At 41.4% G+C, this 72,089-nt stretch overlaps 3 protein-coding genes across 3 annotated transcripts in view; all 3 read left to right on the top strand.

The window, feature by feature from the left end:
* LOC143753989 (uncharacterized) overlaps nt 1-4,611 on the top strand; it is a 59,301-nt gene extending 54,690 nt beyond the window's left edge. The window contains exons 26-29 of the mRNA XM_077246928.1: nt 301-1,124; nt 1,401-1,462; nt 1,629-1,786; nt 1,986-4,611. Coding sequence (XP_077103043.1) covers nt 301-1,124; nt 1,401-1,462; nt 1,629-1,786; nt 1,986-2,104 — 1,163 coding nt within the window. The 3' untranslated portion in view covers nt 2,105-4,611. The remainder of the gene's footprint in view (nt 1-300; nt 1,125-1,400; nt 1,463-1,628; nt 1,787-1,985) is intronic.
* Nucleotides 4,612-16,726: 12,115 nt separating this feature from the next.
* LOC143753567 (uncharacterized) lies at nt 16,727-27,341 on the top strand. Its single transcript, XM_077246039.1, has 8 exons — nt 16,727-16,836; nt 18,334-21,971; nt 22,115-22,176; nt 22,393-22,550; nt 22,864-25,997; nt 26,152-26,213; nt 26,527-26,684; nt 26,822-27,341. Exons 2-8 carry the CDS (start codon nt 18,366-18,368, stop codon nt 26,941-26,943), a joined length of 7,302 nt encoding a protein of 2,433 aa, XP_077102154.1. The 5' UTR covers nt 16,727-16,836; nt 18,334-18,365; the 3' UTR covers nt 26,944-27,341.
* A 30,179-nt stretch (nt 27,342-57,520) lies between these two features.
* Nucleotides 57,521-62,233, top strand: LOC143754009 (uncharacterized). The gene is made up of 7 exons (XM_077246942.1): nt 57,521-57,670; nt 57,791-57,852; nt 58,715-58,866; nt 59,070-60,475; nt 61,101-61,162; nt 61,452-61,609; nt 61,769-62,233. Exons 1-7 carry the CDS (start codon nt 57,521-57,523, stop codon nt 61,888-61,890), a joined length of 2,112 nt encoding a protein of 703 aa, XP_077103057.1. The 3' UTR covers nt 61,891-62,233.
* Nucleotides 62,234-72,089: the final 9,856 nt, after the last annotated feature.

Below are 72,089 nucleotides of genomic sequence, written 5' to 3'. Positions count from 1 at the left end.
CTCTCTCTCTCTCTCTCTCTCTCTCTCTCTCTCTCTCTCTCTCTATCTCTCTATTCTCTCTCTCTCTCTCTCTCTCTCTCTCTCTCTCCTCTCTCTCTCTCTCTCTCTCTCTCTCTTTGTGTACAGTTAAAACAAAGTGTTAAAATAAAGATAGTTTTAGCTAAACTTAAAATTGGTTTGATAACTAATAATGATTTACACAAGTATTCTAAAAAAAAAAATCAATCTTCATACAATTTATTTCTTTTGTCAGTGCTGTCACGAGTTCCATCTAAACTGTCAATTATTTTCTTGTATCAGTCTATTCAATGGAAACGTCCTCTACTACTGAACCAACAACAGAATACTCAACAGCCACAACAACTATTGATTTATCATCCATCACTAGAGCAGCAGATACTACAACAGAGTCACCAACAACATTGACTACGGAATTTGAGAGCACAACTGTTAGTACAACGGAAACAACAACACCAGCCACAAGTGAATCATCATTAGCCACAACTCCTACTGAAAGATCCACCACTAGTGTAACAGAAACATCTACAACAATAAAACCCTCTTCAATTGCTTCAACTTTTGCTGAAAACTCCACCACTTCCACCAGCAGTGGAGCAGTTACCACATCAGTGCAACCAACAGCTTCTTCATTAAACTTGACGACTCTCTCCTCAACAGCCTTTAAAAATACAACTCTTAGTACAGCCAAAATGTCTACAAGACCAACAACAGCATTCTCAGCATTCATAACAAATATCACAAGTACAGCAAATAACACAAGACCAAAAACAACAACTTCTGTTTTTACTTCATTGACTCCCTCTTCAACTACCTTTAACACGACTGGAAGTACAACTAGAACATCAACAAACTCATTTGCCTCAACCACTAATACAACCAATGCCTCAACCACTATCACAACTGCCTCAATCACTAACACAACAACAACAACAACAAGACCCTTGGCATTTTCCGCAACTAAAGTGGTTACAATTGCAGCTACAAAATTCATACCCGTGTATATAACAGATCTGGTTTTCCGCTCTTTGGACACATTTATTCTTGGACTCGACGATTCAAACTCTCAGGTCTTCAAGGATAGGGCTCTGCTTGTCATTACACAGGTGAGTTAAAATTAACATGAAAACTAGAAAATATCTTGACTGTACTTAAGAGAACAGGCAACAGATATTTTAGACCAAATCTAAGAGTTTGTTAGGGTATTGTTATTGTTTAAATTGATTAGTTTACCATAAATAAATGACATGCCTTTTTATTTATAATATGCCTCTGGAAATCAAAATTTATCATAAACTGTTGTTTCACAAACAAACAAACAAACAAAAAATTAAAAAAAAAAGTTATTTCTGATTGTGGTTGTGACTGCCTGTGTGTTACAGCTTGAACCAATCTACAGAAAAAAATATCCTTCCTTCATCAGAGTGATTATCATAAGATTCAGGTAAAAGTGAAATAATGCAACACTGCTTTTTATGTGCGCTGTGTGTGGTGGTGTTCTTGAAAAAAACTAAACAAGAGAATGTATACATTACTTATTATATAATGGTAATATACTCATATTAAGGAATCCTACCATATATAATATTCTTCTATACTGTATATTCCAGCCCAGGGTCAATCATCACAACAACACAACTGCTTTTCAACTCCACGGGAACTGTCCCATCAGTTCAAGAGATTTTAGACACCCTTCTGACAGCAGTGGTAGAAGGAGGTGTCGATCCACTGAACATAATTCCTGGATCAATTTCAGTCAATGGTTCAGGTAAGTTTCCATTTTAAAACATATCTTGGACATTTGGAAGGCCTCAGAAACTGTCTTGCACTTTTGCTCCATAGAATAGTCTTACGGATATAAGAATTTGACACACAAAACATACAGTACATTTGGACTGGAATTAAATAAAAAAAGGTCCAAAGACCTTATATTCTGTTGATCTAATTTGTTCATCTTTTTCTTACAGTTATTGCTACAACTGTAGCTACTTCAACTACAGCTTCAAGTGGATTAAAGATTGAATCCAGTCTGCTCTGGACAACATGGCTCATTATTATGGCAAAAGTATTAAGACTTTTTCTATAGATCCTTTAACAATGAATCAACTAAGGATGTGATTTCAGCAAAGCTTTGTATGTTTATTGTGCATTATATACTGTTGCAGCTCACTCTTAAAATATATATTATATTGCAATAATAATAGATGGCATATGCTTGATATAAATTGCATTGATTTTCAAGGGCACAATTTGTAAAGAGAAAAATTATTATATATTAATCAGAGGCTGTTGAAATATTTTTCCTTACAGTATTTTCACATGTAATGCTTTTGTTCAGCTCACTGCAGGTTAAAGACACTTTAGTTCTCTTTTGTCTAGTATAAGTGTCACAGTGTCTGGTTTGCGTTCCCTGGGTTTTCTAGAGGTTAATTCCCTGATCGTCACATTTCCTCATGTACTACATTTCCCATCATCCTGTTCTGTCACTCATCACTGATCATTACACACAGCTGTTCCCACTCACATTGTTTGCATTGGTCTATTTATACCCTGTCTGTTTCTGTGTTAGTTGTCGAGTCCTTGCTTAATGTCTGTTTGCACTTCGGAGTTTCTTGTCTGGTTTGTTTCTTGTTTTGGACTGCTTTATATGATTTTGAACCTTTGCCTGGCTGACTATGGATTTGGATTACCCCAATAAACTACTGCACTTGGACCTAACCTTTTGTGTGTGAGTCGTGACAGAAGGACTCGACCATGAATGGATCCAGCAGCACGGGGCCCAAATCTTTATTTTATTATTTTGCCATGGCGGCCCGGAGGACTGAGGAGATCATGGCCGGCCGGTTCGTGCAAGAGGCGGTACATTCTCCCGAGCCCCCTTCCATTGGACCGTCTTTTGAAGGAACCCGTCTGGCTAGGTTTTCTGGAACCCGTGGAGGTCGCAGGAGAGGAGGTGCTAGAGGTGAGCGCCGGTACCACTCTCCGCTTCGGTCCCTCCTCGACCCTGGGCTGGTGATGTCCAGCCCAGAGATCCATCCGCCGCTGAGTCCGTCAAGCCCAGAGCCTGCACATCGCCATCAGAAATGGTGGAGAACGGGGAAGACCTCCAGCCCCCCCAAGAACCCGGAGGTCGTGCCCGAGCAGCCCGCTGTTTTCCTGGAGTTCGTGCCTGAGCAGCCCGCTGTATTCCCAGAGGACCCGACTTCCAGCCCAGAGCCTTCACCGCTGGTCCCGTCCAGCCCAGCGCCCTCTCGCTCTCGGAGACGGAGGAGGAAGAGGACTTCCTGTGTCCCACAATGGCCGGAGGTCCTTCCTGAGCCTCCAGTCAGCCCAGAGGCCGTCTCCATACTCCTTGCCCTGCCGGCGCCACCCAAGCTCCTGGCCCTGCCGGCGCCGCCCAAGCTCCTGGCCCTGCCGGCGCCGCCCAAGCTCCTGGCCCTGCCGGCGCCGCCCAAGCTCCTGGCCCTGCCGGCGCCGCCCAAGCTCCTGGCCCTGCCGGCGCCGCCCAAGCTCCTGGCCCTGCCGGCGCCGCCCAAGCTCCTTGCCCTGCCTGCACCACCCATTCCAACCATCAAGGCCAATACTGCCCAGCCTGAGCCGGTGTCTGTTCCTGTGCCTGAGCCGGTGTCTGTTCCTGAGCCAGGGTCTGTTCCTGTTCCACCGCCCTGGCCGCCCGAAGGGAATTCACCGCCCTGGCCGCCCGAAGGGACTTCACCGCCCTGGCCGCCCGAAGGGTCTTCACCGCCCTGGCCGCCCGAAGGGTCTTCACCGCCCTGGCCGCCCGAAGGGTCTTCACCGCCCTGGCCGCCCGAAGGGTCTTCACCGCCCTGGCCGCCCGAAGGGTCTTCACCGCCCTGGCCGCCCGAAGGGTCTTCACCGCCCTGGCCGCCCGAAGGGTCTTCACCGCCCTGGCCGCCCGAAGGACTGTCGCCTGCTTCGCCCTGACCGCCCGAAGGACTGTTGTATTCTTCGCCCTGGCCGCCCGTTGGACTGTCTGCTTCGCCCTGGCCGCACGAGGGACTGTCTGCTTCGCCCTGGCCGCCCAATGGACTGTCTGCTTCGCCCTGGCCGCCCGATGGACTCTCTGTTTCGCCCTGGCCGCCGGCTAAGCCGTCACCCCTTGTTCCTGTTCCCCTTCATGGACCTGGCCCCCCATCCCTCCCCCTGGTCCTCCACCATTCCACCTCCCTCCTGGACTTTTGTTTTGTTTTTTAGTGATGTCTTGTAGCGTCTGGTAGCCGCTCCGTAGAGGGGGAGTTATGTCACAGTGTCTGGTTTGCGTTCCCTGGGTTTTCTAGAGGTTAATTCCCTGATCGTCACATTTCCTCATGTACTACATTTCCCATCATCCTGTTCTGTCACTCATCACTGATCATTACACACAGCTGTTCCCACTCACATTGTTTGCATTGGTCTATTTATACCCTGTCTGTTTCTGTGTTAGTTGTCGAGTCCTTGCTTAATGTCTGTTTGCACTTCGGAGTTTCTTGTCTGGTTTGTTTCTTGTTTTGGACTGCTTTATATGATTTTGAACCTTTGCCTGGCTGACTATGGATTTGGATTACCCCAATAAACTACTGCACTTGGACCTAACCTTTTGTGTGTGAGTCGTGACAATAAGACATTGAAAGATTTTATCATTTCTTTTAATAATCAAACAAACATATTTATTGAGTTCATATAATCCAAAATTGTTTTATATGAAACGAGAGAGATGAAAATCAAGAGATCAGAAACAATATGAAACATTTTTTTAATGTATTTGTTTACATCTAAATAAATGCATGTATATATATATATATATCTACAATGAACTTATAATATATGTTTATTTAAAAATAATAATGAAAAGTATGAATATTTATTTAAAATGTACAAGGTTTAATGTTAATTTAAATAAAGTCTTGATGCAACTTTAACCTGTGCAAAATTTCTTCCATTTCAAATGGAATCTCTCCGGGCTCTTTATAGCTTGATTGAAAATAATGAAAAACTAAAAATTAAGGACTTTATAGCAACATGTCAAGTACTGAAGACATATTTGGTATTGATGTGTTTAATTGATAAAAGGATTTTTTAACGTAAGACACAGCGCAGTGGTCCACATAATATTATGTAACTTACTTTACTTAACAATAGCCAATTAAACCACCTTACAAGCAATTTTATTGATTTATATTTTATAGAAATTCTATAGCCATAGTGGGTAAATGACTGGGAAAAGTAATGAAAGTGTCTTTAAACAAAAACAAAAACTGTCTTTAAAAAGTGTATTTTGCATATTGCAAACAATGAAAAGCATTTAAAAAAAAGAAACTATGTTGTATACTCACAAATACTCTCATATGATCCATTTTCATCAACAACAACACAATAATTAAGAGAAGCAGATCCATATCCTGCCAAATTTAAATCGGCTCTCAGTAAAATTAAATGCTAGTTTTTTTATTTTTTTTATTTATTATACTTAATAGATATATTAAGCTAACATGAAACACTGTACTGTAGTGACTTATTTTTGTATACCGTCTCTACTAGGTATTATCATACTGTGACCTGACCTTATCCTAGGCAGGACTTGGCTTGGTTGCATTGAACCACTGACTTGACCAGTCTTGCTTGCTTGTTTGCATTACAGACACCTAAGGATTTGTGACTTGTTTGTTATTAGTGATATGCAAATTACTCTCAGCTATGGTATGCAATGGTGCAATCTTATAAATTTGTAATCTGAAGATCTTTTAATTGCCATTAAGCTTGTTTCTTAACAGAGAGCATACGGTTAGCACCTATTTTACTTTATTTATTATTTATCTACGTTACATTTGCAGTAATATAACCTGTGACCTGCTCTTCTACAGAAGGTGATGTTTTTATAAGTACATATTAACAATTCATAGACCCACTTTATGTGTGCATTCTGAGATGACTGGATATTTTATGTTCTCTATGTCTCTTTGTTGTTTGTTTTCGTTCACTCATTTGAATGCATACAGAAGACTCATCTTACTTAACAGTTTCGCTTAAAAAAAAAAAAAGAAACTTTGTGTACGTCATAATATTTTTTGTTTTGGAAAAGACTGAAATAAAGACTAACTATAACATTAAAACAGACATACATTAATCTTTAAGGCTTTAAAAGCTTAAAATTACAAAGCATTTCTTTCATTATCAGTCTTATTTTTGAAACGAGCGAGTTTTGGGTCACTGCCTGAGTTCCTTAAAATGATTCACACAATAAAACGCCCATTTTCAGAATGTCAGCATGAAAGGAATGTCACATGCTCACATTCTTTGCTTTTGAATAACATTGCACAACCTTCAATGTTCACAACAGATAGTTCTAGAATCCTTTTATCTTTATGTGAAGACAGGTTCCTTTTGAATGTGGCTTCAATGTGATAATGCATAACTCACTCTTTAACTGATAAGCAACAGTGTTGAATGACATAATCATTGACACAAACCTGGACATGCTAATTTTGATGGAAACCTGGCAGGTGCCTAATGATCTTTTCAAGTTGAACCTTTTAACACCACGCGGTCCATCTATTTCTCTCAATCATGTCTTCACCGTAGACTTGGAGGGTTGGCTGTAGTTTGCCGTGAGACTATTAAAATATCCAAGATCGAGTTTCATGATGTTGCAGCATTTGAATAATGACTGCACTGAAAATGACTGCCCAAACGTCACTGGCTGAAATCTTAATTTATAACGACCTCCAAATTTCCCCTCTGACTTTTCTGAGATTAGTGAGTTACTTACTCTTGTCTGTGGTAGCCATTCACCTGTTATTTTGCTTGGTGATTTTAATATACATGAAAACACTGACTGCACAATGCAAAGAATTGATGTCTGTGCTGGACTGTTTCAACTTAACTCAACACTTTTGCTACTCACTCCAGGGGTCATATACTGGATCTTATATGTACATCTGGCTTATACAATATTCTTGTTAGTGACTCTGATTTTGCTTTCTCAGATCACAAACTCATAAACTTCAGTTTTAGTTTTCCAATATCTACTGTATATCACCACTGAAGAAAATGCTCACATATCGTAAAATAAATTCTGTGAATCCATCTTCTTTCTCTGTTTCAATAAGGGCTTCAACCTTGTCAGAATGTTTACCATCTAACGGTCCGTCAGAAATCTGCTGTATTTACAATAATACTTTTTCTCAAATACTTGAGAGGCATGCTCCTGTTAAAACTAAACTGGTTCCACTCGTGCCTCACCCTGGTTCACTCCTGAACTTCAAACGATGAAAACTGATGGTCGCCGCCTAGAAAACTGGACTCATTGTGCAATCTCTGGCTTTTAAAGAACATTTGCTCAACTACCGTACAGCCCTCAACGATGCAAGATCCTCTTATTTCTCCTCTACTATTAGGAATTCCACGTGCAGGCCCAAATCACTCTTTGCTATGGTTAACAAACTCACTAATCCACCATAACATGTTATTTTGGGCTCTGGGGTGCTTGTGAATAGCTTTTCCCAATTCTTTTCAGACAAATTTAAGTCATCATCTGAATTACTGAATCTGAATCCATCACCAAAGACACCCCTCATACAAATGACTCAAATGTTCATTTGATGTTGTCTTATTCAGCTCACTCAACAAACGCTCTCTCTGCTTTAACTCTGATTACTCATGTTCCCATAACAGCATGTAGTGTTGAGCAGTGTTCATTTCATCTGGGCAAACCCATGTGAGGCCTACATGGAAACTGAGGACAAAACTGTCTGGGTCCCAGTTAGATAGCCCAGGTCAAACCCATTTGGGCCCCACATGGCTGTGCTGGCTGGGAAGTGATCTAATTATGAAGTCTAATTCCACATCCTGCCGGCTCGATCCTACAACTATTGTTTTGCTTAAGATGTGTGTCCTCGAGGTTGCACCCTTCATAATACATATCATAAACTGTAGTTTGGCTTCCGCCATTGTCCCAGCAGAATTAAAAATGGCTGCGGTGACCCCCATTCTTAAAAAAACAGGCCTTGATTATCTTAACATGTAGTACAATTACAGGCCAATATCTAATTTAACATTCTTAAGCAAAATCCTTGACAAGGTTTTGGCTTTGCAATTGCGATCCTATTTAGATGTTAATGGTCTTTTTGAACCTTTTCAGTAGCACTGAAACTGCTCTTCTGCGGGTGGTTAACGACATTCTTTTGTCCGTGGATTCAGGGTTAATAAACATCTTGATGCTTCTCGATCTAAGCGCTGCATTTGACAAAGTCTGCCATGAAATACTCATCTCTTACCTTTCTGATATCGGCATCACTGGTTCCGCTCTTTCCTGGCTCATTTCTTACATCAGCGACAGAAAGAACTATATCACTTTACAAGGTCATAGATCTGCCACTGATTCGCTTACACAGGGTGTTCCTCAAGGTTCAGTTCTTGGCCCACTATTGTTCAATATCTATATATATATACTTGGTGACAGCATACGCAGGCATGGACTTCAATTTAATTGATATGCTGATGACATTCAAATTGATCTTACCACCAGCTCCAATAAGCCATCCCTGCCTGACCCACTCACTGCATGTATCAGGGACATCAAGCACTGAATTTCCTCAAATTAAATAATAAAAAAAACGGAGATATTGGTGATTGGCTCTGCTGCCTCAGTCAAAAGGATGGACCTGTCCTTTGATATTGATGAAGTTCATGTTAAGCCTTCGTCATCTATTTGTTACCTTGGTGTCTTAAAGCTACAATATGTAATTGTTTTCACCGTTAGGGGTCGCTAACCTCTAACAATAACAAATAATAGGTTGATGACGCATAATTCAAGCGGAATTATGGAACTTGTCATCAAGCTAATGGATCTAATAATGTTTATGGATGAGTGAATACATTGATGTTTTTAACATGACTGTGGTATGAAGCAGGGAACGATTGCTAATAAAAGACAGATATCAGCAACAATTTCATTCTACCGAACTACCCATAAGTGCTGTATTAATACTCACACAGGTCAGTTTATAAGATGAATGAAACTTGTGAGGTAACGCAGCGCTGTTTCACTTGGTCTACACTATCACACTAAACTGCATTTGAGTGTGTTGAAAGTTAGAATATTATTCTATGTGTTAGTTTGTTGGCTGTATGAGACTAGCAGTAAGCTAGATCAACATTAGAATAAAATATACCTCGTATTCTAACATTTCATAATGTTGAACACTTCCCATAAATCCTGATGTACTTTGTACATCATAAGAAGGATGGCGTCTACGCTAATATTAGTCTCTCTGTTTATCCCGAGGTTTACCGCAAACCGCCGGATCCAGGCCATATCCAGATCTGATGAAGGACCATCGCATGGACACTACGACAACGTATCCCTGAAGTGCCAGCCTCATCAACACTGTGAAGGCCTCATGGACACCTCAACAAACTCGTCTCCATACCGGCGTAGGGTGACCAGAAGTCCCGAAATCTAAGCTGTTGGCCCGAATCCCGAATCCGGCCCTGATTGTCCCGAAAATTATATTAAAGCAAAATCTTGAGTAGCCTAGTTATTGTCTGCTAAAACATTAAAAACTGTCCGTGGAGGTTGAGTCGTGAAGAGAGCGCAAGTTGCAGCAGCCGCAAGCTCAATGAATGAATGGCAGCCAGTCGTAAAGGACTGATTGATTTGTCGCAACAAAAAAAAAATACTTCGGCAATGAATAGAGACAGAACGTATTTATTTAAAAGCTGCTGTGTGACAAGGTCACGGCAAACAAGCTAAATAACCCAGAAATACATTTTTATAAGCTGTCGTCCCCAAAAAACTGTTTGTTTCTGGCCATAAAAGTGGATCAATTGAGACAGAGCGCAACTAGTCTTCGAACTTCTCCCTGAACTACGCCCACTGGAACGCGACATGATATTGTAAAAAAATAGTTTTTACCTTGTCGATTGCTTATTTCACCACCTTATTTGAACCTGAGAGGAGATATAGTGTGCACACGTATCCATACTGAGTGTCAGGATCCCACAATTTACCTATTCTTCCTGCTGATCGCTTCACGTCTTATTGCCTGTATCCACTTTTGTCTCCTTAAAGTCTGGCTTTTAGGGTTTGGAAGCTCATAAAAATGTATTTCTAGATTTTTTAGCTTGTTTGCTTACACCTGTCACACAGCAGCTTTTAGGCATTTTTCTGTCTTTTGTTATGTCATAAATAACAAGGAGTCAAGTCACCTTTATTTATATAGCGCTTTTTACAATACAGATTGTATCAAAGCAGCTTCACAGTGATAACATGAAAATAATATAACAGAGTTTGTTTCTAAAAGAAAATTGAGTCAACGTCCACCTTAAGTAAGGCAGATCAATAATATTATTGAATATTAAATAACAAGGAGGCAGCCTCTCGCAATGCAAAGTCAATGGAGACAGTTGGATTGTTTCTCCCCCCGGTGGGCGTGGTCTTCAGATTATGGTGCGTTGCGCTCTGTCTCTAACCTAACCCTAACTACATATCATATTAGACTCTACATATCATATTAGACGATCGTTCATTGGCCAAAGGAGGACTGGCCCCTGACTGAGCCTGGGTTCTCCCAAGGTTTTTTTCTCCATTGATTCTGTCACTGATGGAGTTTTGTTTCCTTGCCACTGTTGCCTTTTCGCCTTTCTTCGCCTTTGTCACAATTGGCTTTTGGCTTGCTTAGTTGGGGACATTTAATTTTGAATTTAACAATACTATTACAACATTATTTTCCTGTTATCTCTGTAAAGCTGCTTTGAAACAATCAGTATTGTAAAAAGCGCTATATAAATAAAGGTGACTTGACTTGACTTGAACTATATAACATTGATTAGTTTTATGTACATTTGCTAACCTGTCTAATAAAGTACATGCAAGAGCTCTGTCAAGTCGAAGTTAGTCACGGACGTGGAGCTCTCGGCATCTCGAAAACGTCACGCTGATATTGATCCTCGTTTTAGTTCTCCTTTTGTCCCAAAGTCTGCTTGCCATGGTCCATAATTTTTGAACGAAACAACCACGTCTGTCGCCATGGTTACTATGGCAGTATGAACGGAAACCAGGGATAGTGCGGATATTACATCATTGACAGGCAACAAGTGAACAGGCAGTCTGGGACGAGCCCTTATTTAAAATTGGAATTTTGCTGAAATTAAAAATCTTTGGGAACTTTTGGGATGTTGTAAGTACACAACTGCAGGAAATATATCACACTGTGCAAGTGATTTTTGGATATTTTATTACAAAATTCTTACATATTGTACCTTTAATCGACTTAACTCTATCTTTTGGTTCTCATATTTCGTCTCTTGTTAAAAACTGTTTTTTCCATCTTCGTAATATTGCTCATCATCTATCTTCTCTCACTTTAAGCTGATGCTGAAACCTTAATTCATGCATCAATCACATCTGGATTATAGCAATGCTCTATTTCTTGGTCTGCCCAAAAAACGTATTGCAACATTACAGTATGTTCAAAACTCAAAACCTCCATATCTGTCTGATCTACTGTACTTTACTCTTACCACCCTGCCCGGTCCCTCAGATGAGCTGAACTTGGTTTTATTGTCCATCCCTCGTTTCCGGTTGTCTACTATAGGTGGAAGGTCATTTAGTGTTAATGCTCCTAAATTATGGAATTCACTGCCCCTTACATATCTATTTAACAAGTATTCTGTATAATGCATTTGTGTCCTATGTGATTGTAATGTGTGTGCGGGTGTGTAAATGTATTGTAATGTACCATGTAGAGCGACCTTGAGCTATGGAAAGGCGCTATATAAATAAAACTTCTTCTTCTTAATTTTCCTGTAATGTGGCACCTTCATGTCTTTTTCAAAGGTGTTTTTATTATATTTTTTGTAAATTATGCTATGATGATGAAGTGACAAAAGTAATGGCACTGAATTGTGATCAGCTGGAGCAGTTGAATCGCAACAATAGATTAAGGTTTTTTAAGTTTTTATAACAAGATTTATTTTCTTTGTATACCAGCCTGCAGTACAAAACTTAAAAGGATAGATCACCCCAAAATTTAAATATTATTACAGATGCCTAATAAGGCAGTAATTCCTTAAAGAGTTTGTCCACCAACAGTATTTTACAGTGAAGTCAAGTATGCCCTCTGCTGGCCAAATACAAGCTCACCTCTAAAAAAAACCAAGAGTAGGTCATATGAGGTCAAAGAGTCTAGTCAATCACTTCATTTGTATAGGGCTTTATTCGATACAGATTGTTTCAAAGCAGCTTTACAGTGGGAAAATTATGCATTTCAGCAATTGTTCAGTTGAAGTCAGTCGGTGTTGATTCAGTTCCTTTGTAAAGATGATCAATTATCAAATTAGTACATTTCATCTATGAAACAGTTCTGCAAAAACTGATGTCATGGTCTAGCTCAGTTCAGTTCTCATACAACAGCGTCAGTAAACAACTAAATAAACACCTATAAAAAAATGAAAATAAAATACAGTGGTCTTATCTAACTACCTGGCTATCCCAAACACAGGACAAAAGATATATACAAAAAAAAAATATATATATATATGGCACCCAACCCCTACTGCTTCAGTAATAAAGGGAAAATTAGGTGTATAATATTTACAGAAAAAGGGCAACACAAATAACTGCCAAATACACAATTTACACTGATCACAAGCCAACTACACCACTGTAACACTTTCTCAGTAACTACAACACGCCAACAACAACTATCTCCCCGCCCCGTCAGCATCCCTGGCGTATTTCAAAGGGACGCTCTATTCCAGTCTGCCAATCCCTGTGTACGTCTCGAATACGTCCAATTAGGGCAGAGCCACCTGATAGAGTGAGAGAGAGAGTGAAAGAGAGAGATATAAAAAAGAGATAGACACGCACGCAGGTACAGGGAAACAGCAATACGTCTTCGGATGCAACACAATCACCAATCAAAGCTCAATACAGGTTTTTTCTTTCTTTTTGTTGTTGACACACTTTACACAAATCCATTATTTGTGATAGACACGGTAAAAAGTATCTGTCAACACATTCTCGCAACCCTTCTAGTGGTGTATTTCAAGGTTGAAATTTTTAACCATTAATGTCCACCTCATCAGCCTTTGATTTGAGTTGGACATTCGCAAAAGAAAGACTACGGGGTTATGGTCAGTATATACTACCACTGGTAAAGAACTTCCACCAACATAAACTTCAAAATGTTGAAGGGCTAGAAGTAATCCAAGGGCTACTTTCCTAATTGTACTGTAGTTATGTTGTGCTCCAGAAAAATTCTTAAATAACGCATTGGAGGATCAATTCCTGTTTCACCCACCTGAACAACACAGCACCTGCTCCTAAAGCACTTGCATCCACCTCCAATCTAAATGGATGGGTGAAATTGGGGTGGAGAGAACAGGAGCAATGAATTGAAGGTCTTTGGCAGCCTTAAACACAACCTCACAATCTGCATTCCAGAAAAAAACTCTAAACGAACTTAGCAAATCTGTAAAGAGAGACAAAACAGTAGCAAAATATTTATTGAGTCCCCTATAATAGCCAACCATTCCCAGAAATCGAGGCAGTTCTCTCTTAGAATTCCAAAATTGCCATCACTTTGGGATTGTAGATGATCTTGGGCCACTTTTTTACCCAGATATGTGACCAAACTCGCACTTGGCTAAGTTAATAGTTAGAGAAGCATTGGATAAACAAAGAAGTACTTCTCATAGCGATCTTAAATGCGTTTCCCAGGAACTAGAATAGACCACCTAGATATGCTTCACAATTCTTTCACACTGTTCACTTTTCTATAGAAGTGCAAAATCTAAAGGTTCCATCCGATGTTGGCACTAAAAGACAAGGTGAATTCCAATGGCTTAAACTGGGTGTCGCACGTCCCTGCTCCAATAAGTAATTTACTTCTCTCCTCATCATATTTCTTTACAATGGGTTCACGCGGTACAGATGTTGCTCAATAGGAGCAGCATCATAACATCAATGCTGTGAAAGAGAACATTGGTTCATTGGTAAAAAAAAAAGGTACCGTATAGGCTACTTCCGGCACCGAATTTCAGGTACCGGGTAAAAATGTGAACGGTACCCAACCCTACTTATCCTGAATGATCACTATATGGTACACCTATAAGTGTTTATATTTTGTCTATTTTAGACCGAGCGGGCCAACCGTGAGGAGTAGCCCAGTACATGCGTGTCATAAACAGAGAGAAGTAGTTTCGGCTACAGTGTTCATACAAAAGACGCATGAAGTTTTGTTTATTAAATGCTGTGAAAACCTATGGTGTTAAAATGTTTGAATCGAGGAATGGGGAAGAAAGTCAGAAAGCAGAAATTTAATCTGATTTCTTTATTGAGGGATTTCAATAAAGTTCTGCATTGCTACTGTAATGAATATTCATGAATTACTGCAAGACTGAGAAAGATAAACATGTTGTCTATATTCCAACTCTATTGGACATCGGCTGCTATGAAAGAAAATTACATTATAGCCTAACTACGCTGGTGAACAATCAACTATCTGCTGTCATCCAAAATCCACTGATTATTAGAAATCTGGATTTTATACAATTTCACTATACCTATAATGGATAATCATTCATTCAGGCTATCAAGACAATACTGTAGGTGGCACCATGTCATTTTAAATGCACATCTATGCTCTAAAAATGCTGGGTTGGTTCAATCCTTGTTTGGATCAAATATAGACAAACCCAACTGCTGGTTTACTTTTTTTAAATAAAAATTTTGAACCCAACAGTTTGATTTTTCCATATTTGACCCAAACATGGGATAAACCCCCCCAGCATTTTTAGGGTGCAGTTAGTATTATTACATTCTCACATGCTTAGATTTGTCTTTTTTAAAATTAAAATTTGGAACCCAACAGTTGGGTTTGTCCATATTTGACCCAAACATGGGTTGAAACAACCCAGCATTTTTAGAGTGCAATTATTATTATTATTATTATTATTACTACTAATCTCACGAAGGCAGATTGGTTTATGAAGACATTATAACATAGCTTTTGTCTTCCAAGTGCTGCAGTTTAAGGAAGTTATGGGTGTTCACCTTTACCCACCACACCTAGGATTCATGTCATAGATTTGATTGTAAGGAGAAGAATGACAACTACTCACTTGACTTGATCATAAAAGATGACACTTAAAATCAAATGACTGTACTTATGCTTTTATTATAGCCCACTTACATCTACTTACTAAAACATCTCATCTCTTCAATTCAACAAACATCAATTCATTAAATCATTTTTTATATTTTTCAAATTCTAAATAGGCCTAAATATTTGGTTTTCCTATTATAACAAGGCAATACATTTTAAGAAGATTCTTTCAAAAGGAAAATTGTCATTTCTTCAATAAAGAATAAGAAACTGTAAGCTCACCGATTTTTTCAGAAATGTCTAATAGCCCTAAAATGATTTTAAATGTAACTTAATAAAACCATATAGGCTGTAGTCATAATTTCAAACAAATTAGGTAAACATTAGGCCTACTGATTAAGAAAAAGGACAAATTAAATGATAGTGAGTTCATGTCAGAAGCTCCACAGATTTGATTTTCAGGTGTATTTTTACATTTTTCATTATACCATATAAAAGATATTGTGCATCATTTTCACTAATCTATATGAATGACTATACTATATATCATTCTATATAGATCAGTGATCCTTTTATGTCAAACATTCATTTAAAGCATTTAATTAAAATACACTGTCCATCTGAATAATTGTTATAAGTCTAGGATAGATTTTTGAAACAATCATTTGTTAAAAAAAGAGCCATTTAGAAAGTCTTTTTATTTATTTTTTTACCACGACATTTAGAATGTCCGCTTTTTGTCCCATTAAATGGAGGACAACTATGCAAGGAAAAGTTGTAGAGTCTATTTATAAACCTGGTTTAGGAAAAACACCAGGTTTATAGACTAGGCCTACTAAAAATATTGATGTCTCTGCACAAGTTTATCTGGTAAGTGTTGGGGCCAGTGACGCTTTCTTTGAGAATGACTGAGGTAAAACGCTCTTAGAAACGTCAAGGAAGCTGGTGAAACTATGTGTCAGAATGTGAGGAATGCTTAGGTAAACCTGGTGTCTTTTGTTTTGACCTGTTTTGTCATCTCACATGTGTGGTAATCATGATTCGCTTACGTAGGATCCTTAAAAAGTACGTGCTCCATGATCATCAGAATATATAGTCGCAATCTGTGCGTATATTTAATGGGAAACTCTGTTTTCGATGTTATTGTTGTTCTTTGAACAGTGTAAAATTGTGTAATTTTCTATTTTCTTTCCACTAAAAGGCTATTCATGCAGTAATAACGACAAATTCAGAGATTTATTCTTAAACCAAATTGTATGAAAGTGTGAAGGAATTGCTCTGTCCTGCGAATAATTCTTGATTGAAATTAAATAAAAACAGTGAGATAGCCATGATATGTGAATGACATAAATATATAAAATAAAAATGTAAAACAATATGGCTTTATCAAGTTATTTAACAGTTTCTATAAATAACCCTGGCTTGTTGCACAGACCACACCTTCTGGACACCCACAATACAAAAGATACAAATAAAAACAACATCACGGTGTCTGGCAAGGGACATTCCATATAGCTTATCTCTGCATATCAGAGAAGGAAAAAAACAGCCCAATCAGGACGTCATTGGGTGCTATTTAAGAAGCGGCACAGGTTATTCAGGAGAAGTGAAAAACTGGAGTACTAGTACTTAAGTAGGCTACTTACCATTGCTTAAAGCCACTGTGACAGCGGATTACAAATCAACATAAAAATAATCTACCCAAGAATTGGTAAGGACATTTTATTTCCCTAAATATGTTTGTGTTAATTATATTCATATTATAAAGTACTTTTTATTGCTGGAAATAGCGCAAATAGACATGATAAAAAATAAAGCATTTCTATGTTAATGACATATAGAATATAATTTGATAAAATGTACCAGTTTTTTTGTATTTGACAGATTGCAGTAGTCTATTTCGTATGTGTCTGGTCAGAATATTTAAGCGGTCTCAGGAAATTGCTGTTACAGTATGATATTCTGTTCACAAAGTAATTCATTTATCTTGACATTGATTAGAAAATCTATTGGACATGCCCATTATCAGACATCCATTTTTTTTTACTGAACCATTTGTGTTTAATATTAAGGAGTTATAATAAGAGAATATTGTAGTTTGGATAATCATTATCAGTTTGCATTCAATTTTGTGTGATAAATAGAAGTTAAAAACTAATCATGATGTCAAGATGTATGGTGTCCAAATTCCTTCAGTTTAAGTAGAACAAGGACATGCATAGATAACTGTTAATTCTAGAGTGTTAACTTTTGCATGGTAATTTACTATCATTTCTGATGTTGGGTAGAGGGTGGAGAATTGTCAAAACATGAAAATAATTTAATAATTTGTAGATTGTTTATTCTAACCGATGTTGTTTCATAACCGCATCTGATGTTAGTGTCTGGCATTGTCTGACATTTGTTATATGCAGTCATGCGTATTATATGCAGTGATATATATATATATATATATATATATATATATATATATATATATATATATATATATATGCTTATGAATGTATGTAGATTGCTACAATGTCTGTTACTGAATACAAATTACATTATGAAAATTATAGTTAGTAATCTAATGTATTACATTACACATTTTAGGTAATATACTTAACTTTGTTATTTTTTTTTTAATTTTGACCTACGTCATTTATCTATTTTAAGCTTGCTTCAGCCCCGGAATGAAAAAACATATTTTTATCTCACAATTCTGAGATTATATCTAAATTTGAGAAATAAAGTCATGATAAGATAAGTCATGTGATAAGATTTGCGCGAGACGTTCCTATTAATGATAAAATGCGCAACCTATTTGATTTCAATTGAAAATGTACCATTTTAAAAGGCTATGGAGAAAGTCAAACATGATCTAAAACAGTCACATAAACTAAAAAGACTTATAAAAAGAGGGAAATCATCATCCTGCACCAACATAAACGAAAGCTTTAGAAAACTATGGCCAACTTTACTAGAATTTATAATGTTCTATTGTATTTATTGTGGTAAATTTTAACTAACTTGTAGAATTTATAATAATCCCCTGTGACCTTGTTAAATAATTCACACTTCAACACCCCCCAATGTTCAAAACAACTTGGAACCGAGGGAGACACACATATTTGGGAGTGCCGGCACTATTATCCCACTTCAAGCACAGCCTGTATACATGTACTGTATGTGTATATAAACATTGTGCATATTGCTTGCTTTGCAGACTGTTATCATCACCACTGGACTTTTCCCAGAATGAAGAGGGAAGCTTTAATTATCATATATTATTTTATTTTAATAACAACAGTGTCCTCAACAACCACTACAGTTCCTGATGGAACATCCACAACTATAGCAAGAGAAACCACAACAACACCACAAACTGTTACAACAGCTGAATCCTCCACAACACCTACAGCTACAACAACAGTGTCCTCAGTGACCCCTACAGTTCCTGCGGGAACATCCACCACTACAGCAGGAGAAACCACAACAACACCACAAACTACTGTAACAACAGCTGAATCATCCACAACACCTACAGCTACAACAACAGTGTCCTCATCGACCACTACAGTTCCTGCTGAAACATCAACCACTACAGCAGGAGAAACCACAGCAACACCACAAACTACTGTAACAACAGCTGAATCATCCACAACACCTACAACAACAACAGTGTCCTCATCGACCACTACAGTTCCTGCTGGAACATCCACCACTACAGCAGGAGAAACCACAACAACACCACAAACTACATTTACAACAGCTGAATCCTCCACAACACCTACAGCTACAACAACAGTGTCCTCAGCGACCACTACAGTTCCTGCAGGAACATCCACAACTACAGCAGGAGAAACCACAACAACACCACAAACTACTGTTACAACAGCTGAATCCTCCACAACACCTACAACAACAACAGTGTCCTCAGCGACCACTACAGTTTCTGCTGGAACATCCACAACTACAGCAGAAGAAACCACAACAACACCACAAACTACTGTTACAACAGCTGAATCCTCCACAACACCTACAGCTACAACAACAGTGTCCTCAGCGACCACTACAGTTCCTGCTGGAACATCCACAACTACAGCAGAAGAAACCACAACAACACCACAAACTACTGTTACAACAGCTGAATCCTCCACAACACCTACAACAACAACAACAGTGTCCTCAGCGACCACTACAGTTTCTGCTGGAACTTCCACAACTACAGCAGAAGAAACCACAACAACACCACAAACTACTGTTACAACAGCTGAATCCTCCACAACACCTACAGCTACAACAACAGTGTCCTCAGCGACCACTACAGTTCCTGCAGGAACATCCACCACTACAGCAGGAGAAACCACAACAACACCACAAACTACTGTTACAACAGCTGAATCATCCACAACACCTACAGCTACAACAACAGTGTCCTCAACAACCACTACAGTTCCTGCTGGAACATCCACCACTACAGCAGGAGAAACCACAACAACACCACAAACTACTGTAACAACAGCTGAATCATCCACAACACCTACAGCTACAACAACAGTGTCCTCAGTGACCACTACAGTTCCTGCTGGAACATCAACAACTACAGCAGGAGAAACCACAACAACACCACAAACTACTGTAACAACAGCTGAATCCTCCACAACACCTACAGCTACAACAGTGTCCTCAGCTACCACTACAGTTCCTGCTGGAACATCCACCACTACAGCAGGAGAAACCACAACAACACCACAAACTACTGTAACAACAGCTGAATCCTCCACAACACCTACAGCTACAACAACAGTGTCCTCAGCGACCACTACAGTTCCTGCCGGAACATCCACAACTACAGCAGGAGAAACCACAACAACACCACAAACTACTGTAACAACAGCTGAATCCTCCACAACACCTACAGCTACAACAACAGTGTCCTCAGCGACCACTACAATTCCTGCCGGAACATCCACCACTACAGCAGGAGAAACCACAACAACACCACAAACTACTGTTACAACAGCTGAATCCTCCACAACACCTACAACAGCAACAGTGTCCTCAACAACCACTACAGTTCCTGCTGGAACATCCACCACTACAGCAGGAGAAACCACAACAACACCACAAACTACTGTAACAACAGCTGAATCATCCACAACACCTACAGCTACAACAACAGTGTCCTCAGCGACCACTACAGTTCCTGCCGGAACATCCACAACTACAGCAGAAGAAACCACAACAACACCACAAACTACTGTTACAACAGCTGAATCCTCCACAACACCTACAACAGCAACAGTGTCCTCAGCGACCACTACAGTTCCTGCTGGAACATCCACCACTATAGCAGGAGAAACTACAACAACACCACAAACTACTGTAACAACAGCTGAATCCTCCACAACACCTACAGCTACAACAACAGTGTCCTCAGCGACCACTACAGTTCCTGCCGGAACAGCCACAACTACAGCAGGAGAAACCACAACAACACCACAAACTACTGTAACAACAGCTGAATCCTCCACAACACCTACAGCTACAACAACAGTGTCCTCAGCGACCACTACAGTTCCTGCCGGAACATCCACAACTACAGCAGGAGAAACCACAACAACACCACAAACTACTGTAACAACAGCTGAATCCTCCACAACACCTACAGCTACAACAACAGTGTCCTCAGCGACCACTACAATTCCTGCCGGAACATCCACCACTACAGCAGGAGAAACCACAACAACACCACAAACTACTGTTACAACAGCTGAATCCTCCACAACACCTACAACAGCAACAGTGTCCTCAACAACCACTACAGTTCCTGCTGGAACATCCACCACTACAGCAGGAGAAACCACAACAACACCACAAACTACTGTAACAACAGCTGAATCATCCACAACACCTACAGCTACAACAACAGTGTCCTCAGCGACCACTACAGTTCCTGCCGGAACATCCACAACTACAGCAGGAGAAACCACAACAACACCACACACTACTGTTACAACAGCTGAATCCTCCACAACACCTACAGCTACAACAGTGTCCTCAGTGACCACTACAGTTCCTGCTGGAACATCAACCACTAAAGCAGGAGAAACCACAACAACACCACAAACTACTGTAACAACAGCTGAATCATCCACAACACCTACAGCTACAACAACAGTGTCCTCAGCGACCACTACAGTTCCTGCTGGGACATCAACCACTACAGCAGGAGAAACCACAACAACACCACAAACTACTGATACAACAGCTGAATCCTCCACAACACCTACAACAGCAACAGTGTCCTCAGCGACCACTACAGTTCCTGCTGTTACATCCACAACTGCAGCAGGAGAAACCACAACAACACCACAAACTACTGTTACAACAGCTGAATCCTCCACAACACCTACAACAGCAACAGTGTCCTCAGTGACCACTACAGTTCCTGCTGGAACATCCACCACTACAGCAGGAGAAACCACAACAACACCACACACTACTGTTACAACAGCTGAATCCTCCACAACACCTACAGCTACAACAGTGTCCTCAGCGACCACTACAGTTCCTGCTGGAACATCAACCACTACAGCAGGAGAAACCACAACAACACCACACACTACTGTTACAACAGCTGAATCATCCACAACACCTACAGCTACAGCTTCTACAGCATCTACAGCTTTTGCAGTGTCTACAACTTCTACAACCACTACATATTCCACAACAACTGCTGCAAAAATACCTGAGGTGGTAACAGATCTGGTGTTTCGCTCTGATGAAACATTTATAGAAGCACTCAGCAACCCAAACACGGAGGAGTTCAAAAACAGGTCTAAGCTTGTCATAAATCAGGTGAGTTCAAATTTATTTATTGAATTTACTGGAACACACTAAGTGATACTTGATTTTTAGCTTTTAGTTAAAAGAAGAGACAATAATTATGTAACCAACCATACTCTTTTGTAATTGATGTCTGTAATTGTTATCTGTTCCAGCTTGAAGGAGTTTACAGACCCAAGTATGGTAACTTCCTCAGAGTGATTGTCATAGGATTCAGGTGAATACACAGTGTGTGTGTGTGTGTGTGTGTGTGTGTGTGTGTGTGTGTGTGTGTGTGTGTGTGTGTGTGTGTGTGTGTGTGTGTGTGTGTGTGTGTGTGTGTGTGTGTGTGTGTGTGTGTGTGTGTGTGTGTGTAAGAGAGAGCAAAAAAGAAAGAAAACCAATGAGCTGATTTTTTTAAGATTACAATAATTTCAACATTTATATATTCCAGGCCAGGGTCAATCATCACAACAACTGAAATAATCTTCAGCTCTGACCAACCAGTCCCATCCATTCAAGAGATTTCAAACACCCTTCTGACAGCAGTGGGAGAAGGAAAAGTCAATCAACTGAATATAATGGCTGGATCAGTTTCAGTCAATGGTTCAGGTAAGCTCTATTACTCAATAGATTTATAGTCCTCAATAACTTTATTATAATGGAAATTGGACACACAAAACCTATTTTTTAGTATTTATCTATATCTGTTCTTGTTTTTTCCTCATCTTTACTGTAATCACATTGTACTCACTCAAATAAGTACTAAGTAATATTAATTAACTGCATGTACTTACAATAGAGTTACGGTTAGAGTACATAGTACCCTATGTACTACGGTACATGTACTACAGTAAGTACTTGTAGTAACGTGTAACTACTTCACCTTAAGATAAAGTATAACCAAAATATGCTTTCACAACAGTTCCCTTGACAACCACTACAGTTCCAGCTGGAACATCCACCACTACAGCAGGAGAAACCACAACAACACCACAAACTACTGTTACAACAGCTGAATCTTCCACAATACCTACAACAACAACAGTGTCCTCGGCGACCACTACAGTTCCTGCTGGAACATCCACCACTACAGCAGGAGATACCACAACAACACCACAAACTACTGTTACAACAGCTGAATCATCCACAACACCTACAGCTACAACAACAGTGTCCTCAGCGACCACTACAGTTCCTGCTGGAACATCCTCCACTACAGCAGGAGAAACCACAACAACACCACAAACTACTGTTACAACAGCTGAATCCTCCACAACACCTACAGCTACAACAACAGTATCCTCAGCGACCACTACAGTTCATGCTGGAACATCCACCACTACAGCAGGAGAAACCACAACAACACCACAAACTACTGTTACAACAGCTGAATCATCCACAACACCTACAGCTACAACAACAGTGTCCTCAGCGACCACTACAGTTCCTGCTGGAACATCCACCACTTCAGCAGGAGAAACCACAACCTCACCACAAACTACTGTTACAACAGCTGAATCATCCACAACACCTACAACAACAACAGTGTTCTCAGCGACCACAACAGTTCCTGCTGGAACATCCACCACTACAGCAGGAGAAACCACAACAACACCACAAACTACTGTTACAACAGCTGAATCATCCACAGCACCTACAGCTAAAACAACAGTGTCCTCAGCGACCACTACAGTTCCTGCTGGAACATCCACCACTACAGCAGGAGAAACCACAACAACACCACAAACTACTGTTACAACAGCTGAATCATCCACAACACCTACAGCTACAACAACAGTGTCCTCAGCGACAACTACAGTTCCTGCTGGAACATCCACCACTTCAGCAGGAGAAACCACAACCTCACCACAAACTACTGTTACAACAGCTGAATCATCCACAACACCTACAACAACAACAGTGTTACCAGCGACCACTACAGTTCCTGCTGGAACATCCACCACTACAGCAGGAGAAACCACAACAACACCACAAACTACTGTTACAACAGCTGAATCATCCACAGCACCTACAGCTACAACAACAGTGTTCTCAGTGACCACTACAGTTCCTGCTGGAACATCCACCACTACAGCAGGAGAAACCACAACAACACCACAGACTACTGTTACAACAGCTGAATCCTACACAACACCTACAGCTACAACAACAGTGTCCTCAGTGACCACTACAGTTCCTGCTGGAACATCCACCACTACAGCAGGAGAAACCACAACAACACCACAAACTGCTGTTACAACAGCTGAATCCTCCACAACACTTACAGCTACAACAACAGTGTCCTCAGTGACCACTACAGTTCCTGCTGGAACATCCACAAATACAGCAGGAGAAACCACAACAACACAACAAACTACAGTTACAACAGCTGAATCCTCCACAACACCTACAGCTACAACAACAGTGTCCTCAGTGACCACTACAGTTCCTGCTGGAACATCCACCACTACAGCAGGAGAAACCACAACAACACCACAAACTACTGTTACAACAGCTGAATCCTCCACAACACCTACAGCTACAACAACAGTGTTCTCAGTGACCACTACAGTTCCTGCTGGAACATCCACCACTACAGCAGGAGAAACCACACCAACACCACAAACTACTGTTATAACAGCTGAATCCTCCACAACACCTACAGCTACAACAACAATGTCCTCAGCGACCACTACAGTTCCTGCTGGAACATCCACCACTACAGCAGCAGAAACCACAACAACACCACAAACTACTGTTACAACAGCTGAATCCTCCACAACACCTACAGCTACAACAACAGTGTCCTCAGCGACCACTACAGTTCCTGCTGTTACATCCACAACTACAGCAGGAGAAACTACAACAACACCACAAACTACAGTTACAACAGCTGAATCCTCCACAACACCTACAGCTACAACAACAGTGTCCTCAACAACCACTACAGTTCCTGCGGGAACATCCACAACTACAGCAGGAGAAACCACAACAACACCACAAACTACTGTTACAACAGCTGAATCCTCATCAATACCTACAGCTACAACAACAGTGTCCTCAGTGACCACTACAGTTGCTGCTGTTACATCCACAACTGCAGCAGGAGAAACCACAACAACACCACAAACTACTGTTACAACAGCTGAATCATCCACAGCACCTACAGCTAAAACAACAGTGTCCTCAGCGACCACTACAGTTCCTGCGGGAACATCCACAACTACAGCAGGAGAAACTACAACAACCCCACAAACTACTGTTACAACAGCTGAATCCTCCACAACACCTACAGCTACAACAACAACAGTGTCCTCAGCGACCACTACAGTTCCTGCGGGAACATCCACAACTACAGCAGGAGAAACTACAACAACCCCACAAACTACTGTTACAACAGCTGAATCCTCCACAACACCCACAACAACTTCAACACCAACAGATTCTTCCACAGTTCCCTCAATTCTTACTGGATCATCCACCACTAGCGCAGCAATCATTACAACAGTGCCACAATCAACAGGTTCTACTTTGACTTCAGTCATTTCATCTTCAACAGCCTTTGAAAGTACAACTAGTAAATCCACAGCATCTACAGCTTCAACAGCATCTACATCTTCAACAGCCTCTACATCTTCAACAGCATCTACAGCTTCAACAGCATCTACAGCTTCAACAGCATCTACAGCTTCAACAGCATCTACAGCTTCAACAGTTTCTACAGCTTCAACAGCATCTACAGCTTCAACAGTTTCTACAGCTTCAACAGCATCTACAGCTTCAACAGCATCTACAGCTTCAACAGCATCTACAGCTTCAACAGCATCTACAGCTTCAACAGCATCTACAGCTTCAACAGCATCTACAGCTTCAACAGCATCTACAGCTTCAACAGTTTCTACAGCGTCTACAGCTTCTACAACTTCTACAACTACTGCAAAAATACCTGTGGTGGTAACAGACCTAGTGTTTCGCTCTTTGGACACATTTATAGAAGCACTCAGAGACCCAAGCACTGAGGAGTTCAAGAATAGGTCTAAGCTTGTCATAAATCAGGTCAGTTCTATTTACTGAATTTACTGGAACACACTAAGTGATACTTGATTTTTAAACTTAGAGTTTAAAAAAGAGACAAAAATTATGTAACCAACACTCATATATTACCATACTATTGTAATTGATGTCTGTAATTGTTTTTTATCTGTTCCAGCTCGAAGGAGTTTACAGACCCAAGTATGTTAACTTCCTCAGAGTGATTGTCGTAGGATTCAGGTAAATACACCATATTGCAATGCTGCTTATTTTGTGTGTGTGTGTGTGTGTGTGTGTGTTTGTGTGTGTGTGTGTGTGTGTGTGTGTGTGTGTGTGTGTGTGTGTGTGTGTGTGTGTGTGTGTGTGTGTGTGTGTGTGTGTGTGTGTGTGTGTGTGTGTGTGTGTGTGTGCGCGTGTGTGTGTGTGTGTGTGTGTGTGTGTGTGTGTGTGTGTGTGTGTGCGTGCGTGCGTGCGTGCGTGTGTGTGTGTGTGTGAAGAGCAAAAAAGAAAGAGAATTTAAGCTAACAATCATTTCAACATTTATATATTCCAGCCAAGGGTCAATCATCACAACAACTAAATTAGTCTTCAGCTTCGACCAACCAGTCCCATCTATTCAAGAGATTTCAAACACCCTTCTGACAGCAGTGGAAGCAGGAGGTGTCAATCAACTGAATATAATTGCTGGATCAGTTTCAGTCAATGGTTCAGGTAAGCTCCATTACTCCACTATAGTTAGTACATGTAGTAATGTGTAACTACTTCACCTTGAGATAAAAAAAAAAAGCGGAGATGAGATATTTAATCTATAGGGAGATCCAACTAATTTGCAAATATTTTTATTACAGCTTCAACTACAACTATCGCTCCTACGGCAACTACAGCTTCAAGTGGATTAAAGATTGAATCCAGTCTGCTCCAAGCAACATGCCTCATTATTATGTCTAAATTAATAAGGCTTTTCCTATAGATCCCTTAACCATATGTCCAACAAACAGAGTACAACTAGACACGGCGTAAAAATTAAACAAAATTAAAACAAATTAAATCTAGTATTTGTATGATAGTCAGTATTTGTATCACTCTCTTAAATAATGATATAGGGCAATATAAAGATAAGCTTGATAATGCATTGTTCCTTAAGAATATAATTGCAGATTTTTTTTAAACAGCAGGCTGTTTTCTAGGAGGAAGTGGATCTTTTTTCTCATGCATTTCCTAGTGTATGTTTTCAAAAGTAGATAATATATTATAAATGTTGTTTGTTTAATTGTTTTTAGGATAACTACTGGTTATACAATAGATAAATGTTGTAATTGTAAAATGTCATATTTAATTTTAATCAAATAAAAATATTTATTAAGTTTATATGGTCCAAAATATTTTGCTTTCACAAAAAGACAATACTTTAAATGCTAAACTTGGCTTCTTAGAGTACACTGTTAAATGATCAAATGCAACTACAATAAGTTTACAAAAATGTTATCTAGAGCTTCTGTACTGTCAGTAGGCTTTCATAAAGCAATTCATTTGGAGAGCTGTAAACTGACTTCTTTGTGTGCACTGTTCATAAGAGTTGGCAGAATGTAAGATAGATAAATAGACACTCTGCCACACCCAACTGTTAAAACCACCAGTGAATAATTTTTAAAGAATTACCTTAAATTCTGACAGTCATGTAAATCTTAGGCTAGTTGGATTTTATGTGACTGACAGCAAACAACCTTACAGCTAAAATCACAGAGGGCCTATAGCCTACCCATATAAAATGGACAGTTCATTCCAAAAATTAAGATTCTGCTATTATGTCTCACCCTGATGTAGAGCCCTTATGTCTCACCCTTGAGCTGAGACTCAAAGCCGGGTTATTAAAGTTGACTATTTTATGCAACCCCTAGTTAAATCTATTGTTATGAATAAATGTGTATTATCACAAGTTAATTCACAACAATTTGATTATGATTATTTATCAGACGATACAACACATTATAATGCTGTTTATAAGGCATTATGCATGTATTATAATGCATTAAGAATACCTTTATAATGTCACCATTTGTCCCAATACTTATGACAAAAGAACTTCTCTGTTAGGATATTATTAGTCTCAATTCCTGAGAACTCATAGTTCCCTTTCAGGGAACTCGAGCTGCGTGAAACGCTGTGGGAACGCCCCTGCGTGAGTGCGTCATGAAGCATGTATGAAATCAGTCCAATGGCGAGACGGAACGTCATAGGCTATATATATAAGCACCCCAAAACACAAGCGCATCAGCTTCTGAGTCTTCAGGAAGCGCTCTGTGTATGAAAAAGTCTGTGTCTCAAGTGTTTTTGTCTGTCCTTAGAAATTGCTAGGCAGGAGTTTTTCACACACACACATATATATATATATATATATAAAACTATAAAAAGAGACTATATATTAGAGGTGGGCATAGATTAATTTTTTTAATCTAGATTAATCTAGATTAATATTGAAATTAATCTAGATTAATCTAGATTAAAATGGCTCATTTGAATTCTCCCGAAGGCATTCAGAATATGTGTGCTACCCAAATAATGGCTAAAAGTAAGTCTTTGTGAATAGTTCGCCTCGCGTAGGGCTGTGTCTTTCTGCCAAAAATGCCATTCGACAATCGAGGAGCAAAAGTCGAATATCGTAAAAAAAAAAAAAAACGCAATGACAGAAAGGGAGGCCAATTTCATCTTTAGCGATTTGTCATCAAACAAACTGTTTATTAATTGAACAAGTAACATGTTTTCGTCCTTTTTTAACATAGTAGGCTTGGAAGAAGAAAAAAAACAATACGCACGACAGTCCGTTTTTGCATCGCCAATGCTCGTTAGATCAAAAAATAATGTCATCATATGTCATAATGATTTTATGTGAACCTGCCTTGTTACTGCAATAGCCTCATTTTTAAACAAATTAGTTTCAATCAATGTAAACTATTCGTGTGTTTATGCCACTGCGCAATACACGCGCAATACACACACATTACCGCGGGATGGCGGGTGTTCATTTCATAAACTGTGGACAATGGTAGCTTATTTAACCTGTTAACCAGTGCGCCGACGCTCTGAAGCGTTTTCTTTTTTTGTAGCCTATAAATTAATGTATGTCCAAAAACCGGATAATGTCATACTTTTTATTAGTGCTATCGTGGCGTAATAATCTGTTTGGTTGTAAAATGTATTACCTGAATGAAATGAAATCGAATGTATTGTCCTGTGGAATCATTCATTCACAGACAGCATACGAAGATGTTCAACTAATAAACATCTTGATCGCTGGCAAAAATATGATGCATTTGCAGATTTGCTTTCACTAGACTAGACTGTAGATCGGCCACTTCATCCAACGCTCTTGATGCTCTTAAATCTTCCTGTTTCGACTCCGAGTGTGATTGAAAGCGCTTCAGACGATTCAGTGCGCGAGGAACTAAACAGATCAACTGCTTCGCGAACCGATTTAGACAGATCATCTGACAACTTATTTGATGAAGTCTTTGAACAGAATCGACTCAAAAGAGTGATTCATTTGTAAATGAGCATCGCTCATGCCCATACAAAGGACACAGCGCGCTTGGAATAAACTCATTTAACAACGTATTGCATTAAAATAAAGTAACGAGAGGAACGTCGCCCAACGTAACATGTAGTAAAAGTATACACCTTGTGTCCCTGACAGGAAAATACCCTGCTGCGCGATCTGTGACAGTAGGCGCGGCGTCAATTATGTCAAATATAGGCTATACACATGGAATTGCGCGAAAATATAACGATATTCGAAAAATTCATTTTATGATCCTGTAATGTTTACGGTTTATAACATGTGACGTTGTTATATTATGTCCACATGTGATGTGTTTTAGTTTGTAAGCAGACATTGTTTATCGAGTCCACAAGGGGGCGTTAGAGTTATATAGTTGAGTTGAGTCTGCGGATGGAGCGGCGGGATTCAGAAAAGAAGAAAAGGAGTGTTGACAAGAAAAGGAAAGAATTGTAACGGAGATTGAGAAGTTCATTAAAAAGGTCTGAAAGCTACTTTGCTGTGTCAGTCATATTCAGAAACTTTACAGATCCCAACCCAACTTTGAGAATAGATTAACGGCGATATTTTTTTTATCGCCCGATAAGAGTCTCACGTTAACGCAGCACGTTAACGCCGATAACGGCCCACCACTACTATATATATATATCATGGCGAGGGAGCTGATTGTGAGCATTGCGAGCGTTTGTCTATCCGCTCCCGCCGAGCCCTCTTCGAGGGGAGTGGTTCGGTGCGCTCTCCCCGCGGTTCGGGTCCCGCTGCTGCCGAGGCACAGCGAAGGTTTCAATCGTGGGGATCGCAAATGCATCTATCAGCGGGGATTGAGACGGGCTCTGCCTTATCTCAGCCCTTACCTGGTAGATCCAGTGCCTCAGATCCGGGTTCGGAAGCACGCGCTGCGGTTTCTTCCGCCCGGGCTGAGGCATCATCACTTCAATTATCCACTGAGGGCACCGAGAGAGAACGGGCACCGTGTAATGCGGCGAACACCCTCCCCTCTCTGTGCCCTCAGGGGCCCGTTCTGCCAACCCCGCCAGCGTGCCGGGGCGTAGACGGTCCCAGCGAGCGTTTTCCCGAGGGACGCTCGTCCACTCTGAGGAGTGGTCCAGAGTGGTCAGGCCAGTTGTTTCCTGCCGGTGCGCCGTTACAGGGCACTGTGTCTGCCACTCAAAATATTCCAGAGGCCAGTCTCGAGAGACTGGTACCCTTAGTAGAATTTTTGGCAGAGTGGAAAAGCCTTCCAAATGTATCTCAATGGGTCCTGCAGACTATCGAGTATGGGTACGCGATTCAGTTCAGATCACGCCCGCCTCGCTTCAGAGGGGTTCTGCCCACAGTGGTGGGCCCCGAGCAGGCTCTGGTTAAGGAACAAGAGGTGTAAGAATTGATAAATTAGGAAATTCCAGACAGTCTGTTTCGGGGGTGACCAGACACTGAGAGGACAAAAGGACCTCTCTGGAGATTACCATTTGAACTGGCCTTCATGCACCATTGAGACGAAAGTCTCACCTCCGAACCAACTTCATCTACATCTCCCCTCACCCCCACCTGAATGCACCCAAGAAAATGTAGTTTTAATGTGAATGATTATCACAGAGTATTTTCATGTTTAGTATCATTTAAAATGTCACAGTGCGACTGGTACAAATGTCCTATTTCCAAATAAGTAAAACAAAGGGTAATAAGGTTTTTGAGATTTTATGGATAACTAGCACACAAGGAGGTGTTGGCCTCTAGACAAAGGGTCTCCCTACACTCAGAGGTGCTACCACTGAATGCAAATGTCTCACTGTTAGCAAATGGTTACTAGCAGGTAAATTTCCACTGTGAATGATGTTTAGATCTGAAATGAGGTCTGGGTATATAGTGAAACGCAGCGAGAGCTCGGGGCCTTTTCTGTACTTCAGATCGGTCCGTGAGGCTGAGAGGAAGACCTCTCAGCCTCATGTATTTCTTAAAGTCGGGTTTGCATCTTCTCTCTATTCCAGAGCATTTGATGTTTTGTATCGATTATCTTTGAATTGATTATGAAATTGGCATGATACATTTACCTGACATAATAAATTGTTACATTTGATTATTTTAACTGACTCTGACATTGTTTTCATTGAAGAGTTAAACGGAATAGTCAAACATTCGCTCACTTTTAAAGATGCACAGATATCATTGAAAAACCTTTTCATTTTATGGAGTCAGATGAAACGAGTTAATACATAAGATAAAATGTATTGCATTTAACCAAAAATACTTTGCCACGAGAAAAGACAGTAACACGCAAAGACCTTCACCGCTAATTCGAATACCGCCATTGGATCGAGTTAGACGGCCTTACAGAGGTGAAAACTCTTCTGCTGAAGGGGGCTATAGAACGAGTTCTTCCTCCCAGCAGCGAGTTGGGTTATTACAGCCGATATTTCATCGTTCCGAAGAAGGATGGGTGTTACGTCCAATTTTAGATCTGCGCCTATTAAATCGCTCAGTACGGAAGCTCAAGTTCAAGATGCTGACTCTCAAGCAGATCGTGTCACAGATCAGGTCCAAAGACTGGTTTGTCACGATAGATCTAAAGGACGCATACTTCCATATTTCCATCCTTCCACAACACAGGAAGTTCCTGAGGTTTGCTTTCGGGGGCAAAGGGTACCAATATCGGGTTCTTCCGTTCGGCCTAGCACTGTCTCCCCGAACTTTCACGAAATGCATGGATGCAGCTCTGGTTCCGCTGCGACTCCAGGGCATCCGCATTTTAAATTATATCGACGATTGGTTGATTCTAGCTCAATCGGAGCATCAGGCGATTCTGGATCGAGATGTCGTGCTCGCCCATATCAAAAAGTTGGGGTTGAGGCTCAACGCCAAGAAGAGTGTGCTTTCTCCATTACAGAGGACCACTTTTCTGGGTGTGGTTTGGGATTCGACGACGATGCAGGTACGTCTGTCTCCTGCTCGTATAGCTTCGATTTTCTTAGCCGTCAAACAGGCAAAGCTAGGCCAGTCACTTACTGTAAAAGAATATCAAAGAATTCTGGGTCTTATGGCAGCAGCGTCCAACGTTATACCTTGCGGCCTGCTGTACATGAAACCGCTGCAGTGGTGGCTCAGGGCCAAGGGGTTCTCCCCGAGGGGAAACCGCTCCGCATGATCAGGGTCACGCGACGGTGTCTTCGCGCCCTGGCTATGTGGAAAGAACCTTGATTCCTTTCCCAAGGGCCTGTGTTGGGGGCTCCGTGTCGTCGTGTAACACTAACGACGGATGCCTCTCTCACAGGCTGGGGGGCGATCATGAGTGGTCGCCCAGCTCAGGGTCTGTGGCAGGACCATCATCTTGAATGGCATATAAATTGTCTAGAAATGCTGGCGGTGTTTCAGGCTCTAAAACACTTCCTCCCAGACCTCAGAGGCCATCATGTTCTTGTCCGGTCAGACAACACATTGGAGGTCTCTTACATAAACCATCAGGGGGGTCTGCGTTTGCGCCCGTTATACAAGCTGGCTCACCAGATCCTTCTATGTTCCCAGGGGAAGCTTCTTTCATTAAGGGCGATTTATATCCCGGGGTATTTAAATCAGGGGGCAGACATCCTGTCGAGGCAGGGGCCGAGGCCCGGGGAGTGGAGACTCCATCCCGAGGTGGTGGAGCTCCTGCGGAAACATTTCGGTCGTGCCGAGGTAGACCTATTTGCATCCAGGGAAATATCACACTGCCCACTGTGGTTTTCTCTAAGTCATCCAGCCCCTCTGGGGTTGGACGCGATGGTACAGGACTGGCCGAGGTCACGCCTGTACGCATTTGCCCCAATTGCTCTGCTCCCAGGAGTTCTGGAAAGGGTTCGCCGGGACGGGGTCAGTCTACTGTTGGTAGCCCCGTACTGGCCGGCCCGAGTTTGGTTTGCGGACCTAATTTCTGTCCTCGACGGCTCTCCTCTAGAGATTCCGATCAGGAGGGACCTTCTCTCTCAGGCGAGTGGGTTGATTCTTCACCCCCGCCCAGAACTATGGAGGTTGTGGGCTTGGCCTCTGAGGGGGCCCAGCTCATAGAATCTGGTCTCTCGACTGAGGTCGTGGAGACCAACCTCCACTCCAGAGCTCCGGCCACTAGGAAATTATATGCCTTGAGATGGAAGATGTTCACCTCTTGGTGTGGGGAACACCAGTTGGACCCAGTTAACTGCCCGGTGGATGCAGTGCTGGAATTCCTTCAGGAGCGTTTCTCCACAGGGTTATCCCACTCCACACTGAAGGTGTACGTGGCGGCCTTATCTGCTTACCACGTCACTTTAAGTGGAGCATCTCTCGGGAGACACCCAGTTATAACTCGTTTCCTTCGTGGCACTTTGAGACTGAGGCCAGCAGTTCGCACGAGGGTGCCGACTTGGGACCTTGCGGTTGTTCTAGAAGGTCTCTCTCTAGCACCGTCCGAGCCCATTGAAGAAGTTTCTGAGAAATTCATTACTCTAAAAACTAACTTTCTTCTTGCTATCTCTTCATTAAAGAGAATAGGAGATATTCAAGCTCTATCGGTCTCTCCCTCGTGCTTGGAATTTTCACCCGGCATGGTTAAGGCTTTCCTCCTCCCTAGGCCGGGGTATATTCCCAAGGTTCCAACTAATGTTGTCAGGCCTATTGTACTGCAGGCTTTCTGTCCTCCTCCCTTTTTGATGTCGGACCAAGAGAAACTAAATCTGCTCTGCCCAGTTAGGGCTCTAGATGCTTACCTCCACAGAGCTGCCCTGTGGAGAAAATGTGAACAATTGTTTGTTTGTTTTGGACCCCCTAGGAAGGGCTGTCCTGCATCTAAGCAGAGGTTGAGCAAGTGGGTGGTCGAGGCCATCTCACTTGCCTACAAGTCTGCCGGTCAGCCTTCTCCTTTGGCTGTCCGGGCTCATTCAACCAGGAGTATGGCTGCCTCTAAGGCTATTTTGTCAGGAGTATCAATTCAGGACGTTTGCGATGCGGCAGGCTGGTCCTCACCGCACACATTTGTAAAGTTTTAACATCTTGACTTCAGCTCCATGCCAGGGGCGCAGGTGCTTTCGTCCGAATGTACGCCTTGACTACACACGACGGACACTTGCTCATATGGCGACGTTGGTATTAGCGTTCCCACAGCATTTCACGCAGCTCGAGTTCCCTGAAAGGGAACGTCTCTGGTTACGTATGTAACCTTAGTTCCCTGAAGGGAACGAGACGCTGCGTGTCTGTGCCATACTCCCAGCATGCCCGTGAGCACTTGCTTCAGTCTTATCAGAAGCTGATGCGCTTGTGTTTTGGGGTGCTTATATAGTTTCCTGGTCGATGACGTCACCCGCCAACGACGTTCCGTCTCGCCATTGGACTGATTTCATACGTGCTTCATGACGCACTCATGCAGGGGCGTTCCCACAGCGTTTCACGCAGCGTCTCGTTCCCTTCAGGGAACTAAGGTTACATACGTAACCAGAGACGATTATATATCTGAGAACACGAACAAATCTACAACAATAGTAGTAGAATGGCTCTTTTTTCCTTTTTCTTTCTTTTTTTCTTTTTACACTTGAGGAAGTTTTAGACGAGAGGATTTGTAGGTTGCTGTTAAAACGAGAAGTATCATTAGATTAAATAATATGTTGTGTGCATACCAACTGTATATAAAATTCTAACTCAGTATGCGTTCCACGTATCTAGGCTGCTCCTCACTTCGAATGGCCTTTACTTATTTATCAGGTTTGTAGAGAGGTGGCCATTGAACAGTAGTTTCAGTTTTAGTTTCAAATTTAATTCAGGACTACATGGCCTCTCGGCCCACAGTTTCACAAAATCAGAATAGCATGACAGATGCTCTTTTCTTCATCCCATGATGTATATACAATGCCAATCTCCATGCATACTCCAACTCACAGACCTGTGACACATCAATTCAAACATCACCAACAAGTGCGAGATCACCCAAATATTTATTACCCACATAACCCACAGACCCACATACTGTACAGAGAACAGTCCTACAAGAAATGCTTCTCATCTTCTATAACAGAGGTATTTGAAGTAGATATATGCACCGATACTGAATTTCTCCGCTAATACCGATAGCCAATTATTCAGAATGATATCGGCCGATGCGATACCGATAATTAGGTTTTTCTTAAGGGAAAAGATTTGCCCTAAATTCCAGTTTCTACACGTTTTTCCGCCTCCTTTTTTCCGTGGCCGAGGCTTCGTCTGTACACTTTTCTCCCGATCGCTCTGCTCCCGGGAGTTGTGGAGAGGATCCATCGAGACGGGATCAGCCTACTTAGTAGCCCTGTACTGGCCGGCCCGAGTATGGTTTCAGACATCATATCACTCCTGGCAGGCCAGCCTTGGTAGATCCCTCTGAGGAGGTACCTGCTTCTGCAGGCCGGGGGCTCAATATTCACCCTCGTCCAGGCCTGTGGAAACTTTGGGCCTTGCCCCTGAGGGGGCTCAGTACCTAGAGGCTGGCCTGTAGGCTGGAGGGGTTGAGTACTCAGTTCCAGAGCTCCTTCCACGAGGAGATTGTATGGCCTAAAGTGGAATGTGTTTCCACTTGGTGTAGAGAGCCTGAGGTGGACCCAGTTAACTGGCTTCAGTGCTGGAGCTCCTCCAAGATCGCTTCTCGGCTGGTCTTAAGGTGTACGTGGCTGCCATTGCAGCTTTCCACACTCCTCTGGGGGATGGGCCTCTGGGGAGATATCAGGTGGTCGTACGTTTCCTCCGTGGGGCTTGGAGGATGAAACCTACGGCTCGTACTAGAGTTCCTACATGGGACCTGGCAGTGGTTCTCGAGGCCCCCTTTTAATTTCTGGAGTCGGCTGAGGGCAAGAACCTTTCCCTCAAGGTAGCGTTCTTAACATTCAACAGTACGAACAGTATGAACAGTAACTTTTGCTCTTTTTTTAATGGTCAACAAATGAACATAATTAGAAGTCAGTTTTGTTTTATAATAAGTGCTTTAAAGGGTGAATGATGATTTAAGTGCACATAAAAGTCCTCATTAATACATGTTCCAGGCCCAAGATATTAATAGTATAAATGGTAGACACCTACAAAGATAAGCAAGAGCAGGTCGGACATGTCAGGGTTCTGTCACTTCTGTCTAGTTTATTTCTTGGTTTTGTGACAGAGCTCTGACACTTCTGTTTTGTCATGTCTTTATGTGCTCTCTTGTCTGTATGCCTTGTTACATGTGCGGGGCATGGTGTTTGGATCCCGGCACATTAGTCTAGTCTGGTTTCCATTCTGTGTCGGGATTTGGACATTCTTGCTCCATGTGTTTGCATTTTCCCAATTTATTCTCTTTGTGTTTTCAGTCCTGTGCTGGTTCGTCGTCATATGTAAACCATATGTTTCCCTGCTGTGTGGTTCTGTCAAGTCAAGTTAAGCCTGTCTTGTTTTCCCCCTCGGGGTAGTTTTTGTTGTCTGTTTTGTTTTGTTTTGTTTTATTTTATTATAATTAAAAAGCCCATCAACTCTGCACCTGAGTCCTCACTCCTTTCACCACCCCCACACCTGAAAGGACACTGTCACTGCTGTCTAAATTTGATGCTGATCTGCACATAAATTATGAAAATGTATTCCCTAAGATAAAAAGATTGGCATATCTAAAATTCAGCAGATTTAATGACTACCCCAACACCACGCTATTGCTGAAACTTAGGATGGGTCTGCATGAAGAAGTGTAATGACATCACAGTCAACATCCAAAGGCAACAGGACAAACTTCTTCAAATTGGTATTTAACTTAAAGGGGCTGTCATGGCCTAATGGTATCAGAGTTGGACTGGTGACCCAAAGGTTGCTGGTTTGATTCCAGTAACGGCAGGAATATAATTGAGGTGTCCTTGAGCAAGGCACCTAACCCCCAATCGCTCCCCGGGCACCACTCAAGGCTGCCCGCTGCTCCGGGTGTGTGTATCCACGTTTGCAGTGTTCACTACTCACTACTCTGCTCCTAATGTGTGTGCACTTACTTGGATGGGTTAAATGCAGAGGTCAAATTCCAAGTATGGGTTACCATACTTGGCCGTCACTTTCACTTTCACTCACTTTCACTTTAAAGCACATCATATCTGACACAAAACAAATTCCTAAATCTGTGGAGTAAATGGAATAGTCAAAAAACTTTGCAAAGTGTCTACATACATTGAAGACAATGTATTACTCACCCTCGAAGACAATTATATTCTGAATCAATATTATTTCATTGTTGATTTTGATACATCTGTCCCTCTCTATTCCCACTTCCCTAAATTGGGAGACTGCTCCTGTGAATCCTTATGGAACAGGTCCATCTGAGTGCAGATTTCCTTTTTTTATTTAAATTGTGGGTTTTCAAAATCTCCTCACCTTTTAAACTTTCTGAATGAAGTATAACTTGCTGCAGTGGCAAGCTAGGTTTTCTAACCATTCCTTTAATTTGTTAAGCAGTTTTCAAAAATAAACTCTGATATAAAATCTAAGTGGCCATGTGTTTGCAAAGTCATTTAACTGCAAACAAGATGTTGGACTTGCCTAGATGTAGCTATATTCTCACAAGTAAAAACTGCAAAGTTCTTCAGTTGCTTTTCATTTTAACCTCTCATCAATGGCCCTTGGCCTTCTAGCCAATTCTGAGGTTATGTAACTTTTGAGAGCAAGCAGTTTGCCTAAAATGAAAGACACTTGCCAAGATGAAATATGGTAATTCAACTTGCCGCAAGTTACCATCCACAAATCAAGCAGACGACCAGCCACAGCTAAGCACACTAAATGCATATAATAATGTGGAAATCCACTAACCATAGGAACAGATGTTTCACAAAATGGGGAATGTTGTACATGTTGGTCTTCATCCCCAGCATAGATACAACGGTTCTTAGCATTAATGGCGCTTTTCCATTACCAGTACCAGCTCGACTCGACTCGACTCGCCTTGGCTCGCCTCGACTCGGCTCGCTTTCCGTTACGTTTTCCATTGCAGAAAGTATCGCCACAAATAATACCCGGTCGTCATAGCGACGACTTTCGTTCCTCGTTGCCCCATCAAGCTCTCGCTGGATCCTCTCTTCGGCAACCAAACAAAGGAATGTCTGCACCTCCTCGTTTGACCACGGCGTATTCTTCCGAGTTGCCATAATAATAGTAGTAAGTTTAGTAACTATCTCTGGCTAAACTATTTAAAAAAGGCGGGGTTATTCTGGATACTCCATCTGGCGCGTGCAATGATGACGCAGTGAATAGTGACGATTCTCTCTGACCAATCAGCAGTCGGCATTGTTTTCACGACACATTTTAGTATCGCCTTAGCTCGCTTAGAACCTCGCCGGAGGTGGTACGAAAAAAAGTACCCGAAAGCAGGTACCAGGTACAGGTACAACTTTTACACAGTGGAAAACCAAACAAAGGCGAGTCGAGTCGAGCCGAGCCGAGCTGGTACTGTGTAGTGGAAAAGCGCCATAAGTTTTGGGAATGTCATTGTGTGACTTAATACACTTAAAGGGATGCTTCAGCTCTGGGAAGATGAATGTGTATTTAATAGTGGTCATTTATATAGTAGAAATGTGAAATTATTTTTGAAATTGAAGCATTCTAGACTGAGAAAAGGCAGATTTCCATTACACGAGAGTAGATGTTAAAACTTCATGCTGATTTGTACTTGGCTTTCGCCAAGATAAGCACCAACTAAGACATAGCTTTACAGTAACCTATGCTTCTCCATCCATTTATGCTTCTTTCCATATGGTGATGTAAATGTCCTTCTGTCTAGTGTTAACACGCGTCAGCACACACAACGGCTGCAACCACAGTGAGGTCCCCCCATGACAACCGTCTGGATTGAGCTGAGTAGGGGACATCTCTAGGGTCTTCAAGTGGGCACCTTTCGTCCTCAGTGTTTCCTCGACTAGCCCACGACACCTCAAGAGGGCTCGACAGTGACTCTGGCCTCCCAGAGTCACCCCCCTCCGTCCCCCACTCAACTCAGCCCAGCTTACTGACCTCTACATCCCTCCTGCTGCTGAGACCTAACCACAATCTCACAATCTCTCCGCAACCCAACCATACGCGCCAACCCGTTTGACTAAGGCTGTCGAGCCCCACTGGTGCGTTAATATGCAGTTTCAGTGGCAACGGTTCCGTGTGGCATACCACCTATCGCAAAACACAATATCTTTCCAACCACCTGTCATTCACACAATATACACAGGAACGTAATGACTGTAAATACTATACAACCTATACAAATAAACCAACAGACTCTTCAAGTTTTCAAGAATTCTACGAAACCGTAGCATGGCGGCCTGTACACAGCCAGCTAGAATCTTTCCGTCTCAACCACAGCCAGTTCCTGCTCCTTTCTGCTGCTTCAGATAAGTTCTTTACTGTGGCACGCAACTCTTGGCCACTGAATCCGACGTCTCTGAGGAACCGGGTTGTAGAGTGTGCCACAAAACCTCGACAACCCACTTCCACTGGAAAAACCTGGACTCTCCATCCTCGCTGTTCTGCTTCAGTGGCCAGATGAGCATACCGCAGTTTCTTCCTCTCATATGCCTCATCTACCGCATCCTCCCATGGCACTGTTAACTCTATCAGTTGAACATTGCGTGCTGATCCAGACCACAAAACAATATCTGGTCGTAGGTTAGTATTGGCAATCTCAGGTGGAAAAATAAGCCGTTGATCAAGATCAGCCAGCATCTTCCAGTCCCTAGCAGCTTCCAGTTGTCCTGGGCGAGAATTGGTGTTAGCACCTTTTCTTGGTGGTTGCCCGCCTGGGCGGAGGAATATTGTCTTCTGCGTGTAATGTTTTGCTAGAACAGGCAGCAACTTATTGGTCATACTACGCTTGCCTTCCAATGCTAAAGCCAAACATCGTAATACTTGGTCATGGCGCCAAGTAAACCGACCTTGGCTAAGAGCCACCTTACATCCTGTCAAAATGTGCCTTAATGTGGCAGGTGATGAACACAAAGTACAAGAGGGATCCTCTCCTACCCAGAGGTTTAGGTTCTGCGGTGATGGGAGAACATCATATGTTGACCTAATAAGGAAATGATCCTACTCTCTTCCATTGACCAAAGGTCTTGCCAGCCCATTTTGCGTTGTTCCACACTCTCCCATCTCATCCACTCTCCCTGCTTGGCCTGGGAAATGGCCTTTATACATCTCATCCTCTCCTCCTGCTTTCGCACCTCGTTGACTACCAGCTTCCTCCTTTGAGCTGGGCCTGCCTTGTGCCATTTAGGAGGAGCTAAACTGAGCCCAAAACCCCCTCTTCCATGCTGTACCTATCCCACGATATCCCCAATTTGAAGGTCAGCATTTGCCTCTACTACAGATTTCTTTGCTGACCACTTTCTGCCAGTTTTTACCACAGGGGCTGCCTCCCTTACACATTTGTCGCGTGACTCTGCTAAAGTCATTTCCAGTATGACCTTTTCACACTTAAACTCCTCGGTTAAAGCAGAGACTGGCAGCTACAATACTCCTTTACTATAAAGTCCCACTCTGCTGAGGTAGCGTGGAACTCCCAACCATTTCCTGATGTATGAACTTACTAACGCTTCCAGCTTATCCACTGTTGTCAAAGAAACCTCGTAGAGTCAGTGGCCACAGTAACCTTGGCAGTAGACCAAACTGAAAGCACCAGAGTTTTAGTTTGCCTGGTAGAGCACAGCTGTTTATGCTCTTCAACCCTTTCACTGCTTGTCGTCTAACTTCTCCCACTCAAACTGTGTCCTTTAGATCCCCATCGTACCATCTCCCAAGACTCTTCACTGGCTTCTCAGAAACTGTTGGTATTGCCTCACCATTAATGAAGAATGTTTTATCTACTACCTTTCCTTTAACTATCGAGATGCTCCTTGATTTAGAGGGTTTAAATTTCATTCGTGCCCATTCGATATTATCTGTTAACTTCCCCAAGAACCGATTAGTGCAGGCTACTGTTGTAGGCATGGTTGTCATGTCATCCATGTATGCTCTGATTGGTGGTAGTCGCATCCCAGAAGCCAAGCGCTCTCCTCCTACTACCCATCTTGATGCCCTAATGATTACTTCCATTGCCATGGTAAAAGCCAGTGGAGAAATGGTGCATCCTGCCATTATTCCAACCTCTAAGCATTGCCATGCGGTGCTGAATTTTGGAGTTGAGAAACTAAATTACAAATCTCCAAAATAGGCTTTCACTAAATTTGTTATTTACATTGGCACTCTAAAAAAAATCAAATGCTGCCCAAAGAAGCTCATGTGGCACTGCACCATATGCATTAGCCAAATCCAGGAATGTCACATGGAGCTCCTTCCTCTCCTTTTTAGCTGATTGAATTCATTGCCAGATAACATTGATGTGTTCTAAGCATCCTGAGAACCCTGGAATGCCCGCTTTTTGAACTGAAGTGTCAATGAAGCCATTCTTTAATAGGTAGGTTGACAATCTCTGTGCAATAATGTTGAAGAAAATCTTACCTTCAACGTTTAATAGTGAAATAGGACGAAACTGACTGATGCTTGTATAATCTTTTTCTTTAAGTATAAAGACTCCACCTGCTCGGCGCCATGCTCTAGGTACAACCTGCTTTTCCCATGCCACTTTTATCAATTTCCACAGAATTCGTAGAACTCCTGAAGCACTCTTGTACACTCTGTACAGAACTCCATTAGGCCCTGGAGATGATGAAGCCCTTGCCTTTCTCACAACCTGCTCTATCTCTTTGCACTTAGGTGCACAGACCTCCATTTGGTATTCTGGTGGATTGATAGGTGGGATATCTGACGGAATTGACATAGGCTCATGCCTTTTTGCATCTGTATGCGTTTCCTCCAAATATCTCTCTAGCTCAACCCTAGATGCTTTTAAAGTGCCATTCTTCTCACTGGTGAATAACTTCTTTACGAATTTGAATGGGTCTTTATAGAAATTAGCCCTTCTTTTTGTAGCATTTCCGTAGGCGCTCAGCTCTGCGTAATGTTGCAAGCTTATCTTTTATGGCCCTTTGTAAGAGATTGAGTCCCTCCTTCTGACTTTGTTCTGCTTTTTTCCATTGCTTCCTCAGCTGTCTCCTTTCTCTAACTAACCCTTCAATTTTCTGCTGCCGTCTAGATACAGCAGGAGTAGTTTGTACTTTTTCCTTCCTTTTTTCCACACCAAACCTCTCACTTCCATATGCGTAAATGATGTCCCCAAATTTATCCAGCTTCTTTTCAACTGTACCAGTTAATCTTTCCAATGCAAAGCATAGATTTGTGTTTACCGTGTCCCATGCAGTTTTCTCACAAGCTCTTGGCCATATAACTCCAGGCCTATGCCCGTTGAGGTTCTTTTCTCTCTTATGCTGGTTAGTCTGACCGGGTTCACAAGTATCAATGAATCAAGAAAATGTATTTTTTACTCATGTGGCTGAAAGACAACAACTCCCAGAATGCACTTGCTTTGCTGCCCTTATGAGGCCAGGCCACTCCCTAACCACGCCTACCGGTTACAGGCGGCAGTATCCGAAAAATTTCTCCACACATTCTCTAGGCTAATACATACTCTAGTAACAGTAAAGGTTTATACAAAGAAGCATGGTAATTTGAAAATTCTACTGGTTTTCTACTGATACAAAGCTTAATGCTAAATCCTGAAGTATCCCTTTAATTAAGGCCCTGGCAGGAGCATCACAAATTACTGAGCACACATTCAAGAAGGGCTTTCCATTAACAACAAAACCCATGCTCAAGGATTTCAACTCTCAGACCAGATCCTTCAGATATTCTGACAATGACTGAGGCTTTGAGTTCACACAGTAAAGAGAAACCAATTGGTCAAACTGCATCTCAATCATCACTCTCAGCACCACGGCAACAGCCAAGAGACAGAGCAGCGTTTGCTTGTTAACAGTAACCAATGGCTCCTGAACTGTGTAAAATAAAAGCCAAAATGTATATAATTTTTTGACTTCAAGGCCTCCTTTTCTCCATAGCAATATTTGAAGGCCCCCTTTGTTCATTTCATAGATGGAAACAATCGGGATATTATTGTGTGGAATATAAGAACAAAGACTATAGATACAAAAGAATGTTCCCTCCTATTAATGAATGGGAGAAACGGCAATAAGCAATAGAGACGCGAGCAAAACGCGTCATAATCTGAAAACTTTCTCAGAGTAATATGACACGTTCTGTCTGTGTCATAGACAGAGTCATAGACATAGACTTTGTCAAAGACTGTGTCATAGACTGTGTCAAAGCTCTGTCTCAATTGCCTGTATCCACTTTTGTGTCCTTAAACGCATGTTTTTTGGGGTCAAAAGCTTATAAAAACTTAGATCTGGGTTTTTTAGTTTGTTTGTTGTACACCTTGTCACATAGCACCATTTAGACATTGTTTTGTTTTTTGTTATAAGTCAGAAATGACAAGGAGGCAGCTTCTCGCAATGCAAAGTCAATGGAGACGGTTGGATCGTTGGGATTGATTGAAAGGGACTTTGATAAGAGGCAGGAGCACTTCAGTTGATTCAGGAGAAGTGAAAACTGGAGCATAGAATAACTACTTAAAGTCAATAAGGCAACAGAGGATCAACGTGTTCAGTATAAAATATCTGCTCAAGGATTGGTAAGGGCATTTTATGTCTCTAAAGATATTTGTGATGACTATTTTTTTGAGATCGTAAAACTAATCCATATGAATCCAATTTTCTGAAGAGACAATCGCTTTAAATGATGAACAGATTTAACTTCAGCTTTTATTCACATTTAAACATTCATCAATGCGCACAACCATTATGGTAAACAGAAGCTCAAGCATGTTCGCTTGATATACGAGAACCAATGAAGTTCATTCTCATTCAATCTGTTCATCATATAAAGCAATCATGTCTCTTCGGAAAATCTGGCCTAAACCGCTGAATTCATATGGCATTCATATGTTTTCACGATCTCTTTATGAACTTTTTGAATTTATTTATTCATTTATATATCCTGTAACTGAAATGTATACCAGAAGCTTAGACTTTAGATTAGAGGATGCAGAAAGCTTTGTCAATTATTTATTCATGCGTTTACACATCTATAATAAGCGTTGAACACTTTGCAATGCTGACTGGAAATGCTATAGACAGCTGTCTTCTCTGACACACATGTGATCTTCAGTGGAAGGTAAAACCGGTTCTGAGGTTTACATTATCGCTAGATCCAACACACTCCACACAGTTCACAAGTCTGTGTTGAGTGAAAGGACTGAACATAACTCACTGGAATCCCCTGACTGTAAGACATTTATAAATGTTTATCCACTTGAAAACAAATAAATTACTCTTCTTAAAAATACTGCTCTAGCATACCCGCATGTTTGTGCTTTTGAACACAGACCAGCTTACAACTTCATGATACAGCAATAAATGATATACTGATCATCTACGAATGGTTTGTTTATTTACATTTATTCATTTATCTGACGCTTTTATCCAAAGCGACTTACAATTGCTATGTATGTCAGAGGTCTCACGCCTCTGGAGCAACTAGGGGTTAAGTGTCTTGCTCAGGGACACATTGGTGTCTCACAGTGGATTCAAACCCGGGTCTCTCACACCAAAGGCATGTGTCTTATCCACTGCGCCATCACCACCCCGCCCCGTTTAATCATGAACTATACTAAAACAATTTCGACAAATATTTCAGCAAGTTATAAATAATTAATAATATATGGTCCGTGTAACGCTTTGCAGTTCTTTGTTCAATTTGCACCATCACACTTAACCAAATGAAAAATTGGCTTCAAACTTTCATTTTCCATTTTGTTGGAATAATTCACAAACGGATAATTGTCTCTCAGTTTAATTTTCAATTCTACAATCTTGGGTTGTTGCATCCAAGTCTGGTTTTTGAACAAACATAAAAAAATGACTCATTGATCTGACTTTCCATTTCTCTGTGTTTTGCTCGCGGTTGGACCGTACCTGTTCCGCCGGGGGGTGGAGCGGGGGGTGGGGATGTGGATGCATTTACCCACAGCGCTGTAGCGTTATGTATAGGCCTATGGCACGTCTGAGTCTGACCATGAAATAATTTATCGCCAGTGGCAACGCGCTGAGATAGCTTTTTCAGACACGACATTCTTCTCTTCTTTATAGCTCTTTTGAGGCAGTTTCTATCGTTATCGTTTCATTTAATAACAACTGTCAAGAGCGTAGGGGACATTCTAGGGAAACAAATGCGCGAGAGCGAATCTCTTCGCAGGCGATTTCACTCACACGAATCTCGGGGCGCGCTATCAAAATTCGCTCTGCTCTCGCTGAGATATTGCGAGTGCACGCTCAATCTTGGTCCTTTTGACTCAATCTCAATACTTTTTATAGAATTATCTTATCTCTTTTATAATGTTTTCTTAAGTTGTCGACAAACAGAATAAGACATCACCGATTAAATAAAATAAGGATTTATTATACAAGTCATCATTAGTAGGCTAATTATTGTTTTAGGTATTTATAGGCCTACTGTATAGGGTGAATTCAGGGTTTTCCAAGTCACTCCATGACACATAGAGAGAGAGAGATACAATATGATGTCAGATAATAATAAAATGCTAGACAATAATGATGTTGTCTATATAAGCTGGCAGCTCTGGTTGTACCGGTAAAATGTACTGTAAAATGTAAGGCTAGCCTATACAAATACAGACAGATCAAAAGATCCATTTGCAGGAACCACGGGAATTTCAGATCTAACAGAAAAGCCATGCAATCCAGGGGTTCCTGAGGGACACAACCCTGCTCCAACACTGTTTTCAAATAATATTCTGATTTATAGCTGAAGCAGGTGAGTATAGGATTAACATGGGTAGTAGAAATAAAGCGGCACAGTGATACTGTATGTTCTGGTTCAGCATCATCATTAAAAACAATATCTGCTGAGAAATCGCTTAGAAAAGATTTGATAAATGAAATGTTTATGCTTTTGAAGGACAGTCAGATTCACATAAAGGGATTTCTGGAAATTAAGCTGCTGATAAGAAGGGTTTCACTTAGTTCCTGGAGGGCCACTGTCCTGCAGTGACGTGACATAGAGCAAAGTATGGTGTCCCATATTTGGAATTTGTGCTCTGCACTTATCCCATTAAAGTGCACACACACAGCAGTGAGCAGTGAACAAACACACACCATGAACACACACTTCTTGTACACACCCGGAGTGGGCAGCCATTTTTTGCTGCGGCGGCTGGGGAGCTGTTGGGGGTTCGGTACCTTGCTCAAAGGTCTCACCTCAGTCGTGGTACATTCACTCCAGCATCCACCAACAATTCCTTCCAGTACTGAGACTCGAACCCAAAACCCTTGGGTAACAAGTCTGAGTCTCAAACCATTAGGCCACGACTGCATCGTACCTATATCTCCAACCAGCTACAAAACCCCAGCCTGGAAGTTTCTGTAATCCCTGAAGAGCTTGATTATCTGGTTCAGGTGTGTTTAATAGGGGTTGGAGCAAAACTCTGCAGTGAGTGACCCACCAGGAGACGTACACCTGCTCTGTAGGCAGAGTGAAATATTATATATTTATAACATTCAAACAGAATGAAAGAAAAGAATATCTATGATATATATTTTTAAGAAAGAGAAGGACTTATGAAAGAAATAGGGGGATAAAGAGCGAGAAACAAAAGGTTAAACATTGCACAAGCAGTCCATAGGACTTAATATTACATTAAGCAAATTTAAAATCAAAGGGTTAATAAAAAGAGCAATAAAAGGAATGTGGCAAGAAATGTGGGATACGGAGGAAAAAGGTAGCCTAGAGAATTGTACAGATTACAAAGGGAGGTATGAGAATGGTGTGTGGAGAAGGGAAGATACAGTAATTTCTCGTATCCGTGGTATAGGACATAACACACTCAATCATAATTGGGAAACATGATACAGGCCTCTGTACATGTGTGCACACAGAGACAGTGGAGCATGCTTTATTTCAGTGCATCAGATATAACAATGATAGGTTAAAGTTAGAAAATCAAATAAAGTCATTAGGTATAAATGTTTTATCAATTAATAATGTATTAAGAAATGCAGTGATAGGCTCATGACTAGGGGAAGTTTCAAAGATGTAGCTAGACTTTTTAAAGGCAACAGACCTATTTAAAAGATTTTTTTGTTTTGTTTTGTTTTTGTTTTTTTACTCCACATTGATGCTCCATACTCCATCTCAGTAGGTGGCAGAAATGTCAACAGCCACTAAATCGAAAGAAGAAGAAGTGATCGCGCGGGCGCTTCCCGCGGGGTTTTGGAACGTAAAGTCTCCACTTGAGGGTTAGTTACTAACTACTATATATTTTGTAACTAAGGGTATGTTTACATAACAACCATGTCAAAACTATCCCTGTTCACACGGATCTACAAAAAATATGTATTATGCATGCTACGCCAGTAACTTAGTTGGCGATGTCACTTTGTCATGAAACATCCGTTTTCAGGTCCCCAAAACCTCGTGGTCGGAACGGCCAAAACTCACACAACATTTTCCGTTTTCAGTGGTGTCCAGTAAACGCACCATTTGCAGAGCTCTTCTTATAATGCAGTCTTTTATCTTCATTGCCAGTAGGCCAATATGAGCCTTCAAATTCGTGGGCAGAATTTTTGTTAAAATGAAATTAATTTCTGTTTGTCCTGTTAAAGTTGAATCTTACTTTTTTTGCCTCGTAACTTCCGTTAAAAATAGGCATACGTTTCCACTGAACTATACACTTAATCATGAAATAACTTGATATATTTTATGTGTAAATAACATTCAGAAACTGTATTTGAAATAAATAGCAATAAAGTTGTAAATATTGAGTGTGAAGCTCAGGATTTTCTTTAAGCCCCAAGTTTACGATTTGGGGGCATGTCAGTGGGAAACGTGGCAGAGTCACATTCATAAAGTAGTATATAGGTAGTCTTAGCCTCAGACGGGACCGTTGGCCATCAGTCTGAATGTCTTGCTACACGAGACTACAATATATAGGCTATATATATTAGACATTTAGTAGTGGCATTAATCAAACTTTATTGTATCCTTCTCTTTAGGTTGAGCCAGATAGTCTTTATTTAGAGGACGACATCACAAGAGAAACATTTTTTCCAGATCAATCTGGACAGTTTCAGACCACCCTGATGAGAGACCGGGGATCATTTGCTGTCTCAGGGACTAGCAAAGAACAAGTTTTGACACCAGTTGCAGGCCCTTCAACACCATTATCCTGTCGCCCAAAAGGGAGCCCTGCCTTTACACACCCATCTAATACATTTCAAAACCCTCTCCGAAGAACCAAATCAGCGAGAAAACAAATTTATGTAGCAGACATTGAGGACAGCGGGAAAATATCTCCATACAGTATGTATTAGCCAGATCTTTTAGCTCATAACTACTTGTACTAACATTGTATTTCAAATGCTGTAGCTTATGTTAAACTGGATTAGTGGTTCCCAACCCTGGTCCTGGAGTACCCCAATCACTGCACATGTCTCCGTAAAGTCCTCATGAAATCAAAATGGAACATTTACTTTGCTAGCGCAAAGTAACCACGCCCCTCCAACCGTCAGTCTGCTATGAGCCATGGATAAATAGGAGGAGCTGAAGTAAAACCCCATTTCAATATTCCGTTTCACTCAGAAATACGTCACAGCACTGAAGTCGGTTGCAAGATCCGGTTCACGGGGACTTTAATCAAATGCACCTGATTCAGCTCATTAGTAGAACTAGAAACTCCAAGACCTCAGAGTCAGAGTCAGATGGGTTTGTCAGAGAGACGTAAACAATGTACAGTTTTGAAGCGAGGGTACTCCAGGACTAGGGTTGGGAACCGAATAACTGGATTATTAACTTTTCTTTCTTTATCATAGCTACAGTACATGTCACAATATCCGAAGGCCAGGGTGTTCAGGCAGTGGGACAAACAGTGCAGGAATATTAAAAATTCTGCTGATAGCTACAGTATCTGCGATGCCAAAGGGCTGGCAATTGCGGATACATCAGAGACCAAAGGTATTTGACTGCAAATGTCCACATGTTTATCCCCTGAACTACCATACATGTTTATCAACTGCCCAAAGAGTCCATCTGAGAATGATGGTGGTGGTCACCCTAGTTGTACATGAGAAGTTTAACTGCTTGCAGACAAAAGTGATGTTGATTAAATGTGTTTCAGTTTGTTTAAATGACCATTTTAAGCAAACTATTGTATATTCTGGTACACAAAATGTAAAATGTGGCATGTGCAAAGGTCATAGACTGAAAAATGACACATTTGTACTGTATTCTATTCTAGTGTTAGGCTGTTGTAAGTGGGTTTGTGAGGGCATTATGAAGTGCACTGCAACACCATATCTGAAAAAGTCCAACAAAGAACAAGAGATAAGGTGTTCCTCACATTTTGTGTGTGCAGTTTTGTGAATTTTGTAGAAATGTAAGTAGAAACCGTGAAATGTAATGTAGGCATAATTTAGTAATTTTGTTGCATTTTTAGATTTGGAATTTTGGAAAACATCAAGCCGGAAGGTATACGCCATCAGAACAGTAGACCTGACCAAGCTCAAGACGGGAAGACTTGAAAGTGCCTCCAAAAAGAAAAGGCAATATATATATTTTTTTTCAGGAATCAAAATGAACTACTATGCAGTAGAGGCATAACCATGTAAACACCACTCACTATGTGTGACTGCATCATCACAGCTAGTGTTATAACGGTCAGGTGTATACCTAATGTCCCAGAATAGGCCTGTGTGACCGATAAAAAATGATACAAATTAGAGTAACAAACAACCTTTTCATCCATGTTGGCCTATTGCTATTTCTGCATGATTCACTTGAGTCATCTTGTAAAACTAAAAGCTTGCACTGCTATTTTGAACCAATAATATGATCAAAAAGCAGTTGAAGGATGATGTGCAGAACTGAATTAATTATCTGAGATTCAATTATCTGATCAATTAATCTAACTCTTATAAAGTTATTATATAGCCTCTTAGTTGTTTAAAAGTCTTTGTTAGAACTGATAAGAGAACCTAAGATTTAACCTGAGTGTTTAGATAACATTGTGTAAAACAGAGAGCCAGAGCCTTATGTGACTTACCAGACAAAGGATGATGTTATTGGTTTTAACTCACTAATACAGTGATCAATGAATGGGAATTACAATTACTTAATTTAACACTATCAGTGATAAAAGGAAAGCTTCTCAAAGTCTTTAAAGCAGGCAAAGTTAAGTTGCATGCTTAAATGTATGCAGTTTTGAAACAATACACTGAACAGAAAAACCCGTATCTAATGATCTCCCTGATCAACTGTTACCACCTTTCCTTCAAAGCAATGTTTAATAGTTAGAATTCTAACACCCAAATAGCGCTGTGCTGAATAGTATAGTGTATTTACGATAGTTGGAGATATTGCCAATAGCTGATGTATTTGTCGCTAGTCAAGATGATATTGGGGTTGTTTTCTTATTATTGTATAATATTATTAAGCTAGTATAAAAATTGGCCTGGCATAGTTTTACTTCAGCGTCATAAGCCTAAAAATATAATGCAAATGACAACACTAATAAATTATTATATAAAAATGTATAGCTAGTAATTCTATAACAGGTTCATGCAATCAGTCAACAATGAAAATTAAAAGCAGCTTTATTTCAAACACCAACAGAAAAACAACTGGAAAACAAAGACCATAAACCTGAAGAATACTGAAATAGCTTGCATTGGCCACATGCAATAACAAAATAAAGCATCTATTCATGGTGGTATAATTTTAAAGTAACATTTAAAATGTGTAATAATAATATAAATAAGGATGATGATTTTTACTCTACATCTTGATAATGTTAAAGGGGTGATGAAAGCCTATTACTTATTCATTTTGATGTTTTTGAATGTAAAAACCAAGCGAACGTCATAAGTTGACCTCAGACAACAATATATTTGTTTTTTTTAAAAAGCCAGTTCATGACCCCTTTAATGTTACAGATATACTGTAGTATTGTCTGTGAAGTAATGGACATGTCTTTTTCACTTTTTTTTGGAAGGAACTGAGGTGGGATTCGAGCGGTCCTGAGATGGGCTGCAAAAAGAGCATCGGGTATACCCTTGGATGGGATTGTATGTGCATTCCAGGCAGGGATGAAATTCTGTAGCCCAACCATGCAGCATTTTGAAGCAATGGCTGAGACACAGTGCTTCCAAAATGGGTCATCAATGTCCAAAAAAACATTGTTGGCCAAGGCACACAATGTGTACTTAATTGGGTAGTTTATTCGCGAGTTGACTTCGACCCACTTTCTTTCAGCAGCGTGGTTCTGTCTTGACTGACTTTGAATGAAAGGGGGTCTATTGACATTAGTCCAAAAGGCCCGAAGATTTTCTTGTTGATACAGACATAAATAAAATTCACGTCTATGATCAACTCTTATCTGATCAAAAAGGCCATGGCTCAAGCAGATTTCTCTGTACACATCGTCATAAATTATCAGATTATTTTTGATTATTTTTGAATGTGTATTTTGGTCCATGTGTATTTTGTGACCGGCATACTCAGCGTAATAGACATGTGGATTAGTTTGGCGAGCAGTTCCCTCTCTTCGCATCTCTGTGTACTGCGGGGTAATTTGTGCCAGTGCACGCCTTACAGTTCTTTCACCCAACCTGTATCCCGAAGCTCTCAACATCCCAGTCATCATCTTTCTACCATACACAGGGCCGCAAACAGTAACTGCTGGTCGAACGACTGCATCCACACCATCTCTCCCTAGCCGTGCATAATCGAAACGATGAATGTTTCTCGATGCGCAGAATTTAGAAATGGAGGAAATACTGGAACCTCTCCCAAGTCCATATTGCTGCTGTAAGACCTCTTGAACTTGTGTGCATGTGTATCCCAGCTCCTCTACTAACCTGCGAATTACACTTTCGTAATCATCAAGCACACTCCACTCACACATCTTCCAGACAATCTGTGTTTTTTAACCTGAAGTCACACAGTTAATAGGGTTCTAACATGTAGATGATAAATATGGTCAGACTCAGACGTGCCATATACATAACGCTACAGCGCTGTGGGTAAATGCATCCACATCCCCACCCCCCGCTCCACCCCCCGGCGGAACAGGTACGGTCCAACCGCGAGCAAAACACAGAGAAATGGAAAGTCAGATCAATGAGTCATTTTTTTATGTTTGTTCAAAAATCAGACTCGGATGCAACAACCCAGGATTGTAGAATTGAAAATTAAACTGAGAGACAATTATCCGTTTGTGAATTATTCCAACAAAATGGAAAATGAAAGTTTGAAGCCCATTTTTCATTTAGTTAATTGTGATGGTGATGAATTGTGACTAATGATCAGTTGATTATTTCATAATTTAAATTTTTTTTAAATAACTTTCCATACATATGTAAATCGTTAGCATTCCACTTTTAATAATTTATGAATGTATAGTTATACTTTATAAATAATTAGTTCATCATTAACTAATAACTAATAAATTACTTTTAACTGAACATTATTAGTTACATCCATGATCCAATGTTATGAATGAAAACAGGAAACGGGTGCATTTCTTTATCATGACATTTTGAACATCGGTGCCATTTTAGCCCTGAACTCATATGCATTATAAGCCATCTATTTATCAACAGGAAGACAAATATGCCTATAAATAGTACGTTTATATTATATTAAACATGTTTCAGCACTGCGAGTTTAATTGTTGAGCATTGGAAAATGTATATCATATACAACCCCAAATCAAGAAAAGTTGGGACATTTTTTAAAATGCAATAAAATCAAGAATCTGTAATTTGTAAATTCTATTTAAACTTTTTTTTAACTGACAAAAGTACAAAGAAACGTTTTACAATGTTTTCACTGACCAACATAATTGTATTTTGTAAATATGAACAAATTTTGATTTTGATGGCTGCAACACACCCCAAAAAAGTTGGGACAGACACATGTTTACCACTGTGTCGCTTCACCTTTCCTTTTAATTAGCCTACACTTTTTAATCATTTGGGAGTTGAGGATACTAATTATTGGAGTTTTGCTAGTGGAATATTTGCCCAATCTTGTCTGATACAAGACAGCCGCTCAACAGTCTGTGGTCATCGTTGCCTGATTCTCCTTTTCATGATACATTTTCCATAAGAGACATATCTGGACTGCAGTAAGGCAGGAGGCACATCCCTTCTCTGGTGCAGACTGTCTAAAAACCACTCAGTTTTAGCATGTGCAGAATGAGGCCTGGCCTTGTCTTGCTTCCCAGGAAAGATGTCATCTTGATGGCAGTTTTTGTCTCTGTACAATCCAAATATATGACTCCATGTCAATGGTACCTTCACAATAATGCAAGTTACCCATACCGTTTGCAATGATGCTCCTCAATACCAGCACAGATGTTTGCTTTTGCACCTGTCGCTGGTGAAAGTCTGGTTGGTCCCTTTCGTCTTTGGGACTGAGAACTCGGTGTCCATTTTTTTCCAAAAACAAGCTGAAACATGAACTCATCTGACCACAGCACACATTTCCACTTTCTTCTAGACCATCTGAGATGAGCTCAGGCCCAGAGAACTCGCCGGCATCTCCACATAAAACTGATGTAAAGCTTTCTCCTTGCGTAACAGAGATTCAAGTGGCATTTCCTGATGCAGCGACTGTGTTCAGTGAAAACGGTTTTCCAAATTACTCCTGAGCACATGTGTCTGTATTTAACAGAGTAACATGATGGTATCTTTGCCATGCCATCTGAGGGCTCAAAGGTCACGCACATTCAACAGAGGTCTCCTGCCTTGCCCAACACAGACTGAGATTTCTCTGGATTCCCTGAATCTTGTGACAATATTATGTATGGAAGATGATAAAAGACATAAATTCTTTGCAATCTTGCATCGAGAAATGTGATTTTTTAATTGTTTGACAATTCTCTCATAATATTTGGCACAAAGTGATGAGCCCTGACCCATCTTTGCTTAAAAAGACTGAGAAGCACTTTTACACCCAAACACGATACCCTCAACTATTACCAATTCACCTGCTCATTGTGGACTGTTTCAAAAGAGTTGGACAATCTAATTTGGATGATCTTTTCACTTTTATTTTGTCTCTGTCCCAACTTTTTTTGGGTGTGTTGCAGCCATCAAAATCAAAATTTGTTCATATTTACAAAATACAATTATGTTGGTCAGTGAAAACATTGTAAAACTTTTCTTTGTACTTTTGTCAGTTAAAAAAAGTTTAAATAGAATTAACAAATCACAGATTCTTGATTTTATTGCATTTTACAAAATGTCCCAACTTTTCTTGATTTGGGGTTGTACATTAATCGTCTGTAGTTACAGAAGGGAAACATTTTAAAAGCAGTGAAAGACATTCAAGGAAGCCAGTGAGAACAGGTGTCAGATTGTAAGGTATGCCCTGGTAACCTTATATCTTTATGTTTGCCTCTTTTGAGTGTGTTGGCATGTGTAGAAATCATGATCAGTTGATCATCATTAATGCATAAGCATACACCAGCCATGAATCCGAATTTTTCAGTCTTTTAGTCTGGGGTAGTCTCAAGTCGCAAATTAACTATTTATTTCATGTAAAAGTTTTTCTAAATTAATTTTTTTTTTTTTTTTGTGTGTGTGATTTCATTGTTTTCTAATATCAATAAAATAATATTGACAAATGCAGAGATGTTTTCATAAACCAAAAAAAAAAGGTTTATGACACAGCTCCAAAATAACGAGAGAGAGAAAAGAAAGAAAAAATCATCAAAACCCGTCAATAGGACATTCCTTTCACCTTATTTGTTCATTTCAAAGAAGGAAACGATTGGGACATTATTGTGTGGTATATAAGAGGCAGGAGTGCTGCTTTGATTCAGGAGAAGTGAAAACTGGAGCAGAGATTAACTACTTAAAGCCACTGAGACAACAACGCATCAACGTGTTCAGTATAAAATATCTGCTCAAGGATTGGTAAGGATTTTTTAATGTTTCTAAAGATATTTGTGATGATTATTTTTCTATTACAAAGTTTAGTTTTATTGTGAGAAATATATATATTATCAAAGCATTTCTATATTTAATGGGATGCCTGGAATTTATTGGGGTTTCATATTATAGCCAATCAAAGAGATTCTTTCAAAAGGAAAATTAGTACATGATCTCCTCGATAAAGTTTTCTTGAAATGTGATTGTTTCAGAAAGTCCTGGTAATGTAGCATACGAGTCATTTTGTCTATTCTTTATACTGCTTTTTGTCTTGTTTTTAAACAAAAAAAATTGACTGTACATTTATCTGCCTTGTACGTTTTGTATATTGTCAAATGAGTAATGTTTAGGGTTATAAGGTGGCGTAGGGAGCTTAAAATGATCCATATAATAGTATATTGAAGATAATTATTACTGTAAATAAATCTATATAACATTTTTATTTTTAAGAGGCTCAAAAGTGGTTACGTTTATGTATGGGGTGAGTTGGGGCCTCAAATATTCCTATATAATAGTAAAATACATTTAAATGGTTAGTTCTTCCGTGAGCACTTAACCTCATAATAAAATAAAAAATTAAAAAGTTTTCCTTTTCCTTGAATGCTGCCTTGTCTGGCTTATGCTACTCTAAGCAATGTTTGACACTTTGTATTTTGAGCACTTCTTGCGTTGTTTGGCTCTTCATGATGACTCGCTTGCTGTATTCCTCATTTGTAAGTCGCTTTGGATAAAGGCATCTGCTAAATGACTAAATGTAAAATGTAGTTCACACTAAAATTAAAATTCTGCTGTAAGAATTGCGAAATGCCAGGCAGTCTGGTTGAGGAACAACTACTCCCAAGAAGACAAAGGACCTTCCTTGAAATTAACATTTGACTCTCTCTTGAGAAACTAGCGTCCCCGAGTCAATCACCTCCCCCATGTTTTCTCTCTCTCATGCTGAGATCACCAGATATTCACCCAAAAATTCACCCGTTCTATCGGATGCCTCCATTGGGTCGATCTAGACGGGCTTACACTGTCATCGTTTATTCACCCTTATGTCATTCCAAATACGTGAGACTTTCATTCATCTTTTAAACACAAATGAAGATATTTTTAATGAAATCTGAGAAATTTCTGTCCCTCAATTGACAGTCTACGCAATAACCATTTTGACGCGAAATTTTGATTTCTGAAGAGACATAATCGCTTTATATGACAAATAGATTTAATATAAGCTTTTATTTAAACATAAACATTCATCAATGCACACAACAGTTATGGTAAACGGAAGCTCAAACATGTTCGCTTGATGCACAAGCCAATGAGGTTCATTCTCGTGTTACGCAGAGCGACTGGAAATGCTATAGACAGCTGTCTTCTTTGACACACATGTGATCTTCAGTGGAAGGTAAAACCGGTTCTGAGGTTCACATTATCGCTAGATCCAACACACTCCACACAGTTCACAAGTCTGTGTTGAGTGAAAGGACTGAAAATAACTCACTGGAATCCCCTGACTGTAAGACATTTATAAATGTTTATCCACTTGAAAACAAATAAATTGCTCTTCTTAAAAATACTGCACTAGCATACCCGCATGTTTGTGCTTTTGAACACAGACCAGCTTAAAACCTCATGATACAACCTCATGATAACCAGCAGCCATATCACCCTGTAGCCCAAGACTGGTTGCCCACTGAAGCTAAGCAGGGCTGAGACAGACACACACACACACACACACACACACACACACACACCCTTCAGTGATATATTGCTTACTTTACAGACTTGTATCCCCACCACAGGACTTTCTCCAAAATGGACAGAAAAGCTTTAATTTTATACATTTTGTTTGGTAGGTGACTCAACTTTTCAACAACTTTTACAATAAATAACATGTATGAAAACAAAATAATTATTTGATTCCCCTATATTTAAAATAAATAGGCCTAACTGTTTCAGCAACCACAGAAATTGCAGCAACTCAATCCACAATAACAGGCTCAACAACATCATCACCATCATGTGTTAGCACAGCGGAAACAACCACAACAAGTTTAATGTCTTCTTTTACAACCACTGCATGTACAGTACCTGCCAATGCATCTCTATCAGTGATTGAGTTCCGCTCTTTAGAAAAATTTATACCTGATTACAGCGATCCAAAATCGCAGGCTTTTCAGGACAGGGCTGAGTATGTAAAGCACAAGGTAAGTTAAAACCGCACTACAAAATTACATCTTACATTAGAAAACAAACTTTACATTCAATGATAAAATGTATCATCCAAATTATATGTGTTTATTGTAACTGTCTGTTATTTGTTACAGATAGAGGCAATCTACAAATTGAACTATCCTTCCTTCATAGGAGCTCTAAGTATAAGCTTCAGGTAAATATAGTAATATTAATAATAAATACTAATAATATTGTAATACTGCATATTTCAGTGTGTGTTTGTCACGGAACACACACAGGAAGCAGAAAATCCAAGAGCAGTAGTTTTTAATTAAAGAAAATCCAAACACGTAGTCATCCAGGCAGGTGTCAAAATCCAATAAGGCAATCCAAAACACAAGACAAAAACAAGAAACGGGCAGATACAGACTAGAAAGTGAGGTGACATAAACCAAGGACTCCGTAACAAACACTAACACAGACAGGGAATATATACACACAGAACTAACAAGGTGATGGGAAACAGCTTAGTGCAATAATCAGATAAGTGACAGAACAGAATGCTGGGAATTGTAGTCTAATGTGAATGACACTGTGAGAACGAGGACCTCTAGTGATAACCCAGGGAAACACAACCAGACACTGTGACAGTGTGTGTGTGTGTGTGTGTGTGTGTGTGTGTGTGTGTGTGTGTGTGTGTGTGTGTGTGTGTGTGTGTGTGTGTGTGTGTGTGTGTGCGTGCGTGCGTGCGTGCGTGCGTGCGTGTGTGTGTGTGTGTGTGTGTGTGTGTGTGTGTGTGTGTGTGTGTCAGTCAGGGAGAAAGAGAGTTTTTACGTTTAAAACTCTTTTAATCAAACTAGTTTAAAACCAATCTTTGCACCACACAGAGAGTAGAAACAAAGAACAAACAAAAATAATAATAAATAAAATCATTATTTTATCATTTAAATCATTTAAAGAGAGAGCGAGAGAATCAGTGAGAAAGAGCAGTAAACTGGTTATGCAATAAAGTGACCAGATATTCATATTGAAAAGAAAAAGTATCTACAACATTTTTTCTGAAAATTATATTCCAGAGCTGGGTCAGTCATCACCGAAACAGAACTCACTTTCGACGCTACACAGGATGTGCCATCAAATCGAGAAATTGCCAATGCATTATTGAGGGACACAGAAACTCTCAATGCCCTGAACATAACTTCTGATTCAGTTGAAGTCAATGGTCCAGGTAGGTCTGAACACACATAAAAAAATGGTCTACAAAATTTCTTGTTTTACTTGTGTAATGCAAGTCCAGTGTTAAAGAAATAATGATGGCCATGGAAAATGTACTATTAGCTGAACTGGAAATTAATTGAATATGATACAGTGACATTTTGTCGATGTTAACATGAGTTTTAATCTAACCTGATCACCATGTTCTAATATCAGAATATACCATGGTCAATGCTGAACCAACAACTGCAGTGTCCTCAGCAGCAACTCTTACTGGTACAACCATCACTGCATCAGATACCACACTGTCAGCAGGAGAAACCACAACAACACCACAAACTACTGTAACAACAGCTGAATCCTCCACAGCACCTACAGCTACAACAGTGTCCTCAGCGACCACTACAGTTCCTGCTGGAACATCCACAACTACAGCAGGAGAAACCACAACAACACCACAAACTACTGTAACAACAGCTGAATCCTCCACAACACTTACAGCTACAACAACAGTGTCCTCAGTGACCACTACAGTTCCTGCTGGAACATCCACCACTTCGGCAGGAGAAACCACAACAACAACACAAACTACTGTAACAACAGCTGAATCCTCCACAACACCTACAGCTACAACAACAGTGTCCTCAGTGACCACTACAGTTCCTGCTGTTACATCCACAACTACAGCAGGAGAAACTACAACAACACCACAAACTACATTTACAACAGCTGAATCCTCCACAACACCTACAGCTACAACAACAGTGTCCTCAGTGACCACTACAGTTCCTGCTGTTACATCCACAACTACAGCAGGAGAAACTACAACAACACCACAAACTACATTTACAACAGCTGAATCCTCCACAACACCTACAGCTACAACAGTGTCCTCAGCGACCACTACAGTTCCTGCTGTTACATCCACAACTGCAGCAGGAGAAACCACAACAACACCACAAACTACAGTTACAACAGCTGAATCATCCACAACCCCTATAACAATTTCAACAACAGATTCTTCCACAGTTCCCTCAATTCTTACTGGATCATCCACCACTAGCACAGCGATCATTACAACAGTGCCACAATCAACAGCTCTTACTTTGACTTCAGTCATTTCATCTTCACCAGCCTTTGAAAGTACAACTAGTAAATCCACAGCATCTACAGCTTCAACAGCATCTACATCTTCAACAGCATCTACATCTTCAACAGCCTCTACATCTTCAACAGCATCTACAGCTTCAACAGCATCTACAGCTTCAACAGTTTCTACAACTTCAACAGTTTCTACAGCTTCAACAGCATCTACAGCTTCAACAGCATCTACAGCTTCAACAGCATCTACAGCTTCAACAGTTTCTACAGCTTCAACAGCATCTACAGCTTCAACAGCATCTACAGCTTCAACTTCAACAGCATCTACAGTTTCTACAGCGTCTACAGCTTCAACAGCATCTACAGCTTCAACAGCATCTACAGCTTCAACAGCATCTACAGCAAAAATACCTGTGGTGTTAACAGACCTGGTGTTTCACTCTTTGGACACATTTATAGAAGCACTCAGCAACCCAAGCACTGAGGAGTTCAAGAATAGGTCTAAGCTTGTCAAGGATCAGGTAAGTTCAAATCAACAAACTGATGTCAAAATTTAGGGCACTTTGCATCAAATTCAAGGCACTGATGATTAGAACAACCACTGGCTCTGCTCCCTTTTACCTAAACTCATTACTTCAGATTTATGTGCCATCCAGAAGCTTGCGTTCTGCAAGTGAACGGCACCACATCTCAAAGAGGTACAAAATCACTTTCACAGACCTTCACATTGATTGTTCCCTGCTGCGTATATCTCAACCAGGGCTGCTGAGTCTGTAGCCATTTTCAAGAAACAGCTGAAAACGCATCTTTTTCGGCAACACTTGATCCATTAATTCGAACACTCTTTTTTATCTATTCTATATCTATTTATTTTTTAAATTAGGTATACTGCGCAAGACTAAACTGGGAAGGGTCACAGACCTTGCATATTGTTGTCTTATTCTTAGTTTAATTGTTTCTATTGAACTCCTCATGTGTGGGTCGCTTTGGATAAAAGCGTCTGCTAATGATATATAAATGATACTTTTCTTGATTTCTAAAAACATATTCAGAGACAACAAACACAGAGATAACAATTATGTAACCAACACTCATATTTTACCATACTCTATTGTAATTGATGTCTGTAATTGTTATCTGTTCCAGCTTGAAGGAGTTTACAGACCCAAGTATGTTAATTTCCTCAAAGTGAACGTCAAAGAATTTAGGTGAATGCACCATATGCTATGCTGCTTATTCGTGCGCGTGTGTGTGTGTGTGTGTGTGTGTGTGTGTGTGTGTGTGTGTGTGTGTGTGTGTGTGTGTGTGTGTGTGTGAGAGAGAGAGAGAGAGAGAGAGAGAGAGAGAGAGAGAGAGAGAGAGAGAGAGAGAGAGAGAGAGAGAGAGAGAGAGAGAGAGAGAGAGAGAGAGAGAGAGAGAGCGCAAAAAAGAAAGAGAATCCCATAAACAGAATTTTTAAAGTTATAACATAATCATTTTACTATTTATATATTCCAGCCAAGGGTCAATCATCACAAAAACACAAATGTTCTTCAGCTTTGACCAACCAGTCCCATCCATTCAAGAGATTTCAAACACCCTCTTGAAAGCAGTGGAAGCAGGAGGTGTCAATCAACTGAATATAATGGCTGGATCAGTTTCAGTCAATGGTTCAGGTAAGCTCTATTACTCAATAGATTTATAGTCTTCAATAACTTTATTATCATAATAAGAATATGACACGCAAACCCATATATTTTGCTCTAACATTATAGTATTTATCTCTAATTGTTCTTGTTTTTTCTCACAACTAATTTGCATATCTTTTATTACAGTTTTAACTACAACTATCGCTCCTATAGCAACTACAGCTTCAAGTGGATTAAAGATTGAATCCAGTCTGCTCCAAGCAACATGCCTCATTATTATGTCTAAAATATTAAGTCTTTTCATATAGATCCCTTAATCATATATCAAACAAACAGAATACAACTAGACACGCTGTAACAAATTAAACAATGAGCAAATGTATTTTTTATTATGTGATATAGCCTATAGTATTTTACATTGTAGCACTCGGTATGGGACATAATATAGGGCAATATACAAATATGCTTGATTATCCATTTGTTGTGCATTTAATGATTGCTTGAATTCCTTGTATGTTGATGCTGTCTTCCGGAAGGGAAAAGCTGTTTCTTTAGCTCTTTTAAGGATAAATGGTTATACTTCTTTATGTCTAAGTTCTAACATTCCAATATGTCATATTTCATTATAAATCAAATAAACATATTCGTTAAGATTTTATGGTCCAAACTTTTTTGCTTTCATGAAAAGACACTACACAAATATAGCCTAACATGGCTTTTAACACTATTCAATGTTCAAATGTAAATACACTTACTCAATTTTAGGTCGACGTTTCTGTATCGTATATAGGCATACATAAGCAATACATTTGGAGAGCTGGAAACTGGTATTTTTGTTTTGTGTATTGTTGATAAGAGATGGCATTAAAAACTAACAATAATATGTCTGGGATGGCAGGTGTGTCACTTTCTAGCAAACAAATGCTCAAAAACATTCTTCTAATCAAAGGCCACAGAAGGAATTGCAGAACATTACACCATTGTATTGGATAAAGAGACACCCAAGCTCAGCTACACCCAAATGTTAAAATCACCCGTGAAGAATCATTATAGTATTACCCTAAATAACGCTCCAATAAATTTAAGGGCTGGGCTACACCTGAAACCAGCTGGAAAGAATGGCCAAGGACAGAGGAATCTGGAGTTCTGTGTATTGTGTGGGTGCCGTAATCTGATAACCGTGTCAAAGCCGCTGGTACATGGCAGGACTGTCCAGCGGCAATCGCATGAGCTTTCACGCTAAACACAGAGACTGGAGCTTTCAATGTTGCTGCAATAGGTTCAGACAGAAAAAGAAAGATAATAAATAGATGAGTATGCAAATGATTTAGTGAAAAGCAGAGAACAGAACAGCCATTCTCTTCAACAAAAACAACTAGAGAGTTGTCGTGGAAATTCTTAATCTGACTTCTTTACCACGGACAATTTAAACAATTTGCAGTTGTTAAAATAATCTTACAATACAATACAATACAATATTTCCCTGAAGTAAGGTGACGGCGTCCGGTCAGGAAGCTACTATCACTACCTCAATCACACATAGATGTTCTATTGTTGTCTTTTGATCGTGGAATCTTTAGTACTTCTATTACTACCTCAATCACACATGGATGTTCTGTTGTTGTCTTTTGAGTGTAGAATCTTTAGTAGGCCTACTTCTATTACTACCTCAATCACACATAGATGTTCTATTGTTGTCTTTTGATCGTGGAATCTTTATTACTTCTATTACTACCTCAATCACACATGGATGTTCTATTGTTGTCTTTTGATCGTGGAATCTTTATTACTTCTATTACTACCTCAATCACACATGGATGTTCTATTGTTGTCTTTTGAGCGTAGAATCTATTTCTCAGCTGCGCAGCATATACCTGACACGACTTCCAAGTTGCTCTTTGTGGAAATGAAGTTTTATTCACGGCCAGGAGATCACTGGCCACAACAACCAAGTGAGTCTCCATGAATAGAAAGATACATGTACATTTATATCATACAGTTGAGTAAAAATCAATGTCACTCAAGTCTTCTTCACTGTCATTTGTTCTGGTGATTGGTTTGTAATGATCTAAGCTAATCATGTGACTGTTAGTTCTACTGTGTTAGGCACTTTTTGGTTAAGTATATATGACCTTTGACCTGAGCATCCTTAGTCTGCATTTTTCTATACATTTAATGTTGAAAATACCTATTACATAAAATATTTCTACCACAGAGTGTATTTGTGTGCCTGTGTATGCACATGCTAGGGCTGCAGCCACTGGGCTACAATAATATTCATAGATCTAGCATACAGTATTAGTAATGGGCGATAGAAACGATATACGATATAAACGATACAAAATTGGCCTACGATAGAGATTTTAATTCTATTGCACTATCGCGATAATGCATGTTGACTCAATACCCGCAAAATTTAGAGCCACGAGCTGCAACCGGCTGCAACGCATGATCGTATTCGTCATCTTGACATGGCTGAAAGCGGAACGGAGGAGCTGGTGAAAAACACCCGGTACACATCCATTATTTGGATTGGTTCGGATTTAAGCCGTCCGACAAGCAGTCTATTTCTGCTGTGCTGCACGCGCTGAATTAAAGTGACAGCGCATGGTTCATGGTCAAAAAATTAACGCGGATTGATATGAAAATATAGTAATCTCTCCTTAAATGCATTTAAATAAACTATAGGCCTACTACTATTTTTCACAGTCATTTTCTTTTTTACTTTAAGCTTGGGGTAATTAAAGCAAGGAAAACTACACAGTAACGTTACCTCAACAACGTATATAACCATATATCAACGATATAATGGATGCACTCGTCTCTTCGTGGAGGTGGAAAAACAAGTTTTTTGAGACCGCAATATTTCTTGTACAAAAGATTTAAATGCAAAAGAAAAGGTATGAGAGAGCTGTTTTTGTCAATTGTGTTAAATCTTAAAATAAATTTATAAATGTTTTGCCACTTGCTTGAGCAACTTAATATATAAATCTAAGTAATAATGAGTTTAAGTGTATTAAGTTTAAACGTGAATAGTCTTGTGAAAGAGTGTAGACGTATTACTAGCCTACTGTCTGTGTACAAATAGAATCGCAATGCTGAAACTTTTTAATTATTTTATAAAAAACACTAATAATAAAAATAGTGATTTGAAATAAAAAATAGAGGATACATGTTATGTTTGTCGCACAGCCGTAGATCAGTTGCGCACTGCAAACGCAGGATATGTGAAAGCACAATAGCGCGTGCTGCTCCAGCGCCGCATACCACCGCAACACGCACTGCATATGCACTGCACACAGAGTATGTGTGAAACAGGCGTGCACTAAAGGAAAGAAACCCAGTACTTTAAGCTTTTTCTTTGTTAAAGTCTCTGCAGCTATAGTGTACTTGAATTTTATTTATCTGCAACATTATGCTGTATTACAGTTTTGCATAATAAATATTCTCTAAACTACGTAAGTTTCTTAAAAAAATACATTTAGCAGTTTGGCTTTCCTTATGGTCCATCTAAACTGTTCTGAAAATGGTTCTATTATAATTGATATATTTTGTTATCGCAGGAGGCTGCAATGTATATCGCAATATGGATTTTAGGCCATATCGCCCATCCCTATGTGACTGTTACGATCCCAGATTCTGCAACCTCCCTTGTTAGCCAACCAAGACCGCTTTCACCCGAGTTCTAATTTTCTCCGTTGCACTACATTCCCCAGAAGCCCTCTAATCACACTCAGCTGCAACTCCTAATGACTCTCATCACCTCGCCCAGCTGCAGTCTATCACCCAGACTATTTAACCGCACCTCGAACGGCTCTCAGTGCGAAGTTTTGTTTTTCGTTTGTGAACATTTCTGAGCATTATAAACCCCGGATAGCCTGACTGATTACTGACCTATTTTTGCCCCTGTCTTCTGCCTGTTTTCTGCCAGCCTCGACCCTCTGCCTGGAGTTCCGACCTTGCCTGTTATCTGCCTGCCCCGATCCACTGCCTGGTATCTGACTACGATTTAGCCCTGCCTGTTCACTGTGTTTGCTCTGGTTTACCTCTGTTTATTTCTGATTGTTTTCTAATAAACCTTCGCTGCAAATGGATCTATCTCAGACTGGTGACTCACAACAGAAAACTTCGCCACAACCAGATCCAGCAGCGATGTCAACCTTGTCAGCTGCCTACTCAGCCCAAGCGGATCAGATTGCAGCTCACCATCACCAGCTGAGTCATCTCACCTCACTGATGGATGAATTAGTCAAGGCTGTGCGCGGACTCCAAGCCTCATCAGCTGAACAACCGTCCCCGCAAGCCGTTGCTGCCGTTGTCAGCCCTGCACCAGCCCCGCCCACTGCTACTGCACGTCTCGCACTCCCGGAGAAGTTCGACGGGGATCCCGATAAGTGCAGGGGCTTTATTCTTCAGTGCTCATTGTTTATCGAACAACAACCGGCCCTGTACTCGACAGACACGGGGAAGATTGCATTCGTGTGTTCTTTGCTGACGGGAAAGGCCTTGGAGTGGATAACTGCAGTTTGGAGACCCGATGGTTCAGCTTTTCCTTCTTTCTCTGTGTTTCTTCAACGCTTCAGGGAGGTCTTTGAGCATTCCAGGGAGGGAAAGAGTGCTGGTGAGCGCTTGCTGGAGCTCACGCAGGGAAAATCTACTGCTGCTGAGTATGCTCTCGCGCTACGTACCCTGGCCGCACAGACCGCCTGGAGTGATGACACACTCAAGACTATTTTCCGCCGAGGTCTGAACCACGATCTTCAATCTGAGTTAGCCTGCCGTGACGAGGGCAGGGACCTCGACCAGTTTATCAACCTAACCATCCAGATTGACAATCTCATGAGAGCTCGCCGTGCTGGTCATCGCGCCGTCCCCGCTGCTCGAACCGTTCAGACCACCCGGGCCTCGACTCCCGCTCGCCCCGACGAACCGGAACCCATGCAGGTTAATGCCTACCATTTGTCTACAGAGGAAAGAGAGCGTCGGTTCCGGCTCCATCTGTGCCTGTACTGCGGCGAGGCTGGCCATCTGCGCAACTCCTGCCCATCTAGACCCCGTCCGACCGCCTCACGCCCGGTGAGTTCAGGCCTAGAGACCTCAAACCTCACCATGTCTGTGTTCGTGCCTGTGGTCATAACGACAGACGGCAAGCGGATACCTGCCAGAGCTCTGGTGGACTCTGGCGCCGCTGGCAACTTTCTTTCAACTGACTTTGCCCGTTTGCACCACATTCCTCTAACCCAGTGCTCTTCTCCCCTTGCAGTCGAAGCCATCGACGGAAGGCCATTAGGCACCGGACGTATCACACACCACACCCAGGAACTCCAGCTCCAGACAGGCGCCCTTCACACCGAAGCTATTCAATTCTACATTTTCCACGGTCCACGCACTCCAGTAATCCTCGGCCTGCCCTGGCTCCGCAAGCATAATCCCCAGATTCACTGGAGAACAAACCAGATCACCCGCTGGGATGCGTCCTGTCACTCCAAGTGCCTTACTCCTGTTACTCCGTCCACCATCCAGGTCATCGCCGTGCCCGCGGAGGGGGCAAAACTGAGCGGTCTTCCCTTTGAATACCATGATCTGGCGGAGGCCTTTAGCAAAGCTGGCGCCTCTCTGCTCCCTCCTCACCGCGACGGCGATTGTGCCATCGATCTTTTACCCGGTTCGGTACCACCCAAGGGCCGTATCTTCCCTCTCTCCCAACCAGAGTCCGAAGCAATGAAGAAGTATATTGAGGAGGAGCTTGCTAAAGGTTTCATTCGCCCTTCCACCTCTCCGGCATCTGCTGGCTTCTTCTTTGTTCAGAAGAAGGACGGAGGCCTCCGACCCTGTATCGATTACCGGGCCCTGAATGATATCACTGTGAAGTTCCGCTATCCGCTCCCTCTGGTACCTGCCGCCCTGGAACTCCTTCGTACCGCAAAGTACTTCACCAAGCTTGACCTGCGCTGCGCCTACAACCTTATCCGCATCAGGGAGGGGGACGAGTGGAAGACGGCCTTCTCCACCAACACGGGGCACTACGAATATCTGGTTATGCCGTTTGGCCTGGCGAACAGTCCTTCCGTTTTCCAATCTTTCATCAATAACATCTTCAGAGACATGCTCCACCGTACTGTCATAGTGTACATCGACGACATCCTGATTTACTCCGACACCCTCTCGGACCATGTTCAGCACGTTCGGGCCGTGCTCCAAAGACTCCTCCAACACCACCTATACGCCAAGCTGGAGAAGTGTGAGTTCCACCAAACCTCCATTTCGTTCTTGGGGTATATCATCAGCCCAGATGGGGTTGCTATGGATGAGAGTAAGGTCAAAGCGGTCCGTGACTGGCCCCGCCCCACGACCCTGAAGGAGCTGCAGCGCTTCCTTGGGTTTGCTAACTTTTATCGACGGTTCATAAGGAATTTCAGTGCTGTGGCTAACCCTCTCACCTCCCTTGTCAAGAAGGGAACCCATCGTCTCCCGTGGAACGACTCGGCCACCCAGGCCTTCAACTTACTCAAGCAACGTTTCACCACTGCGCCTATCCTGCACCATCCTGACCCCGGGCTACCATTCGTAGTGGAGGTGGACGCCTCTAACACCGCCCTGGGGGCCATCCTCTCCCAACGTCAAGGTTCGCCCCCCAAGCTGTACCCCTGCGCTTTCTACTCCCGTAAACTGAATACCGCTGAGAAGAATTATGATGTGGGTGACCGGGAGCTCCTTGCTATGAAGGCCGCTTTCGAGGAGTGGAGGCACTGGCTCGAGGGCGCCCTCCATCCCTTCGTAGTACTCACCGACCATAAGAACCTGGAGTATCTGCGTACTGCGAAGAGGCTAAACCCCAGGCAGGCCCGTTGGGCACTCTTCTTTACCCGGTTTCAGTTCACCGTCACTTACCGCCCAGGCTCCAAAAATGCAAAGGCCGACGCCCTGTCACGTCAGGACGATCATGAACTCACGCCTCAAGACCCCACGACTGTGTTGGCGCCCCACCTCGTTGTCTCCCCCATTCAGTGGGACATCAACACAGAGATTGAACAGGTCAACTCCCACACAGATGTCCCACCAGGCTGTCCACCTGATCGTGTCTTTGTCCCCGAGACTCTTCGGAACCAAGTCTTGGAACTTGTTCACGCCCATCCAAGTTCAGGACATCCAGGAATCACGGCCACCATCCAGCTTCTCCAAAACCGATACTGGTGGCCCTCCCTAGCCGCTGAGGCCACAGCCCACGTCCAACACTGCCGGGTCTGCAACACCCAGAAGTCTTCGCGCCAACTACCTGCCGGCCTCCTCCACCCACTTCCTGTTCCGCAACGTCCATGGTCACACATAGCCATCGACTTCATTACTGATCTTCCAGTTTCTGAGGGGCACACCACCATCCTCACCGTCATTGACCGTTTCTCCAAGGCCTGTCGTCTAATTCCACTCGCTAAGCTTCCCACAGCTCTGCAGACCGCCGAACACCTCTGCAACCAGGTATTCCGGTTTTATGGCTTACCTGAAGATATTGTTTCCGACCGAGGACCCCAGTTCACCTCACAGGTTTGGTCTGCCTTCTTCAGGACCCTTCAGGTTAATGTCAGCCTCACTTCAGGATATCACCCGCAATCCAACGGTCAGGCTGAACGCCTGAATCAGGAAGTGATCCGTTTTCTGCGCTCCTACTGCCACCAGCGCCAGGAAGATTGGAGTCGTTACCTGTTCTGGGCCGAGTACGCCCAGAACTCCATTCGAAAGCACTCCACCGGTCTGACTCCCTTTCAGTGCGTCCTAGGCTTCCAGCCACCTCTCTTCCCATGGTCAGGCGAACCCACTGATGTCCCCGCTGTGAACGACTGGCTTCAGCGCAGCGAGGAGACCTGGAACCAGGCCCACACCCACCTTCAACGAGCGGTCCACCGTCAGAGAGTTCAGGCTAACCGCCGTCGTCGGCCAGGGCCAGAGTATCAACCGGGCCAGTGGGTCTGGCTGTCAACCCGAGACTTACGTCTTCGGCTCCCCAGCAAGAAGCTCAGCCCTAGATTCGTAGGCCCATTCAGAATCACTCAGCAGATCACTCCTGTCTCCTACCGTCTAGATCTGCCTAGACAGTACCGTATCGCCTCAACCTTCCATGTCTCACTTCTCAAGCCTGCCGATGGTCCTAACGAGGGCGAGGAGGGAAGTTCCCATGACCAGACTCCTCAGCCCATTCTAGTGGAAGGCGAGGAGGTCTATCAGGTTCAAGAACTCGTGGACTCCAGACGTCGGGGCAGGTCCTTGCAGTACCTCGTGCATTGGGAGGGTTATGGTCCTGAGGAACGCTCATGGGTTGAGGCTTCGGACATCCTGGATCCCAATCTGATCACGGACTTCCACCTGGCCCATCCCACCAAACCGGCCCCTCGACCTCGTGGAAGACCTCGACGCCATCGGGCTCCTCGCGCCGGGAGTCGCTCGCAGGGAGGGGGCTCTGTTACGATCCCAGATTCTGCAACCTCCCTTGTTAGCCAACCAAGACCGCTTTCACCCGAGTTCTAATTTTCTCCGTTGCACTACATTCCCCAGAAGCCCTCTAATCACACTCAGCTGCAACTCCTAATGACTCTCATCACCTCGCCCAGCTGCAGTCTATCACCCAGACTATTTAACCGCACCTCGAACGGCTCTCAGTGCGAAGTTTTGTTTTTCGTTTGTGAACATTTCTGAGCATTATAAACCCCGGATAGCCTGACTGATTACTGACCTATTTTTGCCCCTGTCTTCTGCCTGTTTTCTGCCAGCCTCGACCCTCTGCCTGGAGTTCCGACCTTGCCTGTTATCTGCCTGCCCCGATCCACTGCCTGGTATCTGACTACGATTTAGCCCTGCCTGTTCACTGTGTTTGCTCTGGTTTACCTCTGTTTATTTCTGATTGTTTTCTAATAAACCTTCGCTGCAAATGGATCTATCTCAGACTGGTGACTCACAACAGTGACGTTGTTGCGTATGATTTGGCAACAGAGCCGATCCTGACCTCCCTGGGTCCCTAAGCAAAATTCTGTTAAGGGGCCCTCCTACTTGACCCACGAGCCATATAAACATTTTGCCATTGCCACACAGTCCCACCTGACACCCCAGTACTCCCACTACAATCCTCCCTCCTTTAACTAGTACTAATGAAAATGTAATTCCTGATATCAGAAATAGACATTGTTACTAGAAAAAGTACATTCTTAATATCAAGAATTCACATTTGAAATAGTACAAATTTAATTATTGATATAAAAAATGCATCATTTGAATGAGTAAAAGCACAAATGGCTTGCCATAGCATGTCACTGTGTTTTAAATGATAAAAGCAATACTTGATGGTTATTATTTACTGAGGGATGTGTATCCATATTGACCAGTATGTCCAGCCAATCAACATTTTAAATGCAATATAGCCTAAAAAATCTATATACATCTCAATACATTGATTCCATCTTGCTTTATTGCAGAGTTGTAACTAAACTGACTTGGAGACTAGATAATCATTGTCTTGTTTTAAAATATGTGCGCCTATAATGAGGAGTGGCATCACGTCCATATTGTACGGGTCCCCAAAGATGTTTTGATGGAAAGTGCACGTTTCATTTCGTGCACGTGCATATGAACGCATGTTAAAGCGCGGCGCGGTTATCTTTTCCGAGCTGCAGTTTAAAAACAAACACAGTTGCACTTTGTTGTTTATCAAATGTAATAAATAGTTGTATTTCACTCTCATTTTTTTGTCAGGCACAAAGTCACAGAACACCTGTGAACGTCCTGTGGCCGGCATTAGCAAGCAAACACAGACAGACAGAGAGCGAGATGCACGTCAACTTAACTTTGGCCTACTGTTCTTTGCTGACATCAAACTTGGAGAGGAGAGAACACAAGTCTACCAGATTGCTGTTCCCGCAATTCACTCTCATGGTGGGGTTTTTTTCTCTCTCTCTCTCTCTCTCTCTCTCTCTCTCTCTTCGTGACCAGAAGGAGTTTCGCTTAATTTTCTCATCGCGCTTTGACACGAGGGGCCTTGAGTAATTTGCGGGGACCTACACAACTTGCGTTGTGTGGGTAGGCTATAGGGCTGATCAGCTCTGTTTGGCAATAAGCGACAGCCTTTGCACTGGCCAAAATCGGGCCGACTCCCCTAATTTTTTAAAGGGTCATGAAACCCTCAACCAAATTTTCTGAGATTTTAACAGAGGTATGTGTGTTGAACACCATTGAAGACAATGTTAGGATCTGTTAGATTTAACAGTAGGGTGAAAATGGTTAAATTTTAGTTCCCTTTCAAGGGAACTTCGAGCTGCGTCAAACGCTGCGGGAACGCCCCTGCGTTGTGCGTCATGAAGCACGTATGGAATCAGCCCAATGGAGAGATGAAACGTCATAGGCGGGTGACGTCATCGACCAGGAAACTATAAAGCACCCCAAAAACACAAGCGCATTAGCTTCTGTGCTTTCAGTCGCGCTACATGTGAATCTGTCCCTGTGTGATATTGTCTGTCTTACATAC

Source organism: Siphateles boraxobius, unplaced genomic scaffold, assembly GCF_051911475.1.
Source record: "Siphateles boraxobius isolate OS27281-9 unplaced genomic scaffold, OSU_SipBor_1 29, whole genome shotgun sequence".
In the NCBI taxonomy this organism is placed as follows: domain Eukaryota; kingdom Metazoa; phylum Chordata; class Actinopteri; order Cypriniformes; family Leuciscidae; genus Siphateles; species Siphateles boraxobius.
This window is presented reverse-complemented; position numbering and strand designations above follow the sequence as displayed.

Coding starts and splice junctions, on each gene's coding strand:
- LOC143754009 (XM_077246942.1), top strand. CDS start 57,521: ATGTCTTCTTTTACAACCACTGCATGTACAGTACCTGCCAATGCATCT. Junction 57,671..57,790: donor CTGAGTATGTAAAGCACAAG/GTAAGTTAAAAC, acceptor TATTTGTTACAG/ATAGAGGCAATCTACAAATT. Junction 61,610..61,768: donor AGTTTCAGTCAATGGTTCAG/GTAAGCTCTATT, acceptor CTTTTATTACAG/TTTTAACTACAACTATCGCT.
- LOC143753567 (XM_077246039.1), top strand. CDS start 18,366: ATGAAGAGGGAAGCTTTAATTATCATATATTATTTTATTTTAATAACA. Junction 22,177..22,392: donor GTGATTGTCATAGGATTCAG/GTGAATACACAG, acceptor TATATATTCCAG/GCCAGGGTCAATCATCACAA. Junction 26,214..26,526: donor GTGATTGTCGTAGGATTCAG/GTAAATACACCA, acceptor TATATATTCCAG/CCAAGGGTCAATCATCACAA.